Raw genomic sequence first — 72,089 nt, 5'->3', positions numbered from 1 at the left:
GCAGGGTAATTATCCAGCAAAATCTTCAATTTCCCAGCAGTTCCTTTGGAGTGTGCTACTGTCTAGCCATTGTATGCAATGTTGGTCTCCTGATTAAACATATATCCTGGGAAAGCAGGGTTTGCCATAGGAGGAGATTGGGTCAACCAAGCTTGTATTCACTGGAGTGTGTAAGAATAAGATAGAATTTCATAATGTTCCAATGATATCCTGACAGGGCTGGGTATAGGGATGATGTCCCCCTGATGGAAAAGTCCAGATTAAGGGGTCATGGTCTCAGATTACAGGGCAGAAATTTTCAGACTAAGAAGCGGAGAAACTTCATGCAGAAGTTGATGAACTTGTGGAATTCCATTTTGTGACAAAGTAAACTTCATAATTTTAATGACTGTTACACATGGATTGAAAGAAGCAGCAATAACTCTTTTTGGAGTGAACTGTTTCTTGAAATGAAAAGGAACAAGAAACTGTTATAAAACAAGTTAAAGCAACATGTGAAATAAATATCCCTGGGAAGAAGGAGTTACAGAAACAACATAAACAAGCCATTCCCTGGGAGACAGGAAATAAGGTTGCTTAATAATCTGCTGCCTCATGACAAACGGGCAATTAGACTGGCCTGCAGAAGTAATAATCTGAAGTAAAAGAGGTTAATTGCAGGCAAAAGCTGTGTTTTAGACAGCCAACTCCAAATGTAATATGGAACAAAGAGGCTATTTTTGTTGAGAAGGCAAACTACAGACTTGAGGTCTCCAGAAGTGTAATCAATGTTAGGGATGAAAGAATCTATCAAAATCAATAATGTCACACCACAAACCTGAAACAGAGAAAATTGGATAAAAGAATCCAACACCAGAACAACTCAACAGCAGAACTTTGAAGAACAACACTACTCAAGGACCGAACACTGGATTTCCAGAGTCAAATCATTATTAGTTGAAATCCTGGCCAGATTTCACAATTAATTCGGTATTAGCTAAGTTGGGTCGCAGGCTTATTCTTGCTTACTTGAGGGGTCTTAAAGTTTAAATAATTGTTTCAGTACTTGATTTGTCTGAGAGATTTTCTCATAAATAGCAGGATTAAAAGGTAACTTATGGTTATTAACCCACAGTTTGGGGGGTGGGGGATGTCAGCTCAGTTCATTTCAAGGGTTTAGCTAGGGTGGCGGGGGTGATCGCAAGTGCTTAAGTGTACAGTTTTCAAATCACATTGACGCAGGTTGAATAAGTTAACATGATCACAATACCAAATTTTAATTACTGGTTTTAAAAAGAGGAGCAAAAAAAAAAGTGTACCAGAACCAAACATCTTGGAAACTTTGTCTTATACACTAGAAAGGCAAACAAATGACGATCTCAGATTAATAGCAGCTAATATCTAATGGGGCTTGGAGTGCCAACTGCTCTAAAAACGTGTAACAACATTGAGAAGTATTCATTGACAGCCAATTGCCATCATCAGATGGAGAATCTGCATTGACTTCACAATCAAAGTCCTGAAGGACTAACTGGATTATGCTGCAGATTTAATACTTAATCTGGCATTTTACCTTCCGGGAAAAACATCCAGGATTACAGTAATGGTAACATTCTCAGCTGAAACCATGATTCATGAAACAAACCACTTCTCAAATTGATGAAAAGTTAAATTGCATAATAATGAGCCAAGTGCAGAAAATGCTTGATATCTCTGCAACGAACATTAAAATCGGAACAAATAGTCGGAATTATTCACACAAATTTTAGGAGCAGATTTTACTAGTGCCAATGTATTTTTCTTTAACAGGACATATGTGAAATTTATCCTAGTGTTGACTAAGTGGAGACAAAAATCATAGGACATTACTTTAGCTTGAAATGAGAGCTCATTTTATTATTTGCATTATTTTCAATAAAAATTTTGTTTTAAAATAAGTCATCTGATGGGACATATAAAGGACACACCTCCATGGCCGGTGAGACTTGAAGCCAGGGCTTCGGTGTCAGAGCATGGATGTTACCACCGTGCTACAAGACTCCCTTTTTTTTTGAAATAGAATTCCAACAGCTCCAATCGCAGAATGTGAACCATTGTCATTATGGCACTAACATGAACCTCTGGATTTCAAGTCCAGTTATAATACCACTACACCATCACCTTGCCAGTACTTTTTTTTTCATTAAATACTCACCAAACTATACAACTTAACCCAATTATACAACTTCAAGTATTTCTCTCATACCCTAAAAAAAGATTACTTGACCACTGTCATAATGCAGATCACAGATTACTGCACATCATGCCAGCAAAGTGTAAAATTAAAAAGGCACAACTTCCCCTAAAAATTTAGCATAGAGTCATTCAGCACGGAAACAGAACCTTCATTCCAACCAGTTCATGCCAACCATGTTCCCAAACTAATCTAGTTCATCTTGCTTGCATTTGGACCATATCCCTCTGGAGCTTTCCTATTCATGTACCTGTCGAAAATGTCTTAAATGCTATAAATGTATCTGTAGCCACCACTTCGTCTGGCAGTTCATTCCACATACCAATCACTGTTTAAAATAGTTGCCCCTCATTTCTTTTTAAAACTTGCTCCACTCGCCTTAAAAATATGCCCCTAGTTTCAAACATCCCTGTCCTAGGGAAAAGACCCTTGTTATTCACCTTTATGATTGTATAAACCTCTATAAAAGGTCACCTCTCAATCGGAGCTCCAGTGGAAAGAGAACCCCTGCCCCTATCCAGTCTATTTTTATAACTCAAACCCTCCATTCCCGGCAACTTCCTGGTAAATCTTTTCTGAACTCTTTCCAATTTAGTAATATCCTTCCTGTAGCAGGGCAACCTTAACTGCACATAGTAATCCAGATGAGACCTCACCTGTACAACCTCAATATAAATGTTCCAACTCCTATACTTAAAGGTCTGAGCAATGAAGGCAAGCATGCCAAACACCTTCTTAATCACCGTCTCCCTGTTATGTAAATTTCAAAGAATTATGTACCTGAACTCCTAGGGGGTCTCTATTCTACAACACTACCCAAGGCCCTACTTTTAATTGTAAAGTGCTGCCCTTGTTTGTTTTACATTTATGCATTTATCCAAATTAAACTCCACCTGCCACTCCTCAGCCCACTGACCCAATTGATCAAGATCACTTTCTTCACTGGCCCCTCTACCACCACATTGTCTGGATTTCTAACAATAACTTGCATCATGCTTTCACAAGTAAATTATATCTTCTTGCTTAAAATAAGATGTCTTTATTACTGCATTCATCTTTTTAGTAACCTGCCTCAAACAGCAAGGGCTGTATTTGTAATAGACATGAAGTTAATTGTGTTTAGACTAATTTGCCATAAATAAATCTATTTTTAGAACCACAATGCAATTGAAGCCATTTGCAATGCACATAAAGCACTCTGTGTCCATATTAAACTGCATTCATTCTTATTAGTTGCTTCAGCGACTGTCGTTTATCTTTTTTTTTTATTTGATACCCGTGACAGGCAAAGGTCACTATGAAGGGTAAAGCCAATAAGTTTTAACAGCTTGGACAGTAACTACGCTAAAACAAAAGAAATGGAGGCAGTGAGATTCAAATAGTTTATTATTGGTCAGAATGACTTCGAACAAACTATTGGGTTCATTTCTGGTCACTAGACTATAATAAAAGAATACTACCATGTGAAAGTTTTCTGAAAAGACTTACAATGATGTTGTCAGAATTGAAAGGATGAAACTGCCAGGAAGTGAGTTGTTAATTTAAAATCAGAAGAAAGTTCCCTGCCTCCCATTTAAGCACCACTTTAAATTTAACCCTGGCCAGCTGGCTTTTCTAAGCCTTAGAAAACCAGTTAAGAGAAATGAGACCGGGTTGGACCCAGTTAATTTACTCTTCACTTACCTGCCTTTTCCAGTTTACCAGTTTCATCAACCTCTGATCAGAACCTGTGACCCTTCTGACATCTCACTCTTTCCCATTACCCCATCAACTCTTCCAAATTGCAGCCTGATCTCCCCTAGATTTTTCTGCTTTAAATACAACTTCCCATCCTGCCTATTCTGTCCTTTGTTTAGCCTTTGGCTTTGCAGGATTCCCATCTTGCCTTTAGCTTCTGACCTTCCTTTCCACCAGTTCAGAGAAGATTCACTCAACTATAAGTTTGGTGGCTATCTTAGGAGAAAAGGCTGGATAGGATAGGCTTGTATTCATTGGAGCTTAGAAGAATAGGAAATCTTATTGAACCATATGAAATCCTGACAATGGATGCTGAAAGGGCACTTCCTTGTGTAGGAGAGACTAGAATTAAAAGGAACACAGAGGATCATTGCTGGAATCCAGGCAATCCTGAGTGATGGCTGGAGATGGGAATAAAGGGGGCATCCAGCAGCAAGGTCACTGGGTTGGGCTGGCTTTCAGTGGGTCAATGAGACTCCCTCCCTCTGCTTGTTGCATCCTTCAATCCTGCACTAAATTCCATTGAACAAAAAAAAAACCTTCCTACAGTCCAGGAGCCCACAATCCATCTCTCATGGGTTTATTTGTGGGGTTCCTTGTACAGGAAAGGGTCTGCCTGCTGTTAGGTTAATACCAGTGGTCGGCAGTGGTTTTGAAGAAATATGACCTTTAAGAAGGTATTAATTGCTCCCCAATTAGTAGCAAGGCCACAGATGATCTATGGGTCTTCCTGCCACAGACTTCAATTAAAGTCATGGTACAAAAGGTGGGCAAATGCACGCATTACAGCTTAGATTCCAGGCCAAATAGATACTATACATTTAAACACAGTTACAGGATACCATAAAAAATGTGACACTCTGGTACAAAAACATCTGCCTCACATTCAAATCACTGTCATGGAGTCAGTACCAGGTGTTCAATCAGCTATGTAATGTACAACAACATCATAGGGTCGTACAGCACAGAAACAGACCCTTCAGTCCAACCAGTCCATGCAGACAATAATCCCAAACTAAAGTAGTCCGACCTGCCTACACTTAGCCTATATCCCTCCAAACATTTCTCATTCCTGTACTTTTCTAAATGCCTTTTAATTGTTACAACTGTACCTGCATCCATCACTTCCTCTGGAACTTCATTCTACACACGAACCACTACTCTGTGTGAAAGCAATTGCCCCTCATGTCTTTTTTAAAATATTTCTCCTCTTATTTTAAGAATATGCCCCCAATCTTAAAACCCTCCACCCTATGGAAAAGACACCTACCACTGATCTTATCTATACCCCTCACAATTTAGTAAACCTCTACAAGATCACCCTTCAACCTCCTACGCTCCCGGTGAAAAAGTCCCAGCCTATCCAGTCTCTCCTTATAACTCAAGCCCTCCATTCTGGCAACATCCTGGTAAATCTCTTCTGAACCCTCTCTAGCTTCCTATAACAGAGGCCACAACTGGACACAGTCCTCACCAACGTCTTGCAGAACCTCAATATAAATGTTCCAACTCCTATACTCACAGAGTGAGCAATAAAGGCAAACATGCTAAATGCCTTCTTAACTAGCCTATCTACAATTCCACCCTTGGGCAGCCGTCTGTGTGGAGTTTGCACATTCTCCCCATGTCTGCGTGGGTTTCCTCCCAGTGCTCCGGTTTCCTCCCACAGTCCAAAGATGTGCAGGTTGGGTGGATTGGCCATGCTAAATTGCCCATAGTGTTCAGGGATGTGTAGGTTAGGTGGGTTATAGGGGGATGGGTCTGGGAGGGATGCTCTGTGGGTTGGTGTGGACCGAAGGGCCTGTTGCCACACTGAAGGGATTTTATGATTCTATGATAGTGTGATGCAGATTTCAAAGAATTACATACCTGAACCCCTTGGTCTCTGTTCTACAGCACTACCAATGGCCCTACTTTAATTGTACAAGTCCTGCCCTTTTGTTTTACCAAAATGCAATTCCTTACATTTATCTGAATTAAACTCCATCTGCCACTCTTCAGCCCATTGACCCAATTTGATCAAGATCTCTTTGTAATCTTAGATAACCTTCTTCACTGTCCCCATACCACAAATCTTGATGTCATCTGCAAATTTATTAACCATGCCTTCTACATTATCACCAAAGCATTTATACAACTGACAAACAAACAAAAAGGACTCGAGGCAGTCTTGTTAATACTACTAATCTCATTGCAAGACAAACAGGACCCACCAGATAGAAGTAAAAGCTGATTATCTTTTAAACTATGCTGAATTAAAACGGAGGCTCATTTCACTTTGTACCTTGCGGTTATGTCCATATTGATTTTGAATATTTCTTATAAAGGCCTCAGTTTGACATTGCAGAGATGAACTATAAGCAACAAAATTGCAAATTATTGAACCTGTAAAGAAATAGGATATAGGAACTGGCAGAAAATGGATGTGTAGCAATGCATCATAAACCATTGCTGTATGCTCTAAGTTAGAAAGTCAGTCTCAAGACTTGAACAAATATGATTATTGATGATTATGTCTGCACAAAGTGTGCTTGTTTGCAAATCCTATCACATCACATGGATTGGTTGGAGCAGCAGTTAGAGGCAATGAGGAATTTACAAGAGCTAGGTGGTGTGATGGATGGCAATTGCAAGAAGGGACAAAAACTGGAGATAACCCATCTTTCTGACTGTGTATCTCCAGGAAAGGCGAGAGGGGTAGGCAGGTGGTGCACAAGTCTCCTGTGGTTGTTCCCATCTCAAACAAGTATGCTGTTTTGGAAAATGTAGGGGGCAATGCAGTCTCAGGGGGAACGTACCACTGACAACCAGGTTTCTGGTACCAAGACTGGCTCTACTATAACGAGTGGTATGTCAGGTTCCCAGTGAACAATTGTAATAGGAGACTCTCTAGTCAGAGGCACAGACAAATATTTCTGTGGCCAACAACAAGACATCAGAATGGTGTGCTGCTTTCCTAGTGCCAGGTTCAAGGATGTATCGAAGAGAGTGCAGAATATTCTCAAAAGGGGAAAAGGACTAGCAGGAGGTTGTTGTACACGTTGGAACTAAATGATATAGGAAGAGAAAAGGACAAAAGATTCTGAGGAGAGACATAGGAAGAATTTAGACAGGATTTTGAAAAGTCGGTCCAAGGGTAGGAATATCTGGATTACTCCCACTGCCATAAGCTAATGAGTGTAGGAATAGGAAGATAGAGCAGACGAAAGCATGGCTGAGGAGACAGTGCAGGGGAGAAGGATTCACATTTTTGGATCATTGGAATCTCTTCTGGGGTAGAAGTGACCTGTATCAGAAGGATGGACTGCACCTGAATTGGAAGGGGCCTAATAAACTGGCAGGGAGATTTGCTAGAGTTGCTCAGGAGAATTGAAACTAGTAAGGCGGCGGCGAGGGGGGGGTTGTTGGGGAGGAGAGGGGGAATACAGGGAGACAGTGAGAAAAGAGACCAGTCTGAGACTGGTGCAGTTGGGAAAAGGAGCCAGTCCAACAGTCAGGAACAAGGGAAGGGATATTAGTGGAGGCTATAGCCTAGTAGTATTAATCGCTGGACTGTTAATCCAGAGTCTCAGATAATGTTCTGGGGACCCAGGTTCGAATCCCACCATGGCAGATGGTGGAATTTGAATTCAGTAAAATATCTGGAATTAACAGTCTAATGATGACCATGAATCCATTGTCAATTTTTGGAAATACCCATCTGGTTCACTCATGTCCTTTACAGAAGGTAACTGCCATCCTTAGCTGGTCTGGCCTACATGTGATTCCAGACCCACAGCAATGTAGTTGACTCTAAACTGCCCTCCCGGCAATTAGGGATGGACAATAAATGCTGCCTGGTCAATGACACCCTCATCTCATGAATGAATAAAGAAGAAAAAAGTCGAAGAATGAAGTAGCACTCAAAGTAAACTGCATTTATTTCAATGCAGGAGGCCTAACAGGTAAGATGGATGAACTCGGGGAACATGAGACTGGCATATTATAGGGATTAGGGAAATGTGGCTCAAGGATGGACAGGACTGACAGCTTAATGTACCAAGGTATAGATGCTATCGAAGGATAGAAAGGGGGGTTGGGGGGGGGCAGTGAAGCAAGAGAGGAGGGGAGTGGTATTTTTGATTAGGGATAACATGATAGCATTATGGCCGTACTTAGGGAGGATATTCCTGAGAGAGTACGTCGAGGGAAGTTATTTGGGCGGAACTGAGAAATAGGAAAGGGATAATCACCTTATTGGGATTCTACTATAGACCCCACAATAGTCAGTGGAAAATTGAGAAACAAATTTGTAAGGAGGTCTCAGTTACCTGTAAGGATAATAGTGTGATTTTGGTAGGGGATTTTAACTTTCCAAACAGATTGGGACTGCCATAGCATTAAAGACTTGCAAGGAGAGGAATTTAAGTGTATACAAGAATTTTTTTGATTCAGTGTGTGGATGTACCTATTAGAGAAGGTGAAAAACTTGACCGACTCTTGGGAAATAAGATAGGGCAGGTGACTGAGGTGTCAGTGAGAGAGAACTTTACAGCCAGTGATTATAATTGTATTAGTTTTAAAATAGTGATGGAAAAGCATAGACCAAATCTAAACGTTAAAGTCCTAAACTGGAGGAAGGCCAATTTGACAGTATTAGGGAAAAAATACTTTCAAAAGTTGATTGGGCATGGATGTTTGCCGGTAAAAGGGATGGCTGGAAAATGGGAAGCATTCAAAATTCAGATAACGAGAGTCCAGAGAGAGTATGCTCCTGTTAAGGTGAAGGGCAAAGCTGGTAGAGGTGTGGGGAATGCTGGATGATTAGAGAAATTGAGATTCTGGTCAAGAAGAAGAAAGCATACGTCAGGTATAGACTGCAGGGATTGAGTGCATCCCTCGAAGAGTACAAAGGCAGTAGGAGGATACTTAAGAGGGAAATCAGGAGAGCAGAAAGGCGACATGAAATAGCTTTGGCAAATAGTGTTAGGAACAACCAAAAAGGGTTTCTACAAATATATTAAGGACATAAAAAGTAACAAGGTAGAGAATAGGGCTCTTTGGAGATCAGCAAGGCTGCTCATGTGTGGAACTGCAGGAGATGGGGGAGATACCAACCAGTATTTTGCAGTGTTTATTGCAAAGGAAGGATATAGAAGAAAGAGAATGTGGGGAAATAAATAGCAACATCTTGAAAAATGTCTATATCACAGGAGGTAGTGGTACTGGATGCCTTAAAATGCATGAAGGTGGATCTTGGGGTTCATGTCCACAGTTCCCTGAAAGCTGCCACCCAGGTGGATAGAGTTGTTAAGAAGGTGTATGGTATGTTAGCTTTCATTAATAGTGGGATTGAGTTCAAGAGCCATAAAGTTATGCTCTAACTATACAAAAGCCTGGTTCGGCCACATCCGGAGTATTATGTCCAGTTCTGGTCGCCTCATTACAGGAAAGATGTGGAAGCGTTGGAAAAGGTGCAGAGGAGATTTACCAGAACGTTGCCTGGAATGGAGGGAAGGTCTTACGAGGAAAGGTTGAGAGAGCTAGGGCTTTTCTCTTTAGAACAAAGAAGGATGAGAGGTCACTTGATAGAGGTGTACAAAATGGTCAGAAGTATAGATAGAGAGGACAGCCTAGGGTGCAGGTAGCTATGACGAGGGGGCATAGTTTTAAAGTGAGTGGAGGTAGACATAGGGGAGACGTCAGAGGTAGGTTCTTTACTCAGAGATTGGCCGGGGCGTGGAATGCATTGCCGGAGTGGGTAGTGGAGTCAGCCTCATTAGGGGCATTTAAGCAGCTCGTAGACAGTCATATGAATGATAGTATAAAGGTAGGGGTGGAGGTTAGATAGACCTTAGGTTTAGGGTAAAAGTTCAGCACAACATCGTGGGCCGAAGGGCCTGTACTGTGCTATCTTCTATGTTCTATATGTAATCCCTGGGACCTGGTCGCGTGTATACCAGAACTCTGTGGGAAGCTAGGGGAGAGTGTGCTGGGCCCCTTGCTGAGATATTTGTATCATCAATAACCACAAGTACGGTGCCAGAAGACTGGAGGGTGGAAAACATGGTGCTACTATTTAACAAAAGTGGTAAGAAAAACGATGAAACTATAGGTCGGTGAGCCTGATATCAGCGGTGGGCAAGTTGTTGGAGGAAATCCTGAGGTACAGGATTTACGTGTATTTGGAAAGGCAAGGACTGATTAGGGATAGTCAACATGGCCTTGTGCGTGGGAAATCATCTCTCACTAACTTGATTGAGTTTTTTTAAAGAAGTAACAAAGAGGATTGATGAAGACAGAGAGGTGGACGTGATCTATATGGACTTCAGTAAGGCATTCGACAAGGTTCCTCAGGGTCAACTGGTTAGCAACGTTAGAGTACATGGAATACAGGGAGAACTAGCCATTTGGATGTAAAATTGGCTCGAAAGTAGAAGTCAGAGGGTGATGGTGGAGGGTTGCTTTTCAGGGTGGAGGCCTGTGACCAAAGATGTGCCACAAGGATCTGTGCTGGGTCCACTGCTTTTCATCATTTATAAAAGTGATTTGAATGTGAACATAGGAGGTATGGTTACTAAGTTGCAGATGACACCAAAGTTTGAGGTGTAGTTGATAGCGAAGGTTACCTCAGAGAACAATGGGACCTTGATCAGATGGGCCAATGGGCTGAGGAGTGGCAGATAGAGTTTAATTTAGATAAATGTCAGGTGCTGCATTTTGGAAAGGCAAATCAGGGCAGGACTTGTACACTTAATGGGAAGGTCCTGGGGAGTGTTGCTGAAAAATCAGGCCTTGGAGTGCAGGTTCATTGTCCCTTGAAAGTGGAGTTGCAGGTAGACAAGATAGTGAAGGCAGCGTTTGGCAGCTTGCCTCATTGGTCAGTGCATGGAGTATAGGAGTCAGGATGTCATGTTGTTGTTGTACAGGACACTGGGTAGGCCACTTTTGAAATACCGTGCGCAATTCTGGTCTCCCTGTTGAGGCTGGAAAGGGTTCAGAAAAGATTAACAAGGATGTTGCCAGGGTTGGAGGGTTTGAGCTAAATGGAGAAACTGATAGGCTGGTATTATTTTCCCTGGAGTGTCTGAGACTAAGCGGTGAGCTTATAGAGGTTTATGAAATCATTAGCAGCATGGATAAGGTGAATACAAAAGGTCTTTTCCCCGTTGTTGGCGGGTGGAGGGGAGTCTAAAACTACAAGGTATATGTTTAAAAGGGGAGAGGGGAAAGATTTAAAAGGGACCCAACAGGCAACTTTTTCTCACACAGAGGGTGCTGCATGTATGGAATGAGCTGTCCAAGGAAGTGGTGGCATCTGGTACAATTACAACATTTAAAAGGCATCTGGATGGGAATATGAATAGGAAGGGTTTAAGAGGGAAATGGGCCAAATGCTGTCAAATGGAACTAGATTAAATTTAGGATACCTGGTCAGTATGAATTGGTTGGACTGAAGGGTCTGTTTGCATTCTGTACAGCTCTATGACTCTAATGGACGGCACGGTGGCTCAGTGGTTAGCACTGCTGCCTCACAGCACCAGTGACCCAGGTTCTATTCCATCCTCTGGCGACTATCTGTGTGGAGTTTGCACATTCTCCCCATGCCTGCGTGGGTTTCCTCCGGGTGCTCCGGTTTCCTCCCACAGTCCAAAGATGTGCAGGCTGGGTGGATTGGCCATGCTAAATTGCCCATAGTGTTCAGGGATGTGTAGGTTAGGTGGGTTATAGGGGGATGGGTCTGGGTGGGATGCTCTGAGGGCTGTTGTGGACTTCTTGGGCCGAAGGGCCTGTTTCACACTGTAGGGATTCTGTGATCTATGATAAATATGCAGCTATGTCTTACTTTATCTGTTCCACCTTGTGTAAGGTTACTGTTGACTAAACAAATGCACTAGCACTAGAATCTCTGCAAAACTATTAACCAGCATAAATGAAATGAGAAAATTCAATTCCTATATCCTATAAAATCAATCAATCAATCAATCAATCAGAAGCACCTTAAATTCTAACACTACTTTTGTTTAATAAATCAGTGAAACTCAGATTTCATGTTACATAAGCATCTGCACCTTTCACAATAATTGATGTTACTTAAACCAAAAATTGAAACTAAAGACGTCAGAGTATTTGCTTCAAAGAATAGTTTACTAGGCAGTTATAATAGTTTAAAAAAAACTGTAAGGACTGTTTGTATATGCTTGACCATTGGAAGCATGCTCCTTCCATAAGTTTATACTGCAACACACACATCGACTGTATCATAGCTTTTTGTGCAATCTGTTAGGTCAGTTCCAAAAACAGCTTGTTCAGCAAGCAGAGTGAAAGACTCAGTACAGTGTTTGTTTACCTATTAAATAAGAAACAGGCAGCACCAACCCATGCACAAAAGAGCCAGCAAGCCTTCTAATTTGTAACTTCTATGATTGAAACATATTTATGTTAACTGAACTTAACACAATGCACTGAACTACCACTCTGCTCTTCCTGTGAAGGATCAATCTCCAGTTTCAGAGAAATGGACAGAGCATTCGTGAAAAATATAGAACATAGAAGATAGAACAGTACAGCACAGTACAGGCCCTTCAGCCCACTACGTTGGGCCGAATTTTTACCCTCAACCTAAAGGTCTATCTAACCTCCACCCCTACCTTATACTATCATCCATTTGCCTATCTAATAGCCGCTTAAATGCCCCTAACGAGGCCAGCTCCACTACCCTCTCTGGCAATGCATTCCACGTCCCGACCACTCTGAGTAAAGAACCTACCTCTGACATCTCCGCTATATCTACCTCCATTCACTTTAAAACTATGCCCCCGCATAATAGCTACCGTCACCCTAGGAAAAAGTCTCTGGCTGTCTATCTACACCTCTGATCATTTTGTACACCTCTATCAAGTCACCTCTCATCCTTTGTTGTTCCAAAGAGAAAAGCCCTAGCTCTCTCAACCTTTCCTCGTAAGACCTTCCCTACACTCCAGGCAACATCCGGGTAAATCTCCTCTGCACCTTTTCCAACACTTCCACATCTTTCCTGTAATGAGGCGATCAGAACTGGACACAATACTCCAGATGTGGCCGGATCAGGTTTTTGTTTCGCTGGAGCATAACTTCATGGCTCTTGAACTCAATCCCTCTATTAATGAAAGCTAACACACCATACGCCGTCTTAACAACTCTATCCACCTGGGTGGCAGCTTTCAGGGAACTGTGGACATGAACCCCAAGATCCCTCTGCTCCTCCACACTGCCAAGAATCTTTCCAGTAACCCTGTATTCTGCTTTCAAGTTTGTCCTTTCAAATTGAATCACATCACACTTTTCAGGGTTAAACTCCATCTGCCACTTCTCAGCTCAGCCCTGCATCCCAATGTCCCTTTGTAACCTAGAACAGCCCTCTGCAATATCCACAACTTGACCCACCTTTGTATTGTCTGCAAACTTACTAATCCATCCTTCCACTCGTTCATCCAAATCATTTACGAAAATCACAAACAGAAGAGGACTCAGAATGGATCCTTGAGCACCATGTTGAATATTTTCTGTCCACTACCACCCTTTGTCTTCTAAGGGTCAGCCAATTCTGAATCCAATCTGCCACATTTCCCCCTATCCCATGCCTCCTTACTTTCTGCATAAGCCTACCATGGGGAACCTTATCAAACACCTTACTTAAATCCATGTATACCACATCCACTGCTCTACCTTCATCCACATGTTTGGTCACCTCTTCAAAGAATTCAATAAGGTTTTTGAGGCATGATCTACCCCTCACAAATCCATGCTGACTATCACGAATCAAACTGTGCCTATCCAAGTGATCATAAATCCTATCTCTCAGGGCCCTTTCCAATAATTTGCCCACCATTGACGTAAGACTAACTGGCTTGTAATTTACAGCGTTATCCCTATTCCCTTTTTTGAACAAGGGAACGACGTTTGCCTCTCTCCAATCTTCCGGCACTAAACCCACGGACAGCGAGGACAAAAAGATCATCGCCAAAGGCCCTGCGATCTCTTCCCTCGCTTCACATAGAATCCTTGGATTCTATCAGGCCCAGGGGAGTTATCTATCTTCAAGTTCCTCAAAATTCCTTACTAACAGCGACCTCCTCTAGCCTACCAACCAGTCTGTTTCACACAGTCCTCCACTACAACTAGGTCCCTCTCAGTTGTGAATACCGAAGAAAAGTATTCGTTAAGAACCTCTCCTATCTCTTTAGGCTCTGTACACAAATTCCCTTTACAATCCTTGATCGGCCCTACTCTCTCTCTCTGGTCATTCTCTTATTCCTCACGTACGTGTAAAAAGCCTCGGAATTTTCCTTGATCCTATCTGTCAAGGTTTTCTATGCCCCCTTATAGTTCTGCTAAGCCCTTTCTTCAGCTCCTTCCGGGATAACTTGTATCCCTCTAGAGCCTTTTCCGTTCCTTGTTTCCTAAACCTTATATAAGCATTCTTCTTCCTCTTAACCAGTCGTTTGACCTCTCTGGAGAACCAAGGCTCCCTCACTCGACTGCATCTTCCCTGCCTGCTAGGGGCAAATATAGAGCACATGCAGTAAGCATTCCTTAAATAATCTCCACATTTCAATAGTGCTCTTCCCTGACAGCATCTGTTCCCATTTTATGTTACCCAGTTACCCATGTACCTTAGCACCAACTGGTTGTCTGAAAAGGATCTAATTGCAATGAATTTTCATATTTGTCAACACATTTCCTACTGGGAATGGGCTTAAAAAGCAGACATTTGCAGTTTTGCACAGAATAACCACAAGATGACTGGAATGGGAAACAGAATTTATCACATTGGGAGGGAAAAAGGGTGTGTGACATATCTTGAGGAGATTAGAGGAAACTTTAAAAAGGTACTTTATTTCTAGCCAGGCAATATTTAGCTCGCTCAGACAGCAAGAACTGCAAATGCTGGAGTCAGAGTCAATTAAGTGTGGAGCTGGAGGAACACAGCAGGTCAGGCAGCATCAGAGCAGGAAAGTCAATGTTTTGGGTCAGGACCCTTCATCAGGGCATCAGGATATTTAGCTCAATCTACATTTGATAATTGAAATAGATAAGCATCCACCCACATCTCTCCTTGTTTGGAAGAGCTCATTTGAGACTGAAGCATGTATATGAAGCCACAGTTCTAAGAACCAGTTGGATTCTGCATCTGGGAAAGAAAATTAGGTGTTACACAAAAAAATTTGCAAGTCTCTATTTTAGAAATGTAAAGCGTATCAGTATTAGAAAGGTGTATGAATATTAGTAAGTGTACTATCAGTAATGCTTTCATATGGGTAACATTTATTAAGTGTATAATAATAATAATATTATTATTATTAATAATAATCTCTAAGTCCTCAAAAGACAATAGTAATCTCCTGTGTAGAAACTAAGGTGAAGCACAGGTATATGTGACTGGATAGTTGATGCAGGAGGTAGGGCTTTTGATTTTTACACGGTTAGAATTCCTACTGGGCTGAATGAGCTCATTCAGCCCATCAGGTCTATACTGACCCTCTGAAGAGCATCTCACCCAGACCCACCTCACACCCCCTACCCAATCCTAATAAACCCATAGCCTGCACATCCTTCAACACTAGGCAGCAATTACGTAACTTTTCCTCCCACAGCTCCATAGACGTAAAGTGGACTACCTGACTGAAACCCACACAGACAAGGGGAGAACATGGAAACTCCATAGATTACTACTGGTAAGGTGTTGTGCGGGGTGCTTTGATATGCAATTGGAGAGGGTTTAAAGCAGATTGACAGGGGTGTGGGAACCAGAAGATAACAGAGGATTACCAAGATGCATGGAATACTGGGAGAGATATAAACAGTACATGAAAACTGAATAGCAAGTTAATAGGTGGGGCAGAAGGTAGAGAATAATAATTGGGTCTATGTCAGTTTTAGTGTGCAAATATGCAAAATGTACAGAATAGTAAATAAAAATGGCGAGATACTGGAACAGATTGCGAAGCCAGTCCCTAACATAACCCTTGCTCTACAAGAGGGGAAGTGAAAAACTAACTAGGATCGTCAAAAGTAGAAGATACTGGCAACTGATATAAAAGGAAATCCCAAAGTCTTCTGTAGACAGGTGATAATAACGAGTAGGTCTGATGAGATCAAAAAGGGAATTAATTAATGGAGGCAGAGGACACGGCCAAGTTATTAATGAATATTTCTGTCTTCGTTAAGGAAGATGATGCTACCCAGATCATAATGAAAGCAGAGGTAATTTGAACACTCTAAAGGGATTCAAATATGACCAAAGTGCTATTGGATAGGATGTCTGTACTAAGAGTTGATAAGGCAGCAGTAATTGATGCTACATTCTAGGATATGGAGGGAAGGGAGTGTGAAAATGCTTGGCTAGAGGAAGATTTATACTGGAATGTCCCAGAGGTCCGTGTAGGGAGCCCTTGTTTCTCCTGATTAATGATCTATATTAACGATCTAGACCTTAACACAAATTTCAAGGTTTGCAGATAATGCAAAGAGTGGAAGGATTGCAAACTGTGAGCTGAATTTAACACATTCACCCCATCAGATTCAGTAAGTGGGGATTGTATGCTGACATAGTTGTACATTAACAGGGATGCAGGTAATTTCAATAGCAACTTTGTTTCATTCATTTTATTTGTAATCTATCAAAAGGAATATCTGCTGAACAGGAAGAGATTGTCCCAGTAACATTACAATTTTCAGAATCTCTTAAAAAAACTGGTATCATTTTAAATTCACTTTTTAGGTATTTGATGAACAAGACTGATGATTATATGTAATCAGCAAATTATATTGCTTTGCACATAATTGCAGGAAAAAAAAGAGTATTTTGTTTCATATTAAATGTGATATTTCCCATTGACTGCTTTATTTACCAAGGAATGCATTCCAAGAAACAACTGAGCAAAAGTACAGCAAAAAATAGTTTCTGGTTCCAGAAGTAATATCCAAATTTTATTGGGGTCCACTGTGGAAAAGAAGTCCCCAAAAGTCATGATCTTCAAAGTGGGTAGGTACAGGAGGAGTTGGAACTCCTGAACTCAAATTGGAGCACACTCAGCCAAATATTCCCCAGTCTCCTCCAGAGATGAACTGGCTGTATTCAGCCAATTCCATTATAGAGTCAGAGAGCTGTACAGCATGGAAACAGACCCTTTGGTCTAACGTGTCCTTTCGATGAACTATCCTAAAATAATCTAGTCCCATTTGCCAGCATTTAGCACATATCCTTCTAAATCCTTCCTATACATGTATCCATCCAGATGTCTTTTAATTGTAATTGTACCAGCCTCTACCACTTCCTCTAGTAGCTCATTCTATACACTCACTGCCCTCTGTGCGAAAAAGTTGCCCCTCAGGTCCCTTTTAAATCTTTCCCCTCTCACCTTAAAACTATGCCCTCTAGTTTTGGACTCCCCTACCCTGGGAAAAAGGCTTTGACTATTCACCCTACTATACCCCTCATGATTTTATAAATGTCCATAAGGTCACCCCTCAGCCTCTAACACTCCAGGGAAAATAGAACCAGCCTATTCAGCGTCTCCCTATAGCTCAAACCCTACAAGGATGTTGCCAGCATTGAAAATCTTTTGAGCCCTTTCAAGTTTCACAACATCCTTCCTAACTAAATTCTAATTAAATTCATTTTGGATGTAAACAGTCAAGTGTGCTGGGCTGGGCAAACACTACACACACTGACAACATCGTGGATGTTGTAATCCTGAAGACCTGTCTTCCAAAACCAGCCACATATTTAGATACAGAACTTGTTGCTCCCCTAGCCAGACTCTTCCAGTACAGTTACAACATTGGCAGCTACTCGACAATGTGGAAAATTGCCCAGGTTTGTCCTGTAAACAAAAAGGACAAATCCAACCCAGCTAGTTAGTGCCCCAGTATACTCTCGATCATCAGTAAGTGATGGAAGGTGTCATCAATGCTATCAAGCAGCACCTGCTCAGCGATGCCTAGTTTGGGTTCCACCAGGGCCACTCAGCTCCGGATCTTGTAACAGCCTTAGTTCAAACATGGACAAAAGCATGGAATTCCAGAGGTGAGGCGAAAGTGACAACCTTCGACATTAAGAAACATTTGACTGAATGCGGTATCAAGGGGCTCCAGCAAAACTGGGAATTGTGCAACAGAAAGGCCCCCCAAACAAAAAGGACAGACATAACATTGGAGAAACTCAGCAGATATGGCAGCATCTGCAGAGAGAGAAATTCAGAATCTGAAATGAACTCTGGAATTGAAAGAAGTTGGAAAAATGTTTTCTTTTAAATATACTTTTGATAGAGGCAGAGGAGGGGAGGGGGAACACATGGTTGACAGGTGCAGTGCAAAATACAGAAAGGACAAAAGCTAATTTGGCTGAAAGAAAGAGACATGTAAAATAGGTGCAAATTAAGGTTCAATAGAAGTGGAAGATGGTTTCGGTTGGAGGCCCTGGAATGGAGATGGCTGACATCTCTGAAGGAGCTTCTCATGGTAGGGTCCTAGGCCTAACCATCTTCAACTGTTTCATCAATAAATGTCCCTTCTAATACAAGGTCAGAAGTGGGAATGTTTGCTGATGAATTGTACAGATCTTCAGCACCTACATTCTCTCTTACTTTTTCTGCCACTATGTAGACTTCCGAACTCCCTGCCAGCTTCAGGAAACAGAAGTCAATGACTCCCGCTGATCAGCATTATTCAGCAACATTCTTCACTCCTCAGATACCGAAACATTTTCTGCAAGACTTGGACGATATCCAGGCTTGGGCTGATGAGTGACAAGAAATATCCATGCCTGCGACAATTCTCTTAACAGCCCAAGGGGAGCCACTACTCATAAATCGTGGAACTCATCGAGTACGAGTTCCCTTGGTAACAGGCAATGGCCTGCCCATCTGGAACTCATCACCCGAGTCCTTCATAACGCAGACCCTTTTACTTGATTTGACTTATTGTTGTCACTGTACTTGGGTACATGTGACAAGTTTTGTTTTGTGTGCAGTACAGATCATTCACAAGGACATACAGATCATACAGTATTTGTACAGAGTGAGACATACAAGGTTACTGCTGCACAGCATGTGCACAAAAGCAATAATCGATATTAGATTTCAAGTTAGAGGTCCATTCAGCAGTCTAATAACAGCAGAGAAGAAGCTGTTCTTGAACCCGTTGGTGCGTGTATTCAAGCTTCTGCATCTTCTGTCTGATGGAAAAGCTTGGAAGAGAGAGTATTACTGGGATGGGAGGAGTCTTTATTGATGTTGGCAGCCTTTCCGAAGAAACGAGAATTGTGGATGAAGTCCATGGATGCGAGATTGGCTTGCGTGATGGTCTGGGCTGTGTTCACTTCTTTCTGTAGTTTCGTATGGTCCTGGGCAGAGCAGCTGCTGTACCAAAGATAGTGATGCAAACAGACAATGTTTTCTATGGTGCATCTGTAAAGTTGGGGAGGGTCCTTATGGACATGCCGAATTTCCCAAGCCTCCTGAGGAAGGGGAGGCTTTGTTGTGCCTTCTTGACCATCACATCTATGTAGCAGATCCGGGACAGAGTGTTGGTTATTGTCACGCCCAGGAACTTGACGTTTCAACCCCATTTTTCACCCCCTACCCCTCTCCCTCACTTTCTAGATTATAGCACTACCCTTAACAGGCTTTGCTTGTTAGTGTTTCATCACCCACGTGGGTGTTTACCTGGTGGTGGTAAAAATGAATAATGAAGTCTTTGCACAATGGTGTCTTTTTCCTGTATATTTAAAAAAAAAACTATACACAGCCACGGGTGATTTGGGGAAAATATAAGCATTACTGCTGGGCCCTCTTGGGTGTAGTGGTAGTCTGGGGGGTTAAAAACAAAAAAGGCAGTCAAAGGGGTCCTCTTTCAAAAAAAAAAAAGGAGGAACAGCAAAGAAAAAGCAGACCCTTGTACCCTAGTCATTGCTCAGTTCATAGCACTCTGACATCCGAGTCAGAAGATTAAGAGTTCAAATCCCACTCTTGATGAATCTCGACTGACACTCATACTGAAAAGATGTAGACTAGAAACACAAAGCAGACCCTTGGGCCCTTGTGGTGCAGTTTCAGGTTCAAGTCCCACCTGTGCCAAAAGTAATAACATCTCTGAACAGGTTGATTAGGAAAAATAGATTGAATATTTTTTTTTTAAAAAAAGCAAATCCTGAACAGAAAGAGTAAAAAAAAAAATTCCTTGTTCATAAATGGGCTTTGCACATAAACTTCTAATTGACTGCATTGGTCATTACTGGTGCTAGTTAGCTTTTTTTTAAAAAGTCACGGTAATGTGTTGTTGGAAAGCCATTAAGTTGTGAGATAACACTTCAGGATATAAAAGAAAACAAATAAAAGGAAATAAAGCAGACCTAGACACAGGACCCTTCCCACTCTCCCTTACCCCTCCCTCATTTTTGGATGGTTGGCATTGCCAATAACAGGCTTTGAATGCAAATATCCAATTGGCTCCACAAGTGATTTACTGATGGTGGCTCATTGTTAAAAGAAAAGGGTCATGGTGATGATAAATAAACCATTTAGTTGTGTGTGATGGTACTTCTGGATACAGGGAGAAAAAAAAACAAAATAAGTATAAAGCAGATCCAGCCAGACTCTGGTTCAAGTCCTACCCAATCCAGGAGATGAGCAATAACATCACTGAACATGTTAAATTAGAAAATAAAGCAGACCCAGGGACTGGTCTGCAGAACTGTCTTCCCAGATTGGAACTAGCCAACGTAAGCTACAAGCAGCTGTTCTATTTATTGCCGAGCACCAAATTAAATGTTCCTTTCCAGTTAGACTTCTTGAGATATTACAGAGCCACAGAATGCCAGGTAATTACGCTTTCTTTTTGGAAACTATCTATCTATCTCACCATTACTCCTTGGCATTCAATGCCAAAACCGTCACTAACAGCAGCTTGGGAGTTACCATTGACCAAAACTAAACTGGACTGGTCTTATGAAATACAGTGACTACAAGAGCAGGTCAGAGGCTAGGAATCCTGCAACATGTAACTCGCCTAACTCCTCAAAACCTGGTCAACCATCTAGAAGGCACAAGGTCAAGAGGGTGGTGGAATAATCCCCACTTGCCTGGATGAGTACAGCTCCAATGACAATCCAGCAGCTTGACATTTTCTAGGACAAATCAGACCACTTGATGGGCATCACATCCACAAACATTCAAGTCCTTCTAACAAATGCATAGCGTGTACCAGCTATATCATGTACTGAAGAATTCTATCAAGATTCCTTAGACAGCACCTTCCAAACCAATGACAAACACCATTTTGGAAGACGAGGGCAGCAGATAGATGGAAACACCACCACCTGCAAGTTACCCTTAAATCCATTCACCGTCCTGACTTGGAAATATTTGGCCATTCTTTCAGTGTCACCGAGTCAAAATCCTGGACCTCCCCTCTTTAACAGTGTTGCGGGTGTATTTATACTATTGCAGTGATTCAAAAAAGTCAGCATACTGGCACTTACAAGGGCAACTAAGGATGGAAATAAAAGCTAGTCCTGCCAGTGACATGCATATGCCACAAATAAATAAGAGAAAATGACTAATACTGTAGGTGTAATGCTAACTCACAGCGCAATGATTATATTGTACAACGATAACTTGCGTTCATTAGACAAGTACCAGTTATGACATTAGTGCTCAATTTGAGTGCCGTCTCCTTACTTCTTGCAGTTCTCATGCTTAAAACTCTCTAGAGAAATGGGTTAAAAAGGTTACTTCTTATACAAGATCTCTTGCTCCAAAATGTGGACTCAAGTACAGAATTCCTTCACAGAAGTGAAGGAAAAAGAGTAACACACTAAACGAATGGCACAAGAGAGTCCTGGTAAAGCTAAAGTCAAGGGATAAAGAAAACCTGGGAGAAAGCTCTTTGTACCAGAGTATGACTCCACCCACTAAAAGGAAAAAGCTGGTGGTTGTTAGAAGCAAGCCAACTCAAACCAGGACACTGCTGCAAGATTTCATCCATTCCCCCAGGTAGTTTTGTAGGGTCTGCTTTCAGCTGTGTCATGATTGACATTTATAATAGCCCTACATGTTGTTTGGCAAATGGCTTTAACGTCACCAGCAAATGTGTCAGCATTAGATCAAGTGTGACAGCATGTGTGTTTATAAAAACAGATTTTGTACATATTTTATATATATTTTGAATAAATAAAATATATTGTAAAAAAAACACATGCATATAATCACTGAAGTTTACATCTTGCCCCAGTCATAAGCCCCTAGGGCTTGTTAGCTAATTTCTATTAAGTAACATGCAACTAACACAATAAACACTGGTTGCACAATTCTAAAGCTTTGCCACCTTTGAGAAAACAAACCTCTGGTTCCCAGGACACCCGTAGTTAGACAATTGCCAAAGGTTAACAAGGTCATAAACAGAATCTCAATAAAGGTCAATGCAGCTTTAACCCCACTCTTTCAAACACAGGATCAGATACACCCATCATCCTTCTCACCAGGGGTGACAAGGGATTTCAATGCCACAAGTGTGTCAGTTTATTATGCGCCTATTGCCAATATCAGCACATCCTACTGGAATACTAACCAACATGACTGGCTCAGGTTCAGAATCCTATTCCACAAAGTAGCTTAGGGCAAAGTGCCAGTGAATGAACACAGACTGGGGCAGCCAGAAGGAATTCCGAAAAAGGCTTCTCGTCTGTCTAGCTCCTACTCTGGTTTTTTTTGAAAACCAAGGAGACATTCATAACACTGCTGAGGTTGCAGACAGCATTTAACACAATCCCTTAATTCATTTCATCATGAATATTCATTCACGCGATGCATTTACTGCTTACAGTAGGGGCTTGTTGGAAAGGGGCGGCCTTGCAGAAGTGAATGCTCATGGTTTATTTAGCCACGTTAATAACTAGAATACTGATTGGCAGTGCTGGAAGTTTCAAATTGGGCATTAATAATGCATCACACGTAGTTAAAAAGTGAATCATGTGAATCATTAATGAAGGAGAGAAATAGACACAGTGGCTTTGTAATCAGTTTATAAATATCCCATAGCTCAAAATCTAAAAATGTCTGAGGATGGAATCATAATATTCATATTCAAAATTGATTGAAGGGCTTTTTGTAACTTTTAAAATATTTCTGAATTTCAAGGGAATTCAGGTTCTTTACCATTCAATTCAGCTTCTATTTATTCTGCGTTCGGAGCATTTCAGCAGTTTCAGTCCCAGATCTATTTCTTGGTGTACTACCGTCATTGGGGTTGTGTAGTATTTTCCGGTCTTCAATAACAAAAATCTGAAGGGATTACATTCACTTTGAACAGCTGTGTTATAAAGAAAATAACTAGAGCAGAGGTTTTCCCTGCATGATCATAAATCTTAAAGTGACACTTCTACTCAAAACCTACAGGAACACTGCTTATTGTATGCTCTGCATCAACCAGGCCCTGTTATGTATCAACAAGAAAAAAAAGTTAGCACGCACACGCACAAAATTCCAAAAGGGGACATTTTAAATTCAGGGGTCAGGAACCCGACCTCTGCATCATATCCAGGTCCCGACCCGGTGGCAATGTTGGCATCGGTGATGTGGCGCAAGTTTAAAATGTAGAAGAGCCCAATTGTCATGAGGATGGTTTCAGTGATCAATTAATTAACAGCACGGGGAGTGGCATGGCTGCAGGACCCAATAACTGTGGGCCCATGAAAAAGCAAGCGGCAATCCTGACTGGGATCAGCATTCATTGTGAAAGAGGTACAGGGAACGAGCTTAAGGATGACGTGCTCAGTTGTTTCTATGGTGTATTAACCTGAGGTAGTTGCTGAAAGGTATAACAATGTTGTCCCCAGTTTTTAGCTGAAGGAAGACACCAAGAGATGGTGGTCAGCATAACAGGACTGACCAAGAATATGTGGATCCAATGTGGAAAAATAATTCATGGCCTGATTTAAAAAAAAAAGGTGTGGGAAGGGGAGTGGCAAAGAACACCAAGATGATAGAGGCCTCTATGAGCTGAGCAGACCGAGTGCACATAGTTCTCCCTAACGTGGTCAGAATAAGGTGACCAAGAAACAAGATGCCAGCCACCTTCATATAAAGAGTGCATTGAGAAGTGGAGCATAGCTGACAATGTCAATGTCATGCTGGAATAGGCAGGCTACTCATATCCTGTCTCCTCATTCTGAGGAAAATTAAAAACAACTCCCACAAAGAATATCAGATGAGCAGGTGGTATGTGGCAGACTGACACAATCTGACGCCAATGGAGGTGGTGGTACAGGATATGGAGAGGACATCACAAGGATGGGAAGCTGGGAGCACTAGTGTCATTTCATTGCACTATCTTCTGGTGAAGGGCATGGAAGAGGCTCCTGCACAATGCATAGCATAGCTTATACCAATATGTGCAGGGTTGGCAAAGTTGATGCATCTCCTGAGTGGTCAAGTTCTCATCACCACCTTCTTGTGTTTCCTAAAACGTCTTCCAGAGGGAGAGCAAAATGTCCCAGCAGAGTGTTTTTGCCAGTCCCCTTGGCAAGGAGAGGCTCAAAACCTATACCAGCAATTATAGGCCCACACTATCCATTAGCCCAGACGAGGCCTCAAGCCAGCTTGGAACATGAAGCACAGAGTTAGCAAGTCATGGGTGTCTGTCTGCTGTACTCACGTCATGCTCTGCGGGGCAAAGGTTACACACACACACTCCAGCCAATATCCTCACTCATTACGTAAACAGGCAAAGGCAATTGAAGAAGCTGATAGTAAGGAACCCCACTCAGAGACACTGACATCATTCCCCATCTATTTTAAGAGGCCCTGTGACAGAGGCTGCCCCAAAATGAAGATTCTCCAGAGACTGATGACATGGCCATGGTAATCAATGTGCATCATATCAATGCAATGCAGTTAGGGATAAGCCAGACAGACGTCTAGACAGTGCTCCTCACAGCAGTGCACACTCGTCCTCTTCCTTTTCATCTCCATCACTCCACCCTTCATGTAGAGTTGTGGGGTGGGGGGTGTGAACAGCTAAGGCCAGCAGCTTTACATCCCTCTCAGGAAATGTACTCTTCACAAACACAAACTCCTCAGCTTCAGGAGAGATACCTCTGTGCCACTGGTTGGGCACTTAAGTATCATTTTCGACTTCTGAACTATGTTGTCCAATAGCTCATTCCAAAAACTGTGTTTAAGTCAGTTGCATGGCCCAGAACCTCTCATCTGCAAAGTGAAACTGTTCCTCTGACGGCTTTTAAAATGACTTCAAGGCATCAATAGTCAGATAATTGGAGGAAGACAAGCTCCTCCTCATCCCAATGGTGTGAGGTTTCATAAGCCCAAAAAAAAAGACAAAAAAAAAAACAAACGAGAGTTCATGAAGAAAATAGAACACTTGCAGGGGAAAATCAGGAACGTGCTAAAAGTATGAAATGTTTTCATACCTACAAATGCCACCAATAGGGGTTACAATTTTAACTATTTTTAATATAGTGATTCATAATAATGATCTGTTTGTTAAAGACAAATTAATCCTTAACCAACCTTTTTAATTCAGTCACTTGAATAATAGTGCTTTTCCAGTGGAGAAGGCACCATAAAATGGTAAAATAAAAGTGTTAAAAAAACCATCATCCCCTGTTGCCATTTGTTGTGTCTTACCTTTTATGGCTCTAATGACTTATTCTCCTACAATGATCAACAGGCACTGTGCATCGAAACTGAAATGAGCACATTCTGTTCTTTCTCTCCGAGAGTAGTCTAACACTCAGTCAACTGAAATTCCGAATACTTGGCTGAGTTTCAAGTCTTATTGCACTTCAACATTTAAATATTCCAATAAGTTTCAATATTTATTAACAGATCATCCCTTTAACACCATTTTTAGTTTATTGACACAAGCAAATAGGATTTCAAGTGTTACATTTTTTTCGTCCTTCACGTGGCAAAATACACTTTTTCCCAATATCAATGATATGGGGGCATTTTTTAAGATGATTAAGTGTTTACTTTTTTCAGCAAGAAATGAAAAATGTTGATAGAACTGCATTCACCTCCAGGACTTGGTGCATACTGTCTAGGTGGCTAAGGGGGTTAACCTGGTGGGCATTGTGAGGTTCAAAGGGGAGATGAGGGAAATGAGGACTGAGGTTTAGAGGGCCTTTAAGTACTGATGTGAGCTGTGGTTCAAAATCAACAGTTGACCTTTCAAATGGTCCACCTCCATATCATATTACTACATTGGAGTCCATAAGGACTACGTATACTGCAAACCCGATAGCACACAAAGAATTTTATGGCTCAGATGTGCAGTTTGAGCTGCACAAAAAATATATAATTTCCAGATTGGGTTTTCCCCAAGTCCCAGGGAAGATTTACACCCCTCCCCAACGCATAAATTCAAAGACTTCTATCAAATCTTCACTAATTCTTCTTTCCTAAAAAGCAGAAACAGGTGTAATCAGTTCAGTTTTTTTAAAGAAAAGCTCCCCCAATGATAAGCCCACAGGTCATAAATTTGTTTGTACTTTCTCCAGTGCTTCAATGTCTCTTTGTATAATCAGATGTCCATCCTATAATAGTACTGAAAGTGTAACATATCAGGCCCCGACACAACTTCAACCTCTTATTTCTGATATGTATAATCTGACAATTAAATCCCAGCATTTTACTAGCATTCTTAAAATGAAACTGAACATTAGGCATGTATTGTAATTTGATTCAGTACATTCAGCCACAACTGAAATCTTGAACTGGAGCTTATGTTCACAAAATTATTCCATAATGTAATGTAAAGTTACTGGACCGTTCAATAAGAACCTCGCACCTGAGCAGCGAAATTAGCTGTGCCAAAAACAAAATTACCTCTGTATAGCACCTTTCATAACTTCAGCACATCCCAAAGCACTTGAAAAGCTAACAATTTTTTTTTTTTAAAAAAGGTTAAGTCACTGTTGTAACATAGGAAACGCTGTAATTACTTTGCATTCAGCCACATCCGAGGACTCCATGGAGAATTCTTTTGGTCATTTTCAAAATAGTGCACTATGACTTGTTACGCAAAGGTGAAAGCTCTTACGTGGTTCTACTTTAACTGCACTTTTTCCAAAGTGACGCGTTCAATGGCAGATGGTAAAATCAGAATTCAATGGTGTCTAAAATTAAAAGCCAGTCTAATGGTGGCCATGCAACCATTGTCAATTGCTGTAAAAACCCATCTGGTTCACTAATGTCCTGTAGGGAAGGAAATCTGTCATCCTTACCTGTTCTAGTCTACTTGTGACCCCAGACACACAACCATGTGGTTGACTCTTAATTGCCATCCAAAATGGTCCAGGAATTATTCAGTTCAAGGACAGGAAAGGATGGAAAACAAATAACACCCACATCACATACAAAAATAATTTTTAAACCATCAATAATTGAGATGTCACATCATTTACGATAGTTAAATTGCTTTTTGAGCTGGAATACTTTTTGTCACCTTCGTCAAATATACATGATGAATGTCTACGATAATCTCCATTTCAATGAGCTCAAAAAAAACAAAAGCACATGAAAAGAAAGTACAGCAGGGAGCAACTGGTTGAATTGAGGTTATTTAAGGTACAATGAAGTGAAATTTTTTTAAGCGCCCTGAAATGAATAAAGAGGAAACTCATGCTTGTAGAAGGTTACACAACAATTGTACTGATAGCAAGACTTCCCCTTTTTCAATGGCATCCACTGTTTGTATATGAGACCTGATCTTATCAGCTTCTGGCTGTACAAACAAGCAGTTTATTTCTTTTTAAATTCACATAAGGTTTGAGTACAATAAGTAAACTTGAAGAATATCTAATTTCACTGGTATATAATCTGAGCATTGCCTGTTTTGCTGGTTGATATTTAACATTAAAACCAAAGGAAAAATACAGCAGAAATCACAGCATGACATTCAGACTGAAAACATGAAAATTCAATTACATTTTCTCTTAAAAAGTATATACGCCTGTAACTGCCACAGAGATTTTCCCCACATCCTTCTGTAACTTTGGCAGAAGATTGATAGGTTCTCCGGGAAACTGATGTTTAAAAAGGAGATTTGTTGATCTTACACTGTTGTAGACTGTAGTTTCAGAGAACATGTTACAATTACTAGACTTATAGATTGTTGGGGGTTGGCTAGTCTAATTGACTGAAGGTTGGTTTGCGATGCAGAGTGACACCTATAGCATGGGTTTGATTTCCATATCAGCCTAGGTTACCATGAAGGTCCTGCCTTCTCCAACTTCTCTCCTGCCCAAGATGTGGTGACCCTCAGGTTAAACTCACCAGTCATTCCTCTCCAGGAGAGACAATGGTCCTCTAGCAACTTAGAAACATAGAAAATATGTGCTGGAGTAGCCAGTCGGTCCTTTGAGCCTTCGCCACCATTCAATATGATCATGGCTGATCATGCAATTTCAGCATACCATTCCTGCTTTCTCTCCATACCCCTTAGTTCCTTTAGCTGCAAGGGGCACATCCAACTCCCTCTTGAATGTATCTAATGAACTGGCCCCAACAGCTTTCTGTGGGAGGGAATTCCACAGGTTCACAACTTTGCGAAGAAATTCTTCCTCATCTCAGTTCTAAACTTGACCTATAGATTGTGGTGTTTTGCATTGTCCTTTGAATGGGGACACGTGACTGCTTGACTACATATCTGTTTGACTATTAGAAATTTAAAGAAGTATCACAGGTCATTTTACCAGGAAGAAGGTGCAAGATTGTTACACTTGGAAACAATGACAACATCACATATGCTAACACTGGATGGACAGTGAGCCTACAGTGTCAGGAAAGTGTTGAGAATGCTGTTTTGTAAACAGTTGTGCTTTAAACTGCTCACTTACTTCCAAGTTGAGTCTCAAAGCATATCTACTGGATACAAGGACCATGTGAATCGTATTACCACAGGAATGGACTTCAAGTGAGGTGGGCTCTCAGATGTGCAAGAAGCCACAGACAAAGGTTATTCTGCCAGGATCCAAGATTAAGGGAGCAGCTGGAGGTCAACAGTCTCTATAGTTCACTGCACAGGAATACGAGGATAAGAGCTTACACACAGAACACACCAAGCTAGTGAGGACTTGAAGTGAGATGGCAAATTCACCTCGGTTGTGCTAATTGCTCGCAAAGACCTTCAGGTTGTTTAACAATTCTGGGGTTAAGGTCTCCAGGCTAGGAGCTAAGAATCTCTTTGAACCAGGTCCAGGACAATTGAATAACTAGTTAAGGGATAGTGAAAACATACCTGTAAAGTGGGTTTGTCATTTACTTTAAAATTGAAGGGAGAGTTTAGTCCTGTAGTTGAGCTGTCTACGAAAACAATTGTTATTATGCTTCCTTTTTTTACAGTAAAGGGCAAAACATCAATTCTTGCCATGTCATCCTTTCAGCTTTTAACTGAAAGTTCAAATTCATGTTAAAGTTATGTCGCTGCAGAGATCTGGACAATCACTGCATTCAGAAGATAACTATCAAAAATTCTGGGGAAAATCTTCTCCCCTCCAAGCATCGGTCTGAAAATTTGTGGTAATCCTGGGTTTAAAATTGCACAGCAGTTTATATATTCCTATAGCAATCTTAAAAATGTAGTGTCTTTTCTGAGCCTTCATTTCCCGAAGAGTAAGCATTCATAAGTTTATTATTCAGATGTCTTATGTGTTTACTTAAGTGGTGATTAGAATTGTACACAGCACCTCAACCGTACCCAAACCTGCTACTTGGTCTTGGAATTTGTGTTTACATTTGTAGTTATACACCTCAAGATCTAGCCCGCAATCTTTACTGCTGTTGCACAATGGATATTAATTTGGATAAACTTATCCGGTATTAGCAAATATCTATTTGGTGTTTCTCAACATTATTTTGTAGTTTCTGCCAAATCACAAGCCATCCTGATGTGAAACTGTATGGCCATAAAATATAGGAGGTCAAATGGGCAACTTCTGCTATCAAGACTGCTCCGCCACTCAATGAGATTACAGCTGCTCTGATCAACTCCAGTGCCACTTCTCTGCCTTTTTCCCCATTATTATTGATTCCATCCTGGAAAGAAATCTTCCTATCTCAGCCTTGATATATAACTTTATTGCTATTCATTTATTGTGGCGGGTCAAAATCCTGGAACTCCCTCCCTACTAGCACTGTAGGTATACGTACACCCCACTTCCACAAGGATGTTCACCATCACCTTCTCCAGGGCAATAAATGTAATCCTGGGTGATGACACCCACATCCTGTGAACTATGACAGACAAGAATAATTCAGTCATGAATACCATCTCTTGCACGTGAGTTTCTCTCTCCAACATTCTTGTTGGTATTTCCACTGTTTCCAATTTGCCCAATCTGGCACAATTTAATACCATCTTTAAAACTTAGACATGTTTGTTTCTGTCCAAAGTTTCTAATGGTTTATTTACAAAGAAAACAGCAATGGCCCCAGTACAGGTCCTGTGGCCCTCTGCCAATGACATCACTTATCATTCAACAAATTTCCATTCATAACCACCACTTTTTCAGATTTGGCCAATTTTCAAACCTGCTCAGGAACATGGCTCCTGTTCTTTTAGGGCTGAATATTTTAATAACAGATCAAAAGCCTCGCTAAGGTTGAATGATATTGCATCCAATGAATTTCTGCCGTCACCAAAGAATTTCTCTTCTTCGCAGAACATTTGCTAGGAAGATACGTCTCCCACAATTTCATTCACCACTTCTTGTCCTATTCAACCTACTAGGTTGATGGGGAGGCAACAGTCTAATTGTCTTATTGCTGGACTGTTAATCCAGAGACTGTTAATCCAAATCCTGCCAAGGCAGATGGTGGAGTTTGAATTCAATTAAAAAAAACATTTGGAATTAGAAGTCTAATGATGACCATAAATCTATTGCTGATAATTCGAAAAACACATTTAATGCTCATTAAGTAGGGAAACTGCCATTCTTACTTGGTCTGGCCTACATGTAACTCCAGACCAATAGCATTGTGGTTGACTCTTAACTGCCCATTTGCTCAGAACGTCTACTCCTTCAGATTTGGGGCAGATAAAACTGACCGTTTCCCGGTTGTCCTTGCACCATATGTAAAAGGTACAGAGTCAAATCTTGAGAGACAGAAGAGACCGAGTCCAAAGCAGGGCACTACAATGAATTTTATGCTTTGCTTTTCCTACAGTGAGAAGGATTTTTGTGTCACTATTCTAATGCTTCCCTCATGCATCAGCAGCTCTTCCAATTTCAGATACTTTGGTGATTTTCTGTTCTTGTATTCAAGCCTACAAATACACAACTATCATTGAAACACGTGGAAATAATATTGTACTTCACCTTTTGTGCACTTGATTTTAATCATTTCAACCTAGATTACTCTTCAAAATCCATAAAGAAGCAATATCAGCCTCAAAACAACATCAGTGGCATTACCACCACACTAACAACAAGAATCCTGCTACTAACATTTTTGCAAGACCTACTGTATAAAGTGAAGCATCATGCATCAGGCATTAGGTCCCTTTTTTTAAAAATGGATGAATTAAGAAGCTATGACATGTAGACCTATAAGATTGTTATTTGAAGATAGTACATCCAGATTGCAGTAGAGACCCCAGAAAAGCAAGTATTATTTTGTTCGGGCCATAAAACAAGATCCAAAAAAGGTTACAATCTAGGTAACTGAAGAGTAAACTATACTCAAATCAAAACATTTATTCGAACAGCCTGCACAATGGCATTATCATCACTGTGATTCGTGGTAAGTAGGTGCATATCCACAGGCTAACCTCATCCGAGCCCAACATTGTATTGTAACAAATGGCTCCCTCTGGTGGCTCATCGGGTTCCAGAAAATTCACACTGAAAAAGGATAGGAAATATTTCTGGTAAAAGCACACACTACACAAACATTAGTTTCCATATTTGAATACGAAGACAAAGGAAAAGAAAAATCAGAATGCAACATCAATATTGCACTGTACTTTCATTTAACGTAATGGCTAAACTCCTTTTTATTCAGAGACACACATTTGGGGATATAGCAGTCAATCCCAAATGTGCACAGAATTCTAATTTTGGCTTTGTGCAAATTATGCACTATTCAAATTGCCTCATTAATATTTAAATCAATTCTGTGCACAACCTGACTACTATTAGTGCCATTGATATGACATACACAGAAGATGTAGACATTCTCCCACCAGGTAAAAGGTCCATCTTCCAAGAGAAGACATGGTACCTTGAATGAACCAAACTGAAGGAGGGCTAATGGCTTTGCTGTCTCAGTCTCCCCCTAACCTATTTTTAAATAAATCAGAATTCTTTACATCCACAATGACATCATATTACGCTGGAGGTTCACCTGGAGTTATTCTGCATTTACAGTAAGTCTTTGTGTATTGAAGGGGAAACTAGTCATCTTTCTTTATTCAAGTATGGCCCAAGTGCATCTTAATCAATACAGGCACAATTTGGGTGCAAATCTCAGCACAAATTCAGTCTGCATGCTTGGATAAATATAAATGGAAAAAAAAATACATTTTCCAGATATAGGTCAGTTATGCATGGAGATCTTTGTGCATCAAATAAAAAAAATCTGTTGAGTGTTTCTGGCACAGTACTCCGATTGGATTCAGCCCATAGATCAATGGCAGCTTAGGAATTAAACAAAACCAGACCAATTCCCAGCACAATCACAGGCATCCTGAGAGATGTGATCTGTACCTTGGGACACTGACATTCAAGTCACAAGTCAGACCTCTTGCTTCCAGTGTGAAAAAAACGCGAGATTATTGCTGCTTTGCAAACAATTTCTAATCAATATTTACAGTTTCTCAAAATGGTGAAATAACTTATTCAAAACTATTAGAAAACAGAAAGTGTATCAAACTAAAACTTGAATCTTTTCCTTAACAAAATAAAAACCAAAAGAACTGTGGATGCTGTAAATCAGGAACATAAACAGAAGTTGCTGGAAAAGCTCAGCAGGTCTGGCAGCATCTGTGAAGAGAAATCAGAGTTAACTTTTCAGGTCCAGCGACCCTTCCTCAGGACCCTGAATGTTTTCCTTTACATCTTACGGATGGTCTCAGTGTGGTTGCCTTTTCTTTTGTACATTTACAACTCTGGACATTTATGTTAGTGGATATTTGATTATCTAATACAACTATAAAATCTGTTGATAGTGTGGCAATCAGAAGACAAAGTAATTGTTGATCTTTAACATACTTAGACATTTTGATCATGTCAAATAGTCTGAATCCTTCCTCTTACACAAGTGAGTTTTTTTTTAAAAAAAAAATAACCTGCCCAAGCTGAATAGCATTGTCTAGAAAAAGCAGCCATTCAGGAGCAAAAACAGATTGCATGATTAAATATCATATAATTCAAAATGTAAACATTTCACCATTGCATGAATGCTCAACACTTGGAAAAGCTTACTTAAAAATTAAGTTTAAAATAACAATTGCCATGATAAATAGCTGCCCTTAAACAAGTTTATGCAACACAAACTAAAGAAAATGATTGTCTTATGATCAGCATGCAAAAGCAAATGAATCCAGCAGTACATAAGTGTAAACTGGGTTAATATAGGTACTACACAGATCAAAAACATATTCCCACACAACAGGCTGAAAGAACGACAGGTTCAGAGAGGTTTAAGGAGGTTAACATTGTTGCTCGAGTCTCAAGAATTGATCAATTGCACTCATTAATTTGTTGTTTCTAATAGGAAATTTAAAAAAAGGGCTTACAAAGTGAACATAAAAGACAAAGCAAGTGAGGCTGTCATGCTACCCCAAACTATAACTGTTCTACAAGTACAACCAGAACTTAAACACTGAATTTCAATCTATAATTACAAATTCACTGCCAATGGAGCTAAATATACCATTGATACAGCATCACAATTTACAAGAACAGCAGCAAGTAACAATCTTTGCTAATTCAATTCATTCATCTTGGTTACTGTTATAACAGTTATAACAAACTCAGGTTCAAGACAACTATATACAGCGGGGTAGGAGGTAAAGTAGTAGTGGTAAAAACATTACATGAGAATAGAAACACAGACAGGCTCCAAATAGAATGCAGTGCAATCTAACTAAAACATTCATTACAAAATTATTATCTTAACATGACAGATCTTACTTTCAGCATAGCATGAGTTTACTGTAACTATAATCAGCCTATAAAACACAACACTGATACAGAGCACGGAGTAAAGCATGAAACTGCAGCAGTTCACACTACCTTTATCAGTCAGTCTTCTCTCATTTCTAGGACACGGGCTTCTTAAAAAGGATCCCCTTAACAATGCCAGGAAGCTCTGAGACCACACAGCTCCGAAAAGGACTCTCAATAGCTTCTCCTCTCAACCCCATTCAACTGCAGTGACTGAATTAGGCCAGCTCTAACCATCTGTTGAAACACGCCTGGATTAGTCACTGTACTCTGTTTGCACCCAGTTGAAAGCTGCAGGCTGGGTGTTTCCTAGTAGCAGAGGCGGAGCATAGATTACCATCTAAAGCACTCCAGAATTCTATGATTGGTACCTTGCAAAGCTAATTGGTAAATGAGCTATGTGAGGTGGGGAAAGTTACTAAGTGGATCGGTTTTGTTTAAGCTGCCTGTGCTTCAAGGACCGTGCAGATTCTGGGCTGGGTATATTTGTGCATTCACAGTACATCTGTAGCAGACATTTCAGTTTGATCAGCTGGTCTTTATGGATACAGAGGGGAAAGGTATTCTTTATTTATTAGGAAACAGCTGGCTTAATTGGGCCCAGCAGCAATTTATTGAATTCACTCTGATACCATAAAATGAGAGAACAGTGCATAAAATGCCTTTCCTACTGTGAGATTCCAAAGGCCATTAATTTCTGAAAATCAAATGTGAGAGAAAAAAAGAATGACTTATAAAATGCACAGGTGAGTAAATCCTTGTGTTTCCCATCCTGTTTTTTAACCCAACAGTAAATGAATGATGAATCAATTGTATAGATTTTTGAATGATTGTGCAGGTAAATTGTGGTTTGCATAAATCAATCTGCAGCAGGACGCAAGGCAGACAAATTCTTGAATATAAATTTAAGCTTTTATATCTGAATAAGCTTTTCAACAAATTTCATAGCAACAATAAGACAGGTGGGTCTCCTATCTGAAGATAAAGAGCATATCTTGCACTTGGTCCCCTTGTGGTGCACAAAAATGAGCTACAGCACGTTGGCAGCTGCTGGTACGAAAACCCATGAAAATTAAAAAGAACATTAAACAGAGAATAAAACACTGTCAAATCTCTGCAGCCAATGTGTCAGTACTAATAAAAACTCTCCACCCCCTTTAACCCGTGCAGGACTGCAACAGCCTATGTGTTGTAACGTCTAGGTTTTACTGCATTTTATTTCATATATGTATGAACAGACATACACAAAGGAGTAAGCCAGTCAGCCCCTTGAACCTGCTCCACTATTCAACAAAATCACGGCTGATCTGATTATAACCTTAAATCCATATTCCTGATAATGTTTCAACCCTTATTAATCAAGAATCTATCTACCTTTACTTTAAAGATATTCAAGGTCTTTCCTTTCACCATCTTCCGAGGAAGAGCGTTCTTAAGACAAGTGATCCTTAGAAAGAAAAGAAGTTTCCCCTCATCTCAGTTTTAATGGGCAACACCTGAACTTAAACAGTGACTCTTAGTTTTAGATTGACTCATGAGAGAAACCATTCTCTCCACATCTGCCCTATCAAGACTGCTCAGGATCTTGTGTGCTTCTATCAAGTCACAATCCTAACTGTTTTGTTTATTTGTAAAATTTCTGCAAATTTCACAAAATCTGCTTCCAATTTCCATGACATAAAATGTATTTTCTGACTTTTGCAGCTGTACTACAATAGAACGCACCTCAGCTTTCAAAGAGGTTCAATGGTCAAGCAGTGCAGTATTAACGGAATGGCTGAAGTCACTCAGAAAGCTTTTGTGTGCTTCCTTTGTTTCCGCTAAATATCTTTCTGCGGGTATCATTAGTAATCTCACTGGCTACTCACTTGTCTGAAACTCTCTGGGAGCAATAAAAAACAAAAATGATCATTTACACGTGTGATGTTAACACTCTGATAGGTTAAGGGATTCATACCAGCAGTCTGGAATATTATATTTCTAATCTTTGATATAACTTGCGTAGAAAACATATGCAAGATTTTATTTATATATAAAATCACAATTAAAACAGTTCTCAGTAATTATTTTTGAGAAATGCAGATGAATGTTACTTGTGAGATGTAGTTCAAGATAGCATCATTAGTATGTGTGCTCAAAATCAACTTGTGTTAAAGGATGGCTTATTTCAGGACATCAAGGTGTTATAAATGGCATCTTATTTCAGGGGAAGTAAGATCTAGCTGTATTGCAATGTAACTGATTCTTAAAACTGACAACCTGGCTGTATTTGTAAGATAAGAAGTGCTTACACTAATTATATACAAGCTATCCTATCTTATGGTTCCCTGGGAGACGAGATGCAATGCAACCTTTTCAGGGTTACAGTTGCAATATTACTGACTGAAGAGCTCTTCCATCTGCATCACAACAGATCCGTCTCCCCCATCAAACCATGAGCTCTTTATCATGGCATATAAAATTTATACTTATTGTACCTGAACCTGAGCTCATGCTATATTGTGTAACAGTCTATGTTTCCATTACTCTGTCAGTTCATTTTATATTAACATTCTGCATTGTTGTTACCCTGAGGTCTCCTATTGTAACATTCTACATCATCATTACAAAAATGTCACATCTTCCTATAGTGAGTAATGATTTACTATATTGTTACCCTAACCTCAACCTGTTTTATAATATTTGGTAACATTTTATGTTATTATTTAGCAGATATAATTTCAGAAATCTGATACCTATCAGAAAATTTTTCAGTATTAGCCAGGATATTTAAAACTAATACTGCCATACCACAGGAACTGGTTGGTGGTTGTGGGGGCAGGGAAGGACTGGTGACAGGGAAGGACAGTTAAAATCACTCTTGAGTCATTAGTTGCATTCTATCAGCTGCCACTTTAACCATGATCTTTTCTTTAGATCAGCTGAGTGCTCGCAAATGACAGTAATAATGCAACATCTACACTTTTGTCAATGAACAGCAACCGGCTTTATTGAACATAATATACAGAAGATACAAGAGAGGATTTGTGGCCTTCAGAGAAGGACATCTGCCACCCTCACCTGGTCTGGGCAACATGAGATCCCAGACCCACAGCAATGTGGTTGACTCTCAACTGCCCTCTGAAATGGCCCAGCAAACCTCTCAGTTGTTATCAATCGTCATGAAGTCGCAACAAAGAAATGAAATTGGATAGACCACGTGATATCGACCTAGGCACTGGAAAAGACAATGGCAGAAACAGCCCTGTCAACCCTGCAAAGTCCTCCTCACTAACATCTGGGGGATATTTCCAAAATTGGGAGAACTGTCAAATAAACTAATCAAGCAACAACCTGATATAATCATACTCACAGAATTATACATTACAGATAATGTCCTAGACAGCACCATCACCATTCCTAGATATGTCCTGTTGCACCGGCAGGACAGACCCAGCAGAGGTGGTGGACAGTGGTATACTATCCATAGGGAGTTGTCGTGGGAGTCCTCAGCATTGACTTCCGACCCCATGACAACTCTTATGACTTCAGGTTAAATATGGGCAAGGAAACCTCCTGCTAGTTACCATGTACCATCCTCTCTTTGCTGATGAATCAGTACTCCTCCATATTGAACAACACTTGGAAGAAGCACTGAGGGTGGCAAGGACACAGGATGTACTCTGGGTGGGGGATTTTCAATGTCCACCACCACGAGTGACTCAGCGGCAGATCTATTGATCAAGCTGGTCAGGTCCTAAATGACATAGCTTTGATACTGAGTCTGTGGCAAGTGGTAGGTGTTTGAGGGGACCAACAAGAGAGAAAAACATACTTTACCCCGTCCTCATCAATCTGCCAGCTGCAGATGTATCTGTCCATGACAGTATCGATAAGAGTGACCACAGCACAGTTGTTGTGGAGACAAAGTCCTGCCTTTATATTAAGAATATCTCCATTGTGTTGTGTGGAACTATCACTGCACTAAATGGGACATAATTTGAACAGATCCAGCAACTAAAATCTGGGCATCTATGGGACGCTGTGGGCCATCAACAGCTGCAGAATTGTTCTCCCGCACAATTTGCAACCCCATGGCCCAGCGTATCCCCCGCTAAACCATTATCATCAAGCCAGGGGACCAACCTTGGTTCAATAGAGAGTGCAGGAGAGCATACCAGGAGCAGCACCAGGCATACCTGAAGATGAACTGTCAACCTGGTGAAGCCACCAAACAGGACTACTTGCACGCCAAACAACATAATCAGCAAGTGATAGACAGAGCTAATCTCTGCAGTCCTGCCACATCCAGTCGTGAATGGTGGTGGACAATTAAACAACTCACTGGAGGAGGATGCTCCACAAATATTCCCATCCTTAATGATGGAAGAGCCCAGCACATCAATGCAAAAGATTTCACAGAAATCTTCAGCTAGAGTGGATGATCCATCTTGGCCTCTTCCAGTGATCCCCAGCATTACAGATGCCAGTCTTCAGCCAATTCGATTCACTCCACGTGATATCAAGAAATGGTTGGAGACACTGGACACTGCAAAGGCCACGGGCCCTGACAACATTCCAGAAATAGTACTGAAGGCTTATGCTCCAGAACTTGCCACACCTCTAGCTAAGCTGTTCCAGTACAGTTACAACCCTGGCAATTACCCAACAATGTGGAAATTTCCCAGGAATTTTCTGTACTCAAAAAACCAGTTATTACCCTATCAGTCAACTCTTACTCATCAGTAAAGTGATGAACGGTGTCATCGTCAGTGCTTTCGAGCAGTGCCTGCTTAGTAATAACCTGCTCATTTGGGGTTCGGCCAGAGTCAAACATCCCGACCTCATTACAGCCTTGGTTCAAACATGGACAAAAGAGCTGAATTCCAGAGGTGAGGTGAGAGTGACACCTGTCGACATCATGGCTGCATTTGACCAAGTGTGGCATCAAAGAGCCCTAACATATGGGAATTAATTGGAATTAGGAGGTGAACTGTGGGCTGGTTGAAATCACACCTGGTGTAGTAAGATGGTTGTGGTTGTTAGAGGTCAGTCATCTCAGCTCCAGGACATCTCTGCAGGAACTCCTCAGGCTAGTGTCTCATGTCCTTTCATCATCAGCTGCATCATAAACGACCTTCCGTCCATCATAAGGTCAGAATTAGGATGTTCACCAATGATTGCCTAATGTTTAGCAGCATTTGCAACCCCTCATTTGCTGAAGGAGTCCATGTTCAAATGCAACAAGACCTGGACAATTAGCCTGGACAAGCAGCAAGTAACATTCGTGCCACAGAAATGCCAGCTATGACCACTACCAACATGAAACAATCTAACCACTGCGCCCTTGACATTCAGTTGTGCTACCATCACTGAATCCTCCACTATCAACATCCTTGGGGTTACCATTAACCAGAAACTCAACTGGATTTGCCATATAAATACAGTCGCAACAAGAGCATGGTGGGGCGGCACGGTGGCTCAGTGGTTAGCACTGCTTCCTCACAGTACCAGGGACCCGGGTTCGATTTCACCCACGGGTGACTGTCTGTGTGGAGTTTGTACATTCCCCCCATCTCTGTGTGGGTTTCCTCCGGGTATTCTAGGTGCTAGAGTAGAGATGTGTGTCTGGGTGGGATGTTCTTTGGCGGTTCGGTGTAGACCTGATGGACTAAATGGCCTGATTCCACACTGCAGGATTTCTATGATTTTTATTCTAAGAGCAGTTAGAGGCTAGGAATACTACAGTGAGTAACTCATCTCCTGACTCCCCAAACTCTGTCCTAGCAGATGATTTTCATCCAGCCCCTGATATGGGGACCCACCATATTAAACTTCATCCCATTGCCCACCCAGCTCCTCTATGATCCCCTTGTGGAGGACATGGTGGTGGTCACTGCCATAACACTTTTCCTGCAGTCTATCATGTCCTCTGGTTCTGTGGGACATACCCCACTTCAGCCCTCCTATACCTTTGAGTTTCCCCTGTCACTGCATTTGTCCTTACCTCTGTAAATGGCCCCGCTTTCTCCCTCATTCCTTCTGGCAGTGATCTCGCTGCTATTGATACTGGCTGTACTTGCAGCCTTCTTAATCATCAAGGGAGGGAGGTTGCTAGTATGCAAGCAGACGCTAAGTGAGTGATCACTTAGAGAGTGAGCAGGCAGCTCTGAGATGCAGCCTGGTCCATTCTGTGAGCTGGGTGCCTGTCCATGGGTGCAAAATGTCCTTGCAGCAGCCTTTCAATGCTAGTTGCCCCACAATGCAGCTGTGTGTTTTCTGAGCATCCCACCTGTGTACAGAGGATTTGCCCTGATGGCCAAGAGGTCTGCCAGTGTGCCAATGTCTATGAATGAGGGCTAGTGCAGTTGGTGCCCACAAGATGCTGTTTGCTCCTAAGCAACAAGGAGTTCCTTTGGAAAAAAAACAGCAAGCTGAAGTCACCAGGTACATGCTGTCATTTTCATGTTGGGATTTCCTCACTTCTGGCTTGTTCGGCATATTTGGTAAGAAAGGAAGCTAAATATTAACAAGATTGGTTGAACTATTAACAAGGCATTCAACAGCAATAATCCCCCTTAACTGACAACTCACCACTACTTAGCAAAACACTTGCCGCACTGCTAGGCAAAAGCCCAAAAGACGGCATGAGATGCTACCGACATCGAGAATGGCTTCCCTGGATGTCAGGTATGAACCTGCCACAAATCACACCATAGCCAATATCACTCCAAGTCCTAAAAGATTTGACTGAATATTTGAGCCTGCGCAGACAAAGTGTAAAGTAGCATTTATAGTTTGTTTCGAAGATGATATCAGTGTAAATGTTCTGATTCAAAACAGTTTCTTGTTCAGAGTATAATAGTGGATGCTTGCCAATCAATAGAAAGAAAAAGTTGCAGAATAGATAGTCAGCGCTGAACAGGTTAATTCATGTACTGCTTTTTAAATTTTATAGCACAATCAATAGTGAATAAAAAGCCAGCTGCTGCAGCTTATGCAATGTTTGTTTTTATTTACGAAAATATTTTACTAACCTCTAATAGGTCACTCTACTACAAGGTCCATGGGTCACTGGAAGTAATTTTTCCTAATCTTGTAACCCAAATGCTCTGCATTGTCTGTCTTAAAAATAAGAGAAAACATATTCACACAGTCCCATGACTCAGCAATGCTTAAAATCAGGGCAGAATGACATCTGTGACCCCATCTTAAGTTATTGTTCTCAAAATTGTACAGCTATAGACAAGCCCAAGCTGAGACTGTAACAAGACTGGAATGTAAAGCCAGTCTTCTAGTGATGTCTATGCCAATATGTTAGTGAGCTTCTTTCATCTCAGGTAAGACCACAAGTAGCAATTTTCTGAACATCTATTAATTTATACCTATGAAAGCATATCTCTCAACTTGTGTCCATTTTGAGTTATCAGCATAGAGTCATAACGAGACTAGTTCCATTTGCCTGTGTTTGGCCCACATCTCTCTCAACCTTTCTTGTTCATGTACCTGTCTAAATGTCTTTTCAATTTGTAACTGTACTTGTATCAAAGTTTGCCACTAGAGATTTCCAGTCTTCTTTTGGGTGTTGGCAATTAGCCACAGGCCTTAACTTCCTCAATATTTTCCTAATTTTGAGTAGAATCTTATTAGTAATCATTTTGGAGGTGTGAGAGCAGGGAATTTTTAAAATTTGAGTGCCAGGATTTCTACCCAACATGGAGTTAGTGCCTCTGAGGACCCTTCCGAAAGCCAGTGTGATAGCAGCATTAACCAAGGGGAGAGGGTGGCATCATGGTAATGTCACTGGACTAGTAATACAGAACCCCAGGTTAATGTTCTGGGGAAATGCCATCATGGCAGTTGGTGAAACTTGCATTCATTAAAAATCTGGAAAGAGAAAGCTTGCTTAACAGTGATCAATTGTCGCTTTAAAAAATATCTGGTTCACTAATATGTTTTAGAGAAGGAAATCTGCCATCCTTACCTGGTCTGGTGTCCTAATCCCACAGCAATACAGTTCAGTCTTAAATGCCCCTCTGGGAGTTAAATGTGGCCTAGCCAGTGACACCAAAATCCCGTGAAGGAATAAAAAAAAGGTAGCTGATTGTGATAAATTTTACTCAGTGATACCATTGAGTAGAGAGTGGACAGGCCCCACACTGACAGCCTCCAGGCAGCCTTCCAACAATTGCAGGGCCTAGCAAGGTCTCCAACAGCGAGTTCATCTCTCACAGAGCCTCGGATCCCACAGGACCACAGCTGTGACCCAGCTGGCAGCTATGGCTATAGTTTATTTAATATTTCTTTGAAAGAATTGCCTCCATTTGTGGTCTCTCTCCTACATGGGCAGTGCCCATGTCTCTTGGTGGGGTTGCCAGCTACCCAGAATTTCAGACTATCTCATTGACCTGCCCAACTGTGCAACTTGATTGCTGGTCCGGGAGTCAGTCTGATCAGTGGCCACTTCAGGTAAAATCACTCCAGAGAGCACAACTCATAATTACTAGGGTCAAGATCTGGAAATAGTCCCACATATTTTTGAACAATGAGAGCAAGCAGATTCTGCCCTTTGTATCTTCCATTCCTGGCATTCAATTTTACAATGCATTTCAACATTTTTCTGTTATCATATCTTGGATTTGTTCTTCACGTTTACACTTTCACACAATGAGGATCAATGAACTTAACCCTGCTTTATCAGTAACTTCTCTTGTGACGTTATCACTTTATAGTGGAATGCTTTAATTTAACTATGAGTACCTTTAGCATCTTACGTATGTTATAGAATTTCATTTCAATACCTACTGATAAAGAACAGATGCTCTTTGATCACTTAAAAATGAAAGCATTTACAGGCAATTGACTGTTCACATTATTATACCAGCTGTGCAGTTGCTCAGTGGCAAAAGTAACATTTTCCTTTGCTCATGCCAGCTCTGACAGATGTTGAATGATAGACACAACAGTGCTTCCTAAAATTGTTCTGTGTTTTGTTTGTCCTAGTGAGCTGGAGAATTAGTGGATGAGCAATTTGCAGCACAGGTTCTCTCATCAGCTAATTTATTATTTCCTGATGTGACACAAAGAAACAAAAGGAAGGATCCTCCTCAGGTCATATATTGAAAGTTGATTCTTGGACTTGGATTTTCCTAGGTCTGTCTGAAATGTAGTGGAATTGGGCATAAGCTCATATCAGAGTCAGTTTGAAGCTAGAATCACACTCCTAAACGGTGATCCATTGCCAGGAGGGAGGGAATTGCAGTCCAGAGCAGTCAACAGTTGTGGTAGCTTCCAGGCACAGAACACAGAAACATGTGTAAGAAAGCAAACAAAACTGGGAGCACAAGCAGATGTTTTGAACGTCAGGACAGAACCAGTATTGAAAGCATTTGCTGTTAAGGAAATTTGAATTAGGAGCAGGCCACTTGACCCCTTGAATTTGCTCCACACCGAGATCCTCAGAAGTTGTTGTGGAGGCAATACCAGTCAACAGGACCACCAGGAGAGACAGGTCTTTTGGCACCTAAGACAGGAAGCCAGGTGATTGCTAAACAAAGCTGTGGGGTTGCCTGCTGGGTGCAGTGTTATGGAGCAATGAGCAGATGGGGAGAGATGGGGGTAGAACCAGCTAGGGCTACAATCATTCAGATGAGGCTGGAATATGAATTTTGAATATTGCCCACCTCAGTGAGAAAGAATGTGGATAGGTCTCAAATCATAACTCCTGAGCTGCAAAAATCAGGAGAAACACATTTCTAAACCAAAATCTCTGCATAAGTGAAAATATCTGCTATCAGCAAAAAGTGAGCGTGCAGTTATTGGATTATTGTAGAATCACTATTGGTTCAGTATTGCCCTTCAATAGAGAAAGACCACTGCCCCTGTCCACTCTGACAGAAATGTGACTCCAATCCCATACAGATGTGCTTAACTCTTAATTGCTCACTCAAGTGGTATAGCAAATAACCCAGTCATATTGTAACAGAGAAAAGCAAGACATTCACTGCCAAGAATCTGCAGTAATTCTAGTAGTAAGGCCACCCATTTTCTGGCAATAATTTTTGGCTTGTCCATGATCTGCACATCCCAAGAATAAATATTATGAAGAATGAGAGATCACTGAATCAACTAAGTCCCTTTCCAAAACAAGCGGATTTCACACCGTGCCCTCAAATATCACTTCTTACTACAATAATGACAGTATGATTGCATCGGTAAGGTTCATGACGCAACATTTAGCCCAGGCCCATTGAATATTGGATGTGTAATTGACGACATCCAAAACAGATTCTGTCATAAAATTATAGGCTGGTGAGACTGATGTTTGTGGTGGGGAAGCTCTTGGAGAAGATACTGTGGGACAGGATATGTGCGCATTTGGAAGAAAATGGGCTAGTTAGTGACAAGCAGCATTGATTGTACAGGGAAGGTCATGTCTCACCAACCTGATTGAATATTTTGAAGAGGTAACAAAGATAATTGATGAGTGAAGGGCTGTGGACGTTGTTTATGTGGACTTTAGTAAGGCATTTGATAAAGGCTCCCATGGCATATTGGTACAAAAACTAAAACCACATGGGATACGACGTGGGCTGGCTAGATGGATACAAAACTGTCTTGGTCATAGAAGACAGAGGGTAGTGGTGGAAGCATGTTTTTCAGAACGGAGACTAGTAGCTAGTGGTGTTCTACAGAGATCAGTCTTATGTCCTCTGTTGTTTGTAGTATATGTAAATGATCTAGAGGAAAATGTGGGTGGTCTGATTAGTAAGTTTGCAAATTTTGCAACAAAGATTGGTGGAGTTGCTGATAGTGCTGACAATTGTGAAAGGATACAACAGGGTGTAGATAGATTGGCGACTTTGAGACAGAAATGGCGTGTAGAGTTTAATCCAGACAAATGCAAGGTGATGCATTTTGGAGGATCAAATCTAAGTGTGAATTATATTGTAAATGGCAGAACCCTTAGGAACATTAACGTACAGATGGATCTGGGCATGCAAGTCCACAGATCCCTAAAAGTGGCAACACAGGTGGCCTATGTGATTAAGAAGGCATATGACATGCTTGCTTTCATTGGCCAGGGCACAGAATACAAGATTTGGCAAACAATGTTGCAGTTATACAATACGCTTGTTAAGCCACATTTGGAGTATTGTGTGCAGTTTTGGTTGCCACACTATACCAGAAGGACATGGAAGCTTTGGAGAGACTGCAGAGAAGATTTACCAGGACGTTACCCAGTGTTGAGGGCATTGGCTATGAGGAAAGGTTAAAAAGCCTCGAATTGTTTTCACTGGAAAAATGGCGGCTGACAGGAGACCTGATAGAAGTTTCAGTTATAAGAGGACACAAGTTCAAGGTGAGAGGGGGAAGGTTTAAGGGAGATGTGCGAGAAAAAATTTTTGTGCAGAGAGTGGTAGGAACCTGGGACACACTGCCAGAAGAGGAGGTGGAAGCAGGCATGTTGGCAACATTTAAGAGGCATCTGGATGGTTACATGAATAGGAAGGGAATATAGGGATATGGGCCGAATAAGGGCAGAATGTTTGTTTTTTAGTTTAGTTTGGGCATGATGATCGGTGCTGGCTTGGAGGGTTGAAGGGCCTGTTTCTGTGCTGTACTTCTGTTTTGTTCTTTTGTTTTGTTCTTACCTTAAAGGCAAATTTTTACAATCTAGGAGAGAGCCTGAAAAATGTCTGAAACTGAGGTAATGCCACATACAAGTAAAAATTTAGGTTCACATGTAAAAATAGTAAAAGAAGAGTTGGAAGAATCCATCAGTGGATGTGGAAATCTTTAGAAAGTGACTGGCTTTCATCAGTCTCCATTTCTTTCCATTTGATCGTGGAAAATTATAACTGCCCCACTCCTAAAAAACCATGTAAAATGTATTACAGTTTTTAAGTACTAGCCATCAGTAACTGTTACAAAGGCATTACTTTTTGCCAATTCTCAAGTGTTGCTAACTATGAGTTGACCTGTATTGCCACCTGTTCTCTCTTCAACTTTACCATGATCAAGCAAATTGTGATCTCACTCATCTGACATAAAACTGGAAATGCAGAACGGGTCTGGAAGCATCTGTGGAGAGAAAGAAACAAAATTAATGGTAGAGCTTTCCTAGTCCCAGGAAGGCAGGTATGGCTGTGGTACTCAGGAAAATAATGGGAAGCTGCAATGGGATAGTTCTCTGGGTAATCACAATGCCAGAGAAGTTTCCCACGAAAGAGCAAGAATGCAAATTGGTTTGCACTCTGATGGTGGCAGCCTGTTCAAATAATTGGAAACACAATTAGAGGTGATCTGGGGACAGAGCAGCCCCATCTTCAACTGTTCCATCCATGTCCTTCCATAAGCCTGGTAATTATAGACCAGTGAGCCTTACTTTGGTTGTGGGTAAAGTGTTGGAAAGGATTATAAGAGATAGGATTTATAATCATCTAGAAAGGAATAATTTGATTAGGGATAGTCAACACGGTTTTGTGAAGGGTAGGTCGTGCCTCACAAACCTTATTGAGTTCTTGGAGAAGGTGACCAAACAGGTGGATGAGGGTAAAGCGGTTGATGTGGTGTATTTGGATTTCAGTAAAGCGTTTGATAAGGTTCCCCATGGTAGGCTATTGCAGAAAATACGGAGGCATGGGATTGAGGGTGATTTAGCGGTTTGGATCAGAAATTGGCTAGCTGTAAGAAGACAGAGGGTGGTGGTTGATGGGAAATGTTCATCCTGGAGTTCAGTTATTAGTGGTGTACCTCAAGGATCTGTTTTGGGGCCATTGCTGTTTGTCATTTTTATAAATGACCTGGATGAGGGCGTAGAAGGATGGGTTAGTAAATTTGCGGATGACACCAAAGTTGGTGGAGTTGTGGATAGTGCGGAAGGATGTTGCAGGTTACAGAGGGACATAGATAAGCTGCAGAGCTGGGCTGAGAGGTGGCAAATGGAGTTTAATGCGGAAAAGTGTGAGGTGATTCACTTTGGAAGGAGTAACAGGAATACAGAGTACTGGGCTAATGGTAAGATTCTTGGTAGTGTGGATGAGCAGAAAGATCTCGGTGTCCATGTGCATAGATCACTGAAAGTTGCCACCCAGGTTGATAGCGTTGTTAAGAAGGCGTACAGTATGTTAGGTTTTATTGGTAGAGGGATTGAGTTTCGGAGCCATGAGGTCATGTTGCAGCTGTACAAAACTCTGGTGCGGCCGCACTTGGAGTATTGCGTACAGTTCTGGTCACCGCATTATAGGAAGGATGTGGAAACATTGGAAAGGGTGCAGAGGAGATTTACCAGGATGTTGCCTGGTATGGAGGGAAGGTCTTATGAGGAAAGGCTGAGGGTCTTGAGGCTGTTTTCGTTAGAGAGAAGAAGGTTAAGAGGTGACTTGATAGAGACATACAAGATGATCAGAGGATTAGATAGGGTGGACAGTGGGAGCCTTTTTCCTCGGATGGTGATGGCTAGCACGAGGGGACATAGCTTTAAATTGAGGGGTGATAGATATAGGACAGATGTCAGAGGTAGGTTCTTTACTCAGAGAGTAGTAAGGGCGTGGAATGACCTGCCTGCAAAAATAGTAGACTCGCCCACTTTAAGGGCATTTAAATGGTCATTGGATAAACATATGGATGATAATGGAATAGTTTAGGTTAGATGGGCTTCAGATTGGTTTCACAGGTCGGCGCAACATCGAGGGCCGAAGGGCCTGTACTGCGCTGTAATGTTCTATGTTCTATGTTCTATGTTCTATAAGAGAACATCACACACGCAGGTGGAGATGATGGAAAGAGATGAAAGATAGGAGACATTAAGGGCCTGATTTTAACTGTGTATAAACCAGTGAGTTTTGAATGAATTAAAATTTCAAACTAAATGACAAAAGGTTTGATCATGTAACATGGAACACCTTTTTGGATAGCAACTGTTCATAGTCATGCCAAGGTATTAAGAAGCTGAACCCCATCCATACTAAAGCAACCTGCTGGACTGACACCCTGTTCCACTACATTCAATCCCTTTATCACTGGCACCATTGGCAGCAGTGTATCCAATCTACAAGATGCATTGCAGTAACTCACTGACATGCATTCAATGGCACTTTCCAAACTTGAAACTTCGACCACCTAGAAGGATAAGAGCACAGAGCATGGGAACATCACCACATGCAAGTTTTGCTCCAAGCCTCACAGCATCATGACTTGGAACTATATTGTCTTTGTTTCAATGTCACTCAGTCAGACCCTGGAGCTCCCTTCCTAATATCACTGTGGGTATCTCTACACATCAAGGACTGTAGCAGTTCAAGAAGGCAGCTCACCATCACCTTCTCCATAGCTGTTAGATATGGATTATAAATACCCAGCTAGCAAGAACCACATCTCATATATAAATAAAAAAAAGGTCTCTTCTCGTATTTTTTTTGCCTTACCTCATTACCATTTCCCTTAACCTTGCACCATCAATCCTTTTCCATTTACAATCTCCTGTTTTCAACCATTTCACAGATCATCTTTTTGTTTTCCACCTGGCCTCTCTCCTTTCAGTCTTCTGGTATTTCCTTAAAACCTCATATATCTCTGAATTTATCCAGTTCTAATGGAAAGGTCACCGATCTGAAATATGAACATTATTTCTCCCGACAGATGCTGCCATAACTGCTGAGTCATTGTTGCAATGTCTGCTATTATTTTAATTGATTTCTGTCCTTTAGTCATATTACTTTACCTGGTACCCCGGTAAAAACTTGAAACAGAGTCTGACTTTCAATAGAATGGCTTATTTAGATAAGTGCTGGACAAATGACCAATTTGAATTAGGTTTTGCTGGACTACTCTGGAGGTTAAGAAAGTGAAAGGGCATTTCAATCGATGTGTCCATCTCCAAATTTTACAACTGAAATTTTAAAAAGAAGATTTTGTACCTGAGCCACACGTGTTGGAATGAGATAGGACGAGGGTGCTCGGAACATTTCTAACGGTGATCTGTTTCTGCCACTCACGCAATACAAAGAGAGCCTCTCAGCCTGCCTGAAGTGCTGGTGCTTCCAGGCACCTATGCTAGTCCCCAACACCTGCAATGCCCTGGAAATCAACAGGGGAAAATCTCAGTTGGCTTCCTTCAATTCATCTCGTTAGGCTTGTAATATATTAGTTTAAAAATGTGTATACTAAGCATGAAGTGACCCATTTCACATCATCATCTAACTATCCACAGTCAAATGATCTTACAAAACATATGTACACAGTGTGAAATCAATGTTAATTAAGAATCAAGCAACAAAACAAGGTTTTTGCATTGCACTCCTGCATTTTTATGTAACATCAATTCAGAAGGTACTAAAATCTCCGGAACAACTTATGCAGAGGAGACAAAAAAATGACGCTGCCAGCGACCACTTGTCTAACCATTCTGAGACATGTATGCTGTTAGATGCCTTACAGATTTCAAGAAAAGCTGAACAGCTTTTGGGTAGATATAACAAACAATCTGTGACAGATTTTGTTGGTTTGGAGCATGTTGTTGATTTCAGCAATAGTATTGGCTGCAAATAAAGCATGAAATTGTTGCTAGCCTGCCAATATGACTTCATACTTCTTTGATTGTCAAGTAATGTGTCAATGGCACGGTAGGCCTCTTGAGATCAGGTTAGTGGCAGTGATCACCACTGTAGCCTGCATGAGGGGAGCATAGTGGATCAGGGTGAGAATTATTAAAGTGTAATGCTGGTGTTCAGGGCAGGGAGAACAGTTATAGGCAAAGGTCATCGTGGTGGGTCTCCATATGGGCGAGGTGGGTGGGAAAGGACTGTTGAGGTACTCCAGGATAAAATAGGCCATGAAGGTTGTATTCCCTGCCACAACTTGCCATTCACTAGATGCAGAGTGCTCGAAAAACGCTGGGACAACCCCTAGGGGTAAGTCAGTGTGAGCGAAAGCATGGGATACCTGTTTGCTGGATGCTACAGCATTGAGGGGACAAATACATGAAGTAGCATTTTGCAAACCCCAGCTACATTTAATTTGCAATCATTTTATCATCTGTTTATAAAGCCAGCAGCGCAAGTACTTAAGGATCGGATGCTGGTCAAAGGTGATTTGCAAAATGCCTTTCGTGCTTAAAAATTGAATATGAGCATTTCAATGATGTTGAGGTTAGCAGTAAGAATGTTACACGGGCCTAAGATGAATTATTATTTATGCGACTTCCCAGGGCGTTGATGGAGCGACACAACATCACAGCCTCATTCATCAAAGAAATGTAATGATGGTCTTTGCAGAATGGAGTGAGAGGTTGGGTTTGGGATGGGAAGAGTGTCAAAGCACTGCACACACTCCTTTATTAATGACGTTGCATGGTCACTCAGCTGGCATGACACCTTGCCAAGTTGCTGCACAAGCTGATCCTGAAGTTGGGTGGTTAATGGAGATGTAGCCCTCATTATCTGGGTACAGCACATCGCATTGCATGATAAGTGGTGTTCAGCCCTCATCAGCAGGCTCTGCCAGCAATCAATCTACAGACATTGAATATTCTCTCTCACTCCTTCTGTAGCCCACATAGGTAAATTCCACTGACAGCCCTGCCACTGTCGGGATGGTGGTTCCTGTGGCTGCCTTCCTAAGATGGAGGCAAATATAGCAGGACCAGGACAGATGCTAAGCCCAGGAGTAGCAGTATGTCCCAACAGGGACATGTAACTGCTACAGAGCCCTTCAGGATGTGTGGGGTGCACAGGAGGCCCAGAGCTTTTTGTCTCTGCCTCTATTTCCTGGAGTTAAGAGAGGTGCTGTACTAATATGGGCTCTGCATGTCCAGGGACATGATGATGGAACTGTGCCAAATGCTGGGCTGGGACCTGCAGGAGTGGGAGGCCATACTCTCTCAGTAGCTGTGAAGGTGACAGTGGCTCTGAACACTCATGCTATTGGCTCCTTCCAGGAGTGACAGATGATTTGTGTGGGATGTCTCAGTCATGCACCAACAAATACATCAGAGCAGTGACCGATACCATCTGTATAAAATCACACCAATTCATTTTACTCCCCAAGACAAAGTCAGTGGTGCAGCCGGGTTGTGGGATTTGGGAACAGAGCTGGGTACAGGGTGCCATCGATTACCCACACATGGCACTAACAGGGTCATATTAATGTGTGGGTCATCTGTGATCATCATTACCACTTCCTGGAGGTGTTTGCCCACAATCCTGGCAGCTGCCACGACTCCTACATTCTGGAACACTCTCAAATACTTTTGACAATTGAGTGTCCAGCTTTCTTACAAGGCTGATTACAGGGGACAGAAGTTACCCATTGTGATTTTGCTCATCACACCATTATGCAGCCCCCTGCAGAACACACATACAAGGTTTTACCTTCAGAAGTGTATGTTACCTGATGCAGTGATGCTTATGCAATCACTCATAACATAAGATACTGGGCATAAATATTGTGGTATTAAAAGATCCAATAGACACTTGCTGCGCTGGTTAATAAAAACAATTATGAGTTTAACAGATATAGTAGTTTCAGAGCTAGATTTAGATTATTCAGTTACTATAGAAGAGCATACAGTTTTTATACCCTTAGATCATATGTTCAGACAGTGTTGATATCATGAATATGTCTCTTAAAGGTATCCAGACATATGCACTTCTTAAAGATAAACTGATCTACTGTGAAACATAACAAACACAACTCATCTCCACAAAAATGTCCTGGAGATGGGATAGAGTTGGGGAAGCTGAAAGCTTGCCAGCTGGGTTATTTTTAGTTCTTACTGTCTCCTATTCTGGTCTCAATGAGTCCTCAGCATCCTTACCATAGTGTTGCTACACATCACTGGATTAGACTAAAGGTTAAACACAGAAGCAAAACAAATGCAAAGAAGCTAATTATATTGATGGAAAATTTCAGCCAGCCAAACATGAATTGAAATTACTCAACTAAGGGCCAAAAATGATAATTATAAAACAGGATTGCTTCATGATCTAGTATGTCAGGAAAGTCAAAAAAGGAAATCTCAACTTGTTTAGTAATGATGTAGGGTGTAAAGAAAGTTGGAGGAGTGGTACCCGTGGGTTATGGTGACTGTACACAGGACTGAATTTCCTCGGCAGTTCCTTTGGACTTCAGCCATAATTTGGATGGGAGTCTGGCAGAACTAACTGCTTAGAAAGCTTATGATGCTCAGTTTTCCCACTGAGAGTTCTGAGCCTGAAGATGAGGTAATTTTTTTTTAAGTAAGTATAATTCATTCACTTATAAAAGACTATATGACTGGTAGGGAATTCTGGGCATGCTTTGGATGCACTCACTTGACCCTTTAAATTCCAGTGGGACTCAGTCTGTCACTGGATTGAATTGTCTTCTAGATATTTTCACAGCCAATGCTTAAGATTAGCCTATTACTAAATTCAGCACTGCCGAAGACAAAAATCCAAGATTTCCAAAAAGAAGTGTAAATTTAAATGGATCAGGGTAATGCAGACAAATGGCTGAGGAGTTTTCATATTAAAACTGGGTCATGTTTTGTCCCAGTTCTGAAGAAAACCAATTGGTCAGCAGGGGTGGGAAACACAGATTAAGACTGTTACCAGGTGCTGCACCCAATCCAGGCTGAATAACCACTAATTGGGATTTTAAAGGGGCTCCTCCCTTAATTGGCTTGGAGACAGGCTGTCTATTAAATTAAGGGTGTTGGGCGAGCTCTTGAAGCAGATGAGCCTGTCAGAGTTTTTCAAGCTCGGGAGCTGAAAGAGAGGCTGTTGCTTCAAGATTAAGTAATAGACACAGACACAGACACAGACACAGACACAGACGCAGACGCAGCTTGCCATCAGGATCCCCTGGGTGGCTTATAGAGTGGCCTTAAAGAAGGGAAGAACTGTTGTCTAGTGCATTTTCCTTGGAAACACCTTGATCAGAGTCCACTTCCCAACTAATCGGCACCTTTTTCTTATGCAGCATAAATTGTTGTCCCCATTGAAATTTGGTATTCTTACAATTCTGGCCTGATTAATGCAAGGCTTAAAGCTTCAATAGTACGTCTCTTTTCATAGCAATACTTAAATTCTGTACAACCAAGCAATTAAAATAAATTATTTCAATGTCTTGAATTAATTTTGGTCAATTAATTATTTTAGAAATGTGCGAAAGTTTGTCATACAGAATCTGCTGTTCCCTTACAGTGTATTCAGAATTAGCATTTGGTATCTACACACAGGAATTCAAACTAAATTAGTGCCAGAGAAATACTGTAATTTGAGTATGCCCATATTGGTACTCTGGAGTTTCTATTTCAGTCTGTCTCATGGTGATGAGCATATATTTTACATGCTACTTGTGCCCCTGAATACAAGGATGGAAATTTAAGTACGACATATGCCCCACATCCTATATCTCTATGGTGCTGGTTAGAGAAAATTGCTGATATAAATAGTAATGGCTGGAGCTGAGGGAAAGCTCTTGATATAAAAGCTAACTAAATAAATGGGAATGAGTAATTCCAAGGCAGATTCAAACCAAAGTGGCCTCAGGCAATGCAATTATGGAGTGAGTAGAAAGGCACCAAAGACAAGACTTTGAAAAGAAACTTTCACTCTAAAAGGAAACTTCCTGCCACCTGGCCACTCAATAATTCTACAGGCAAATTTGCTTTAACCAAGCAGACTAACTGTATAAATTGAGCACAGGTATCGATAGTGAACTCATTGTTAGCACAGCCTTGCCTGTGGAAGTTAAGTTGGCTGCACTCAATTTAAGTACGCTAGGGCATAAAAAATAAAAAAAAGGAGATCATTTAGTCCCTCAAACCTGCTTCATCATTCAATAACATTTTGGCTGATATTCTATTCAACTCTACCCTGATTGCCACATCCCCATATTCCTTGATTGCCTTTGTGTTCAAGGTCAATATTCTCTAACCTGAATAAACTCAATAACTGAACATCCACTGCCCTCTCAGCTAGAGGATTCCAAACACTCAGCAATATGATTGAAGAAATCTATCCTCATGTTGTTCTCAAATAGTCATCCCTTTATTCCAAAACCTTAACACCTACTAATAGATTCTTTAGTGACAGAAGGCAACCTCAGACTCTGTACTGTTAAGCCATTTGAGAATATTGTACACCTCAGTGAGATTATCTATCATTCTTTTAAGATCTAGAGAATAAAGATATTTCTACCCAAGCTCACCTCAGACATATATGTACAAACACCCTCAAAACTTTACCCAGTAATCTGGTTGCACCAAAACTGTCTAATTATTGAATGACGTTGCCACTCTTATCCTCTTAAACACTTCGAAAAAAAGCACTGTTGGGTATAGACTGTGTTTCAAAATATTTGCCACTCCTAAGTCTCTCTCAGAAGCAGAATAACAGCAGAGATTTTAAATTCATTGAAAACATGCTTTGAGCCCCAACTGAATGTGACATATTAATGGTCCATATTCAAAGCTGATAGATCAAGATGTAAAATCATTAACCTCAGTTTGCAGAAATGTCTGAATTTGCACAATTAAAGGATGAGTTAATAAGAGACAGTTTTATATGAAGATGAAGGGATCCAAAAGTGAAAACATGGTTAATGATAGAGGATAAACTTACACTCAGGAGGGCAATTGATCTGTGCAGAAGTGAATCAACAGCTAGAGCATGTTGATGGCAGAACAGATAGGCTTTGTACTCTAATGACAGACAGTGAAAAAGAATCCATTAATCAATATGTAAAGTTATTTACAAAAACCTGTGAATTGTGCAATTCAAAAATTGAACTGATTAAAGACAAGATTGTATTAGCCATACGAGATTCAGCATTGTGAGCACATCTCTAAGAGGAGGAATTAAACTCAGGAGAGCGACTGACATAAGCAGCCATGCCAAGGTTGTGACTCAGGATGTTAGAGCATGTTCATGGCAGAACAGACCAGGTTTTGCACTCCAAACACCAAGGACAGAATGATCACAGTTAAAGGGCAGGTTACAAATGCCACAGAGAACATTATGCAAGGGAGAAAAAGGTGTGTCCACCATAGGAAAAGCAGTGTTCTCACGACAAGAAGCTGAATCATTTTGCACACAAGTGTCTGGTTAAAAGGAAGCCCAGCAAACAAGTAGAGACAGCCTCTGGAGAAACAAGAGCTGAAAATTCTAATGAATCACGCTGCACCATACAAAAGATTGGTTCAACGAATTTGATAAGTGAGACATGGTTTGTGGCTAGTGGATTGAGGACTGCAATCAGAAAACATCAAGTAAACATTATCTAGCAGATTGACATGAGTACATTGTGCATTGTCATCTCCTTCACAGACCTGTGTGAAGTGGGCAACAAGGTGATCCAAAAATGAAACTTTCCAAACTAACGTTAGGGCAAATGTTGCTATCATATTCATGCTGAGAGGACAGATTACTCTGTGGGCTCATTGCAATAACATGAAAAAGGAATTGGAGTTCTCGATCATAGATCATAAACAAATGCTGCTCATCTCAACTTGGGGCCAGCATAAAAGAGCTGGTAAAGAAGGGAATTGTCAAGGAAATGACAATTCCTATGTCTTGGACTAGCAGAATGGTAGCAGTGAAACAACCAGGAAAGCTGAGAGGATATGTTCACCCAAATAAAGCCCTGAAGAGATTTCACTACGCCATGCCAATCTTTAAAGGAATTGTGCCACAACTTGCAAACCTAACAAATCTTCACCATGCTGGTTGCAAAGGATGAGAGTGCCAAGTGAAGTTTGATGAAAGCAGCTACACTCTGGATGCCCTTTAAGAGATACAGATGGTCATGCATAATATTTGGCAGTTCCATTGCTCCAGAAAAATATTAATGCAGACAACATTAGATAGTAAATGATCGTCCTGAAGTTTATGGATACGAAGACACAATGAAAGAAGCTAGTGCTGACCATGTTCAAAATGTAGTGTGACTACTGAACAGAACTCACCAGATGAATCTGAAGTTGAACAAGAAAAGTTACAATTATGAAAATATCCAAACTCCAACCAGCAAAAGGTCTTTGTCCGGAATCCAAATAGTTGAGATCTGGAATGTGGCAGCAAAGCACTGACCATCAGATGCAAAGGCAGTGAGATGACTTGTGAATTCCTTATCCATTTGGCAAAAGTCTTGCTCAATTTGTTGTCATTTGTGAGCCATTACAGCAACTCATGCCAAGGAAACGCAGTGGTATTAGGGCAAGAAAAACAAGCAGCAAAAATAATAATTTAAAATTTAAAACAAAAATAAAATTAAACTAGTGACAACAATGCCTGTGCTGAAATACCACAACCTAATTGGTGAGGTCATCCTGCAGTGCAACAGCAGTGAGACAGATCTTGGAGGAACCCTGGTGCAGCAAAGTCAACCAATTGCATTGGCCTTCAGGCTGCTAACACCATCATGAAGACATTATGTTTAGACTGAGAAAGGCTACCTAGTCATCATTTTAGTTGCAAGCATTTTCATCAGTACCTATTAGAAAGAGACAGTGATAGTTGAGTCTGATCACAAGTCATTTCAAGGTATTTCCCTTAAGCTGATACCATCTGCTCCAAAGTGTGTGCAAAGAATGTCATTCTGGTTACAGAGATATGGTTTGGATGTAAGTACAAGCAAGGAGGTGTGATGCACGTTGCAGACCTGCTGTTAAGAGTAGCCTTCCTGATGAAGGAAGGATGCTACAACACCATGTGACATCTTCTAGGTGAAGCAGCAGCTCATCATGCTCTGGAAGTCACCGACTTAGCAGAGGCACTGAATATAACAGGCAAATGCTTTGCTCAAATCAAGCAAACTATCCAACAGATGCAAAGTCCCAATTGTTCCAAGAAGTAGCACCATTCCCTGTAATATTTTCTTGCTTCTGCACATACCTCCGAATTCTGTGCATGGAGATGGCTCCTAGAAGAAAAGGTCACGCTGATTGATGTGTGTTGAGCTTCCCAATCGTTGTGAAGCTCAGAGAAAATATTGAGAAGAAATGATAAAAGGATGGCCTGAGAGCATCAAAGACACACCAATTGCTGCAGGGATGCATTGGCCACAGAGGTGAGTTGACAGTTGAGGCAGCATATTGTACACATCCAGGGAAGCCATCAAGAAATTGAGTCAAGTCTGAGGAAGGCAACAGATATGTTCTACTGGCCAAACATGGGCAACAACATTAAGGACCACATCAGCTAATGCGGTGTTTGTAATGGGTGCCAAGCTAAACAAGCTGCTGATTATACATGACGTCTCAGTTGGACCCTATCGATGAAGCTGACAGTGGATTTTTTCACACTCACAGGAACTAATTATCTTGTCACAATAGTCAGAAATCACATGACACCAGGTATTTGAAAACACAAGCTTTCAGAGTCTCAGTCTTTCTTCAGGTGTTCGTGAGAGAGATAGTTTATAAGTAAAAGATCAAAGGCTCACACTATTGCTGAGGATATACTAAACAACCTAAGATGCTGATAAATCTTTAATCAGTTTTAATTGATTAATATGTATATGTAAATCCCCAAATTCCTTTCAAGTCACAGTCCTGAGAGAGCTAAAGGTTTTATCAGTGTAAAGAAAAGGTGACATTTTAGGTCAGACAATGCATGTTAGGTGTCAGACCTTGTTTAGAATCTGTTTGTGTCTTAGTTTGGAGTCAGACTGGTTCTATTTGTAAAGTAGGAATTTATAAAATGTCATATTGACTGACTGTCTATAAGTTGTGTGCTTTTCGAACAAAATAAAGTGTGTGTGTGTGTTTGTGTGTGTGTGTGTGCGCGTGTGAGAGAGAGAATGGACACCGCACAACAATCGCCAGACAGGAATGTTCCCTCCCAGTGGGGAACACTTCAGCAGTCAAGGACATTCTGCCTCGGATCTTGAGATAAACGTCCTCCAAGGTGGACTTCGGGATACACAACGCAGTCGCTGAGCAGAGGCTGACAGTCAAGTTCCATGAGGATGGCCTCATCTGGGATCTTGGGTTCATGTCGCACTACAGGTGACCCCACCACACTATACACTCTCATACATACACACACACGCACACACTCTCCCACATACACACCCACACTCTCCCACACTCACACACACACATGAATCTATGGGGGTGAATTTATACTTGCAGATACATTTTATTTTGTTCAAATAAACCTGTTGGACCAAATCCTGGTGTAGTGTGATTTCTGACTTTGTCCAATCCAGTCCAAAACAGGCACCTCCACACCTTGTTACAATAGATTACTATTCTGATTCCTGGGAAGTGAACAAGTTGATGTCAATGACTACTGCTGAGATTGTCAAATGCCTAAAAGCGCAGTTCAGCCATTATGGCATTCCAATATTGTCTTGAGTAAGTGAAGAATTTAATTGCTTCCTGAAAGATTGAAAAGCTCAATACTACATCATGGAATCATAGAACATTACAGCACAGAAGGAGGCCACTCCGTGATTAATTATTCTGTGGCATGTAGTATTAAATTTTCCCATTTTTCATGAAGCAACTAAATTCTTCACTTCCTGAAAACAATATTGGGAATGCCATAATGGCTGAACTAAGCTTTTAGGCATTTGACAATCTCAGCAGTAGTCATTGACTACTGAACTGTGCTTTTAGGAATATCATCTCCATATATCCTCAATCCTGCTGAGGCAGTACAAAAATCACCAAAGGAATCATTTAAAAAAAAATCAAGTAACTTGCTCCCTTTGAGCGAGTGATGTCTGGTATTTTTTGGCCTCAAACACATGGAGAAAGATGCCATCACCATCACATAAAGATGATGTTATCATGGACCTCCTCCATTTCTAGACCCTGGCGCCAAGTAAATTAAAGTGTAGCCTCCCACAGTGGAGCATTTTCAATTGGCAAAGAAAAATCTGAATCGTAAACTTTCGAATTAGAATTTCCAGGAGCAGATATTTAAAAAGGGCTTTTAATTGTGCAACTTCATTTCAAATGCTCTGTGAGGCTTTAAACATGGGCTGCAAAGAAATAGGTGTTCAACAATTGAAAATCAGTGTGAGTGGGTGGGAGACAACACCTCAGCTACAGCAGTGAGGTCCCAAATCCATCTGATGTAATATTCAGGCATGCTGTATTCCACAAACAAGCAAGCAGCCACCAACTTGAAAAACACACAAATAGCATCAATATGAAGAGCAGGGTGCTACATTGGTTGGATTTGCAAATTTAACAACACTTCTGCCCACATGAGAACCATGATTGAAACTGTTACAGAATTCACCCACAATTCCACCAGGTGGAGTGTTGGATTTCTGAGGTATTTTCATTTTTGGGAACATGGTATTTTCTGACAGTTGAAACCTGAATATTTACTTGGGTAGGCAGAATATCCAGGCAGTGGTGTGATTATTGATGTGGGCAACAATTCAGTTGATAGAGTGGATCCCTCCTCAAGTTGTCACAATTTTTCATTTTAATTGCAGTCTATCGCCAGAGGCAAATCACAATTTCTCAGGCTAAGTTTAAAAACAGTTCATTACACAAGAAGTTTAAACTCCTGTTTAGTTTGAAATTTGTCATTACAATTTGATATGGATTTTTTTTTGGTAAAATCAGCCATTGTATCATTAAGTTGATATTAAATTGGTGATCCTAGAATACATTCGTGGTCTAAATCCTGCCAATCAGTCAATCAGGCAGTTTACACATCATCAAGGATTGAGGTTTCCTTGCAGATTTTCATTTTTCAATGAAGGATCCTGTGAAGTGTTGGAGTTTCCATTGATTTGTGATAGCATAGATCAACTGAGTATAATTTACCTTTTCTTTCTTTTGATCTTTCTGATGTCTCTAGGTCTCTGGTTACGCAATGTGAGAGTTCAATTTTCAAACTAGACATAACTGGATCAGTTCTTGGTGCTGACTCACACCGCAGGCTGGTGAAATGGAAATAATTATAATGATTAAACAAATCTGAGAAAGCAGACAGGGCAGAAAGCCAGGTCAGATCTTGCAGAATAGCAAGAGTTGTCAACTCTCTCTCCCAGTTTGTTCAAGCATGGAAGACTGATTCCTGAGTTCTGCTGCTAGCAAACCCCTAAAAAAATGCATTTCATATTTATATTCTGTGCTTACACACCTGAGAATTTTCACTTCTTGAGCTCAAAGGTGGCTACAGTTGCCAGACAACAAACTCAACTCCAATTTGGAGGTTACGCAGTCCAATTCTTCGCACCCACTTCCGGCTTTGCGTGTAAGAAATGGTTCAGGGATAAGAAATCCAGATGGAGTGTTGCATCCTAGAATGCTGTGCTACTTCATCGCTGAGCAGGTGCAGCTGTGGATTTACCCGACCAATAGCTCTCACATTGACCGGTCATTTCTGAATCACACCACAGTAATGCTCAAGGAGGACAGAGGATGCCTGTTGCTAGCCTTCCACCAAAATTACACATGGCAAGTATATGCATATTACCATTCAATCAAAGAAGGAAGAAACAATCTGAATCCCTGAGTTTAAGCTCCTGACAAGCAATCTGATTGATTTCAACCACACGTTAGAGAGGTCAGCAGTAGAATGTCTCTTAAAAGAAATCATGACATAGCAGCCCAAAATATAAGGTGATTTTCTGCCTCCCCAATGTATTATCATTTGTCTTGTTAAAACCATCCTTGTTTTCTGTTTCTTCCCAAGATTTCCCTCTTCTCTCCTGCAGGCCATAGAGTTCCCCTATCTCTCACTGGGATACAGTTCTCCTTGTGCTGACTCTCACTGGGGTACAGTTCCACAGGCTTTATGGGTGTCTGAGTGGCTATACAGTGGAAGCCTATGGAATGTCAAAGTGATGCAACTAAACCCAATCTGGTTGTCACCTGACCACCTCCATACATGCACGTCTTTGTAGGAGGAACTCTTTTGAAGTTTTCTTTTCCCTAGCCCACTGGAGCAGAAGCTCTTTATCACACCCTTACTGCCAACCAGCTTGTCATAGATAAACTTAGCACTGAATGGAGAGCAAACTGCACCCCTCTGGTTTGACTGGCTTAGTTTATTTGCATTGTCATACTGAAAGTCTTTATGTTGAGTTCATAGCACTTTAATTAAACTTTTGCCTTTAACAGTATGGACCTGGATGTAAACATGTGATCATGTACCAGTATTTGGTGGTTGAATATAAGATTCTAGATCAATGAGGGAATAACAATTAAGCTGTTTATTTGGTTTAACTCTAATGACAAACAATTAAGCAATTAGTTTGATTTACATATAAGAAACAATAAGAATGATTTTAAATTAACCCACCTGTATATATAGAATGGTAACAGCCTCACAATGTGCTTGGTTACCAGTTAATGCTGGTGATGCAATCAATACAATTTGGAATAGAATTGTGTTAAGGACAGCCGCATAACTGTTTTCAATGGCAGATCATTTCTTTATGTAAATCTAAAAGCTGTGATGCAGGTTAGACCTCAAAGCAATTTTAATGGTAAAGAGCAGGATTACTGGGTATGCTGAATTACAGCAAACTTGGTTGTATAGATAGCAGACCATCTGAAGGACTATTTAATTAATCGAATCTGGTAGAAAACAAATTGGCCTGGTTCATTGTTTTGACAGTTTGTGGGAAACTGCCTAGTTTGAAGATTTCTAGATGCCTGTGCAGCTTGAAAAATGTGAAAAAGTTCTGGCAAAACCTATATGGTTGTAGAAAAAGAAAGATAGAAGCAGCAAATCTAGGAAGTTCAGCTGGAGACCCAAAGAGCATGAACAAGCATGTGGAATCTGAGTCATCTAGCTTGAATTCAACCAGGAGCAAAATCTGAGTAGGCAAAAGGCTATCATTGTCCCTTGTGACTTAACAAGACCTTGAGGAGGCGCAAGGCAGAGATGTGCTGTCATTCCTAGAGGGAGCAGCATGCATTGTGGTACAATGCATGGCAGCTATGCAACTTTTCTTTCAACACATACATTGATCTTGAAGAGAATAGACTTTAGGACGTGTACGGAGCAATCAAAGACCCTATCCTCATAATCCCTCAGGTATTCCAATTCATGAAAAGAATACAGGCTGGAGTTTGATTGAATTCCAGAAAAAAAAGTAGCTGGTCCTGCAAAATTATTGTGTTAGGGCCGAAATGAATGTTTCCATAGACTCCTTCGTGTTTCAGGGTAGGTTGCAGACTATTGGAGTCTTGCCTCATCATGTTGCAAAAGCTGGATGCAGATTCCTTCATACTGTCTGACATGGCAAGGTTACTTAAAGTCAGGCTATCCTTGCCTAAAACAATTCCTGAGGTATGGGGAATGTCCTTTGCTTAAATATTATGCCATTAGAGTATGTACCTCTGCCATCTTCAGCAGAGCTCAGATTTGGATTTGTCCTCTACCCAGCTGCATCTATATATTTTTAAACAACCTGCTCAAAGGTATTATAACACACCTCTAGGAAGTGTGGGATTTGAAGCAGCTGTGTCTATCACTATCCCTTTGATTTCTGTTAGCTGCTGTGCTTCAAACTGTGTTGATCACTCCATTTAATATCTCTCCCATCCATGGCACTGTTTACAATGCTGATTATTAAGAGTGATGATGCATCTCCCTGCGTCTGGTTCTGCCTGCCCTCTTCACCAATGGTACTGAGCTGTGGGGGTCAAGTGTTAGCAAGTAATGGGCATGTCCAGGTGCATCAGCTGCTTGGCTGTGCACTGCAACACATTGCCATGTAGCTGCTTGAGAAATGACAAGGGAAATAGACATTATATTCTGCTCATTTGGAAATAATTATTCCAGTCCATCTGTTTCTGTTAGTAATTAACACTTGTCAATCAAACTGATGGGTCTTCCCTAAGTTTACTCTAGTTAGATCTGTGCCACTTCAAATTTGCAGCAACTAGTCAATCATCAGAAATGACATTCATTTACAAAGTTTTCAAGCATGTAACAAGCTGTTTAATTACCAGGACGACTGAGCAGGCTATGGATATCGAGGTGTGGTGAAGGAAACAGAATGCCGTTCCTTGAAACATCTACAAATCCTGGTTTTCTGATTGTAATCCCACCAACCTTGACTGGCTACATGAAATCAAATAAGTTTTCAGGAACATACTAGTGAAGTTCAAGATTTGGATTTTTGGATGTTGATTAGTGTGTATTACCTCTAGTTTAGAAACCCAATGTGTTTAAAATAGTGTGTGGAAAAGTTAACCACTTTAACCAGGTGCTCTGGTGTAGAAATTTTATCTTAGGTAGTGGCACAAAATGTATCTATTGGCTGTCTGTTGTTCTCAGTACCTGATATTTCATTTTATGTATCAGGCGCTGCATAGAATGTGCAGCTTATTAAACTGCCATTTTGCACCACCACATAGAATTCCACTCGTACTCATGTCTCAAGCTGATAATTAGATCTTACAAGCTATTTCACATTTACTTATCCACTTACATTTTCTATAGTTTAAAATGGTCACAATAAACATGGCTTTACTTAAAGATGCCTTGTAATACCTGCATTATGAACACCATGACTCAAGTGCAAGTTCAGGTAGCTAATGTAACATAATATGGAATTTTGTTAAAAGAAAATCTTGCGGATATACCTCAGAGTTGTCACTTCTGAATAACTTGGAGTCTTGATGTAGTACTGCATTGGGAGGAGCAGCAACATAATCAAGTCCCTGACAGTCATTGAAGCAAGTTCAACGTTGATATGGAGAATCTGAAAGAGATGAGTGGGAGACAAGGAGATAAACATATTATTTTTTCTACCATTAATCTTCAAAAATCACGCTTCTTATATTTGAAAATGCCAAGTGGTGAATATATGAAACAACTGTTCTTTACATATTTTATAAGCATTTGTTTACCCATTACAAATACGTAAAGTCACCATAGTCTCAGAAGGCTGTTGTCTCATTAGTGTGGTTTAACCTGAGAGTCACCACATCTCAGTAAAGAAGTTAAGAAGGAGAAACCTTCATAGTAACCTCAATCAGTACAGGAATTGAGTCTATGTTGTTGGAATCATTCTATATCACAAACAATCTGTCCAGCCAACTGAGCTAACCTTATAATTCCAAGTGTGCAGAATACCAGGATATTGCAAAGCACAGGAATGCTGAGAATGATCGTGTGGAAAATAGGAGTCAATGTGCTGATTCGTTAGTTTAGAATGTTAAGGCTTCCTGAATGCTGAAAGAATTTGCTTAAATACATAGACATTGACTTCACATTTCAGTAATGTGAAATATGGCTTACATATGTCTGGTCTGAGCTAGTAAGTGTCACCTTTGCAATCAGAAATGGTCTAAGCTGTGTCAATAAACACAAAGAATTCCAAAGGTCTATTGTAAAGCTTCACTAATTTTGATGTGTGTGTGATTTGAGTCCAAGTTCTCTTGTTTTTATTTAGATAGTAAAATAGTATTTACCCTATTAACCAACTTAATGCAGTTCTGATTATAAACAAATTAAAGTTTTGACACAAAAGAATGCTGAGTGGGCAATGAAGATATAGTAAGTAATTACTTTTTGGGGTATATTAGTAAATCAGCGTTATGTACTTGATCTTGGGAGCCAGCAATACTACAGAATATTAGATAAGTCTTTTAGAATTGTTCTGAAAATAAGATAATCTGCTACTATCAACACATTCTCTAAAATTGGTCCTATGTGTTAATATCGAAGGAAGTAATGACATATTTAGCAAACTCATTGATTGACAATATATACACTTCTATTAGAATTTTGCCATATGTCTGACTATGCTAAGAGTTAAGCTTTTCCAGCATTGAAAATATTACTATTTCATGTATTTCATACTGCATTGCAGTTCCTTTCTGTCAGGTACAATTGAAGCGCAACAGCATGACTGACTGCAGGACTAATGTGCCAGTGTTGGAATTGGATGTAAAATGACATTGGGACAATTACCCGTGTCTCTCTGAAAATGAACCACTGAGAGGTGAGTTGCTTTTATATTGGTTTTCAGCTGCCAGCTCCCATAGTATGGATATTGAGCAATTGGCATCAAAATGATCAAATTAGTTTTTATAAGATCTATCTCACTGCCACTGCAAATATGCTGTCTCGGAAGCAGCAGTGAGCTACATTGAAGCCATCATGTTACCATGCATGCACAATGCTATTATTATTGTACTGAAGGCAAGGCAATGTATTACGTCATGAATTTCTTGAGTATTTGTATTATCAAAGTGTCACAATGCAGATACCACACTCTTTCAATAAAGCGGTTTAGACAACTTCACCTCAGCTTCCTTAAGCATAAGTTTTCATTTCACAAGAATAACACCCACATTTAATTATAACTAACAATTATTATGAAGTAAAAATGTTCAAAATGCATGCGCTAGCAATTAAAATTTCTCTCCAATGTGAGTCGGTCTACTCCACATGCTTCCCTGTACATTTTTCTGTAAATGTTTTTAACTCCACCCACACGATACTATTTATGCCTAGTGAGGAACAGCTCCATGACATTAGATATCGGGGAGACGTCAGAGGTAGGTTCTTTACTCAGAGTGGTAGGGGCGTGGAATGCATTGCCGGAGAGGGTAGTGGAGTCGGCCTCATTGGGGCATTTAAGCAGCTATTAGATAGGCATATGGATGATAGTATAAGGTAGAGGTGGAGGTTAGATAGACCTTACGTTTCGGGTAAAAGTTCGGCACAACATCGTGGGCCGAAGGGCCTGTCATGTTCCATGTTCCAATTGCCACTGTTACACTACTTTTGGGTGCTTCACGTGCAGATAACAAAATTTGTTACACAAGCCATTTCGAGTGCCACTGAATCAGCCTGTGTTTGGCAGAAGGGGAGTGCCTGTTGTATTCTGGGAAGGTTGGTTATCCGGGTAAGAAGTAATTGGAACACATATTATGCATGATATTAAGTGGCTCTGAGGTCCTAACATCCTTACAAAACACCACTCCCCAAGTTTACTCCCCCACTCGTAAACACTGGTTAACAGTTTTATGCATTCACAGACGAGTCATCTAGATTATTTTTTCTTAATAAAACAAACCATGTTTCTTTACTTTATGTCTCCTGACTCTCCCCAAGTCTTAGATTTGATACATCAATATTGAAAAGTTAGCCTGAAAAGACTATAACAAGATTTGTAAATGCAAAATAAAATTGATGAGCTTTCTTTTCTTTTTTGCTGGCTCCATTAAACCAACAGTGCTTGTTGGAGGGTCTTGTGTTCGTGTAATTGCAGAAATGTGTGGCAGGTTGGGTTGTTTCTTCTCCATCATTAGCCTCTAGATTGAGTAATTGTAATAATCCTCTGAGAAAAGAGTGTTGTTGTTTATGTGTAATGCTGTTCCCAATTAATGAAACCTGTTCCATTGCAGAACTGACCAGTACTTCAAGATTTTGTTCCAAGAGACATGAATTTACATCTTGGCCTGGCAACAATTTGGTTTGATTCTTGGTTTGTTTTTTAGGTTATAGTACATCTTCGAAAAGTGACCCCTTTTTCTATAATGAATACATTGTTAGTGCAAGACTGGATGGCATTGTCTTTATGGATCTGGGATTTTGAAGCCACACATGTGACTATAACATTAGCTTACTTGGGATTTCACATTGATATTGTCACATACTGAATGGTTTTCAAATAAATGTACTTGCTCTGATCAAATGCTTTCATTCTTTTCGTAGTCAACGCTGTCTATAGAATGTTCTGTTTAAATGAAACTTTTGCTGCATAATGTTTCTTGAACAATTCTCTAGGGTCTCTGTCCACTGCTTTGGAAACATTTGTTCTAGAGTTAGTTCCTCATTAGATTGAAGAAGTTCAGTGACTGATTTAGCTAAAAGACAATGAAGATTCAGTCACAAATGTGACTGTGTGTTTCCATGGTTACATGGTTCAGATTTACATGCAGGTCATTAACAAAGCTATCTAGAAACTTAGCTGCAGTTGAAGTGTAATCCCACCAGTGTCTTATTTGTCCTTGAATCTAAAACTGAAAGTGGTTAAACATCACATATTTTGCTTCAATGTAACGCACAACCTGAAAGGGGAAAAACTGTAGGGCTCTGGGTAAAGGGTTGGGGAGTGGAATTAATCATCTAGGTCTTTGAAACAGCTGGCACAGGCATGTTAGACCGAATGGTTTATTCTGTGATATATCATCCTATGATTCAATGAAAACCAACAATACATGAGGGATCATTAAAAGCCTATTATTGATTGTTAAAGGTAGCAGTAGTGTAAGCTGCCATTAAGAATTATCTGAAAACTAAGAGTGGAATTTGTCCTCTTAATATAAATTACTGACTACTCAAAACAGGATGTGGTCAAAGCATTTAACCCAATGAGTGAGGAGATGTGCCTCTACTGGGTAGTATATTTACTGATATTTTTCATAAATGTACTGCTATCGAAGCATATCACCCGGGGGTGATATGGCATAGGTATTAAAGACACATTACAAGGCATATAAAATATTTACAACATTCCTTTTAAGTATTAACAGTGCTTAAACTTTCAAATTCTAAAATTAGCTTGGTGTTTTAAAGATCAATTAAAAAACGTTGCTCAAATGTTGCAATAGTCTAAAGTCTGAAATAAGCACACAACTCAACCTTATCTATACAAGTGGTTTATCTGCATTTTCTAACAGGTTAGAAATTCAAATTTTTGCTTCAGATGAGTATGTACCAAATATACAGCATCAACATTTGTAGGAAATTAGTAGAATGGCTTATTTTACACAAGACAGCAAACTGGCAATTTGTTTAGTTAGTATTTTAATCATTGTGACAAAAAATATTCTGGGTATATTCTATTAACTGAGGTACTGCAAGAGCTTATTACAATTATATAAAGCACATTTACTGTCAGACAAGTTACTCCAAATGTAATTTGTTAGTGATGATCAGAAAAACTTTAGCACAGGCTAACTGACATTGGAGCAAAGGTGTTAATGTTATCAGTTTTTTCCCCCAAGAGCAGCTTGTGGAGGGATGTGAGTTGTTCACATTTTCTTTCTTCTTCTAGGTGTCTACTGTGTAGAGGTCAGACAACCCTTATCGTGGCTACATTGATATGTCCTATCTGTCCTCAATTACACTGTTCATTGCCTGGGGTTTCTGACAGTTTGAGACCCAGTGATACTTCAGTAGAAGTAAGAAGTTGAGATTGTTGAGGTTGAACATGAAAAGAGGTATTGGGGCATTGGAAAGTGCAAATTGCTACTAGTATGTATAGTACATTACAAGGTTAACAGGTGGGTCTAAGGAGACTCTGCCCTTGCTCCATGCACTCAAAGTGTATATTAGCCTGTACAGGACTTCAGAACTGTGTGAATAACAGGGAATCAATTTATTCTTTTACACCACTACACTACACTGTCACTTCTTTTGAAGACTCATGCCAGCTGTCTCCAAGTGGCCAAAGTCAAGCCTTGCTAAAATGTTGCTTGTCACATGTAGCAGAGTTCCCATTTGCAACAACTCTATGACTGGCCTCATCACTGTGAGGAAATGGTCAGGTACCCCTGCACGTTGACAATTTCAGTGACAAAGATATTTACCTCCAATCTAGAGCACCCATAGGTGACTTAAACCGTCATGGGCAGATGACTAACTGGAAGAAGACATCTATAACCTCATTTCAGAGATGGACATTGGCAAGTTGAAGGAGTCCAAGGGAAGACAGCTTGTCTGTATTCTCATCAAATGGGAGAGGTGATGGCCTAATGGTATTGTCGCTGGACTGTTAATCCAGAGACCCAGGTATTGTTCTGGGGAAACGGGTTAAAATTCTCCCTTGGAAGATGGTGGAATTAAGAGTCTAACAGTGACCATGAAATCATTATCGATTGTTGGAAAAATCTATCTGATTCACTAATGTCCTTTAGGGAAGGAAACCGCCATCCTTACCTGGTGTGGTTAAAATCTGATTTCTAGATCCACAGCAAAGTGGTTGACTCTTACCTGCCCTCTGGGCACCTAGGGATGGGCAATAAATACTGGCCTAGCCAGCGATGCCCAAATCCTGTGAATGAATGAAAGAAAGGACAATTTTCAGTAAAGGTGGTGATGATATTGGGTGAGCAGCATAATTGGGGCAAACCATGATGACCAAATAAAGATTCCTCATGCCAGATCCTAAGCTGTCACTGGGAGGAAGTGTAGAATTACTTTGAAGTGAGGTATCATCCAAAATTTTCAAGTAAATGCATCTCACCCATAGTCCTTATGAGGAAGAAAGATGGAAAAATGAGGATCTGTGTCAATTTCTGGATGCTCAATGCAAAGACTCCTAAGAATGCTTATCCTCTACTTCCAGTTAAAGAGGCATTACAAGTTCTCAAAGGTGCAAAGTATTTCTTGATTTAGCCCATGATTATAACCAGCTACGCTTCACTGAACAAGACATTGAATAGATGAGCACCCCAAACTAGCACCAGGTGACTTTATAAATAGACGAGAATGCAATTTGGGCTCTGTAATGGCCCTGCCACCTTCATGTATATGATGGATAAAGATTTTGGTGACCTTAATGCCAGTTTCTCCTGTATATCTTTATCTACTATTTTTGGCTGAATATTTGAAGGGACCCTTGAAAGAGTAAACACAGCCTTAGCCCATCTTATTGCTTGAAAGTCAAGCCATAGGAATACCAACCTTTCTGGAAAATAGTGTAGTGCTTTGGGCATATCATTACCAGGGAAGGCAGGACTCCAGACAATGAGAAAATCTGAGCAGTAGTGGAGTGAAGAACTGTGTGGGTTCTGTCACAGACAAAGGGGCAATGGGGGTGAGTTTAAGTTATGATTGCTTTGCTTTTCCCCTCTTAAATCCAAGACATCGCAGTAATTTTTGCTTTGCTCCTTTTCCTTTTCACTCGCATCCTTAGTGAGGTAGGCCAGAGGATGATCCTCAAACTCTGGTTTTCAGATTCCAATCTTTGAAATAAACTCACAACAAAAACATTGAAGATAGATTAAAAATAGGCTTTATTAACAAAACATTCAAAGCACAGTGGAATTGTTTCCATATATACACAGACAAGTGCTCAGGAAATTAAAAAAAGACAAGACAGAAGACGGCTCGCAGTTGATAATCTTTAATAAATCCACAGGTATAAAAATCAGTTCATGGAGTTACAACTTCCTGGAGATAAGTGTCCAACAATAGTTTCCTTTTGTGAGCTGAGCTTGTAAATTTCCTTTGTGCAGGTTATATTTGGACTTCTATCTGGCCAACAACTAAAGACAGACATGGAAGTTTGAGATAATCTGCCAACTCAGCCTGGAGTCTTGCATTCATTCTGCATGTCAAAGAGTTACTGATTTAGAATCCCAGAATTATATAATTAAGGAAATTAATTAGTTCTGAATTCAGTCTTTTACCATGGACATGCACTTCTGGTTGTTGATTGTAAAGTTGTGAAGTTAAACCTGTAGCATTATCTGCCCCATTCAAATTTCAATATGAAGTGATAAAATAACTACAAAAGCCTTAGCGTCCATTTCAGTAAAATGTGCCTTGATGTCTTTGATAGTCCAGAGCTGGCTGGAAGTAAATGGCTTTTCTCCAGTCCCCTTGTGTTAAGATTAGTTTAAACATCTATACAAGACAGGGGCTCAGAAGATGAAGAGTCATCTAGACTCAAAATGTTAGCCTGTTCTTTCTCCATGGATGCTGCCTGACCTGCTGAGATCTCCAGGATTTGTTGTTTTCAGTTCAGACGAATCTGGAAATATGATCAGGATTAGCTTTGTCCAATTTGTGAGTCCAGCTAGATTGACAATTGTTAAAAGAAACATAAGTTAAAGATACAAATACAGAGGTGAATGCACTTTTTCTTTGGGATTTCCCTTCATGCCCTCCAGTTCATAGAACCTTGATCCAGATCGTTACCATAGGAGATTTGTGAAAACAATGTACAGATGGCAGCCCCATTCCACAATGTGCAGAGGAAATCAAAGAATGCTGAAAGAATTGTTGGGAAAATATGTACAAGACATGATATTTCACAGACCATCCTTTTGTACCCTTGACATTCAATGATGTTACTATCACAGAATCCCTCACTATCAACATCCTAGTGTTTACCATTGACCAGAATTCAACTGGACTTGCCATATGAATATAATGATTACAAGAGCAGGTCAGACACTAGGAATACTCCAGCAAGCAGCTCATATCATGACTCCTCAAAGTCTGTCCACCATCTACAAGCCAGGAGTGTCGTGTGATGGAATACTCCCCATTTGCCTAGATGAGTGCAACTTCAACAACACTCAAGAAGCTTGACACCATCCAGGACAAAGCAGTTCGCTTGACTGGCACCACATCCACAAACATCTATTCCCTCTACCACAGATGCTCAGCTGCAGCAGTGTGTATGGTCTACAAGACGCATTGCAGAAATTTGTCAAAGATCCTTAGACAGCGACTTCCAAACCTATGACCACTTCTGTTGAAAAAAACAAAGGCAGCTGATACATGGGAACATCACCAACTGCAAGGTCCTTTCCAATCCATTCACCATCCTGACTTGGAAATATATCACTGTTGCTGTTGCCGTTCATACAACCCCTGGAGACCTGACTGTTCTAGACCCAATTTGCCCAAACAGCCATGGAGGAAGAGAAAGCTGCCACTGATGTGGACCTGAAAACGTTAGCCATCATGATGCAATCAAAGCTGCTGGTCACACAATTGTAAAATAAATGGTCACTGCACCCTCTGTATAGTGCCAGATGGTAAGTCTTAAGCAGGAAAATTGGCAATGGAGTCTTCGGGGGAGACAGTGAAGGATGACACTGAGCAGAGGAACTCAGATGTGAAGCAGATGTTAACTATAAGGTAATTCCATGTAATTACGTTCTTTTCTGAATTAAATATTAATATCCGTTCATGTTTGTACAGACCTAATACTAGCATAATAAAGAATCCATGTTTAGGCCATCCATGTGCTTAAGTCTTGCATTACACATCAGTT

At 40.6% G+C, this 72,089-nt stretch overlaps 1 protein-coding gene and 1 long non-coding RNA gene across 2 annotated transcripts in view; one reads left to right on the top strand and one right to left on the bottom strand.

Annotated features, from left to right (window-relative positions):
- The window catches only part of LOC109928319 (extracellular sulfatase Sulf-2-like), a 299,004-nt gene extending 264,542 nt beyond the window's left edge, over positions 1 to 34,462 (bottom strand). The window contains exon 1 of the mRNA XM_048608567.1: positions 34,233 to 34,462. The gene's annotated coding sequence lies outside the window, so the exon portion shown is untranslated. The remainder of the gene's footprint in view (positions 1 to 34,232) is intronic.
- A 5,231-nt stretch (positions 34,463 to 39,693) lies between these two features.
- LOC125485461 lies at positions 39,694 to 66,751 on the top strand. The gene is made up of 3 exons (XR_007264182.1): positions 39,694 to 40,832; positions 64,935 to 65,066; positions 66,478 to 66,751. It is a non-coding gene; the product is annotated as an uncharacterized LOC125485461 (long non-coding RNA).
- The last annotated feature ends 5,338 nt before the right edge of the window (positions 66,752 to 72,089 follow it).

This window comes from Rhincodon typus, chromosome 19 (genome assembly GCF_021869965.1).
Source record: "Rhincodon typus isolate 14 chromosome 19, sRhiTyp1.1, whole genome shotgun sequence".
NCBI classification, from domain to species: Eukaryota; Metazoa; Chordata; class Chondrichthyes; order Orectolobiformes; family Rhincodontidae; genus Rhincodon; species Rhincodon typus.
The sequence above is the reverse complement of the archived record's forward strand: the minus strand, read 5'-3'. Positions and strand labels throughout refer to the sequence as shown.